Consider the following 72,089-nt stretch of genomic DNA (forward strand, 5'->3'; position numbering starts at 1 on the left):
CTAGTTATAAAGACTTTAACTTATGACTAAACTTAGTCACAACATAAACTCAGAGAGTTTATGGATTTTACAAGAGGGTTCCTAATCAATGCTTCTTGCTAAGCAACTTAGGAGATACAATAAGAACAATCACAAAGCTACAACACAACTAAGGACAACAAAATACTAACTTTAGGAACTGGTCCGTAGTAGCGTTTAACTTTGTTCTTCAAGCTCGTGAGAATTAATTTCTCTGTTTTGCAAAAGGCTTGAATGAGAAACTGAAGTGTTCAAGTGATGTTTTAATATAATTCATTGTTGATACACCTTGATGACATCACTTAAAATGATGTAAGCACTTTAGTGGGTCAAGGAATAAGTGGCCACTAGAAATAGTGTAGTGCAGGCAGAAACAATGCAGACAGTCACGTCGCTTCCAGCTGTGTCCCATTGATTTTGTACTGCTATAAGGGAACCACAAGGGTATCAGGTCCTTATTGGGTTCTCTCTCCCCTGGAGCTATAGCAGTTCACATTTAGTTGGAATCCATTAACTTGTAGTGTAGCCTAAGTGTGCCAGGTTCCCTATCTGGTTCTTGACAAGGTTTGTTAGATCATCAAAACATAGGTCAAAGACATTGAAAACCCATCAATTTTCCCCTTTTTGATGATGACAAACTTAAACACTGATAACATGTATTTAGAGAAAGAAGAACCAGATAAGTTTGCGGACCGTAAGAGGCGTCCCACGGACTATAGAGTTGGGGACATGGTCATGGTGAAGTTTAACCCAAAACAGTTCAAGGCACTACGGGGCATGCATCAGAATCTGATTCGCAAGTATGAGGGGCCATTTAAGATCGTCGCCAAGGTAGGCAAGATCTCATACAAGCTTGACATGCCATCGTATCTTAAGATCTACCATGTCTTCCATGCCAGCATGCTTAAGCCATATCATGAAGATAAGGATGATCCGAGTAGGGGCCAATCAAGTCGAGCAACTATGACTATCACCGCCTCGCACGATCGGGAGATTGAGGCTATTGTGAATTACCAGGCTAGGCGAAAACAAAGGCAATAAGCCACCGCTATGTTCCTCATCCATTGGAAGGGGCAATCACATGAAGAGGCCACATGGGAACGATATGAAGACTTATGGCAATTCAAAGGTAAGATCCGAGAGTTTATGCAGCAGCATTGCGCCGCGGTCGTCGCAATATTAGATGGGGGAGGGTGTGATGACCCGCCTCATCATCATGCCACATAGGCGCTATTTGGCATATATTAATGTCATGTGAAAGCTTACATAAGAATAAGGCTAGCATTTGTGAGAAGATTCTAGAAAAGTATGGACATTTGCTTAGGAAGAACCTAGATCCTTATGGATTTGCTAGGAAAGTTCTTGAAATCTTCTAGGCTTGTAAAGAATTCTAGAGAAAACCCTTATCTTGTAAATATCAAGGACTTGTGTAATAATTAATATTTATACACTAGCCCCTAGGAGACTAGTATATAAAGGGGGCCATTCATTTGTAATTTACCAAGCAAACAATTTAAGTTCTCTCTAATACAAAGCTTCCTTTAGCAATTCTCTTTTATTCTTTCTAGCAATCCCTTAGCGATCTTGAGTGTAGTAAGGTTGACTTGGCATAGCAAGAACTTGAGCAAGTTGTGCAAGATCGTGAGCGAGCTGTCAAGTGTCACACGTGTACTTAATTAATTACTAAGGACGTGACATTACGCCTCACTAAAAAACGCATCTCAAACGCCCAAGCGTATGCGCCGAATTGTTGGGCGTACGCCTCTTGAGACTCACCCCGCACCATCACCTCAGGACATTTTTGGTATGCCTCGCCCCGAAAAAACCTTTTAAAACACTATTCGCACCTTATTACCACCAAGTGACGAAGATTTTAAAAAAAGAACTCCTTCTATTAAGCTATTATGATTGTATAAGTTAATAAAGAGTTCAGATAATTAAGTAATTTAACCTTCACATAGTCAGACATAAGTTCATCATATAATATAATGTCATTAGTCACTGAAGATTTTCGGAAAAGAAATGCAATTTATTAGGAATCTCATCTTTTTTTCCAAAGAAAGAACCTGGGAAACAAACATCAACCAAATATGAACGCTTTCAATAGGACCGACCAGTGTCATATATGCCTTTACCTCAAAACGTGGGTCACGCCAAAATGCACCATATCCATTTGGTGGATAATTCTGTTGCATAAAACCATAAAGCATAGTGCCATCACAAAATTGACCAACAAAAAAAGAAAATTAAATAACTAAAAAAGAAAAAGCAAAGAAAATGACAAAAATAAGGACAAAGGTGGATAAATACAAGGAACATCTAATCAGTTGCTGTCGCAACTTGCAAAAGACGCAGTCGTTTTTAACGTCCAGCTTATTAAAACGATGCCGTTTATATCTTCTCTTCCCAACTTATCGTCTCTTCCTTCTTCCTCAATCCATTTCAACTGTTGCAGAGAGAGAAAGATAAGAAAGAGACTTTTAATAAAAAAATAAAGATATTTTCATTACCTTGCCGACCATACATAAAAATATCTACTCCAATAAGTTCATGACCGGAAAAAGGTCAAAAGTACGAAAAAGCCACCGCCTTTCTCCTCGATTTTCTCTTTTTCTTCACAGACAGCTTCTTATCTGAGGGTAAAAGCGACTTACCACTTCGATCACCAGCTCCGGTAACTTGTGCCACTGGGATGTAAATCGGAGCTTCGGTTTTCTTTAAGAGTGCAGCTGAATCTGAGTTAACAAACGAAATGGATCGAGGTCTGATTCCGGGTCCGGGTATGGATATGCCGATCATGCACGACAGTGACCGGTACGATCTTGTTAAAGATATCGGGTCGGGTAATTTTGGGGTTGCGAGGTTGATGAGAGATAAGCAGACTAAAGAGTTAGTTGCTGTCAAGTATATCGAAAGAGGCGATAAGGTTAGTTTCCTATGCAAATTTGGATTCATGGAATTAGTAACTCTGCTTGTGTTTATCTGCTTTAAATTTGGGTTATTTCTTTCTTCGCTACCATTGCCTGAATAATCAGCTGAATGCCAGTTTTTCTGGTTCGTTTATACCCACTGATTTCGGCTTAATCTATAAGAGTTTTTTTTTCAAATATATTATTCTGCTAAGGTACTCTGCACCTACTTATACTCTTAGATCTGCCTTTGTTAAATTGCGAGTGTTAAATGAGGTCATTTTCATTGGTGTGAGTTCCGTGAACTACTTTTTTAGCAGATTTATTTATCGCAGGATAATTGTGATAAGTTCTTTGAATTCTTTAACAGGTTAAATGCAATAATATTATTTATTACTTTTTTGGGAAACTTTCAAAATGGTTATCTGAAAGGGGCTGATTTTGCTTCAACTTTGTTTTCTGGTTGGTTGAGTAACATGCACCACTTGGTAATTTTTATACTAGGTACTAATCAATTTTGCTGCTCAAACTGGCTGGGAAGGGTTCTGTTTTGAGTAATCTTCTGGCTGGTTTGTCAAGAAAAGTGAACATGGACTTAACTTGATCCAAGAAGCTAGCTTGAGAGGTCAAAATAAAGATACTACAACTCGTACCCTCAAACAAAAATGGGACTTTATAACACATTTTCACGTTTAGGACTAGATATTTGCAGTGCAGATAATGTAAAATGTCAGTCCAACATTGAATAATGCAGCATCATGGATGAATCTGGCTCTAGTACCCTGATAAAAATATGGACTTTACTCAACCTCAAAAAGTTAGTTCAAGAGTCGGATAGAACAAAACCATATAAAGAGACTACAACCCTTACCCTCAATGGTTTGAGCATATTTAGACAATAAGTGGGTATGAAACCCTCATACTCATTTCTGTGACCATATCAGACGTTCCCATTTATATTAAAATTAGGAACAGAGAGTATTTTCTTTTTAGCAGGCTGAGCAACGGAGAGTATTAGAGTAAAATAAGTTATTCAGTGGATTTTTAGTTGCAAAATGCATTAACTGTATTCCTGGCTATGGGTTTCCAGGCTGTATGCAAGCATGTGTATATTTAGGTATTACTAGTTCATCTTTTTAAGCACTTGCTGCAGACTTTATCATGTGCTTTACAGCTATGTTGTGCAGTAAGTTATTTGTGCTTTAACATGTTATTCTTTTCTTGACCTGCAGTTTGCTAATAATATGTGTTTCAGTAGATCTAAAAGATCTATCTGATATTTCTGATCATAAGCTGTGCTCTTTATCCAAAATAATACTACTATAATAACCATAATAAAATAAATAAATAAAATCATAAGCTGTGGTCAATCTTGATGAAGCTTTGTATTGGATTGTACTCCAATGCCTAATGTGACCTAGTCTAAGCTCTAGCGCTTGTAATTATAAACCTTTTAACTGAGCCACCCTAGTCCCTCTCTTCCACACATTAGATGAAAGGACCAATTCAATATTATGATGAAAAGTTTGTAGTGTGAATTATATCGGCTGCATATGACACTGCTCATTTCTTCTCCCATCTTCTGGCCTTGCAGATAGATGAAAATGTTCAGCGGGAGATAATCAATCACAGGTCCCTGAGGCATCCTAACATAATTAGATTCAGAGAGGTTCGCCACTGACTGCCCCTTTAGATTCAAGATAGGATGTTATATATTTATGACTGGTCTGCTTAAAATTTTACTCTAGGTGATTTTGACACCAACTCATCTCGCTATTGTGATGGAATATGCATCGGGTGGGGAGCTTTTTGAGAGAATTTCTAATGCAGGGCGTTTCAATGAGGATGAGGTATTTAACCTGTTAGTTGTAGAACTCTTTGCTTATAGCAGTGCGAAATTTGTAGGGTTACATAATCTCTTCTTGCACAGGCTCGCTTCTTTTTCCAGCAGCTTATATCTGGCGTCAGCTACTGTCACTCCATGGTAATGACTTGCCCTGAATATTTACTCAATTTCTTTTAGTTTATTAAATATGGAGATCATATTGGAACTTTATTCAGCCTGGTTCTGTTGTATTTCTTATTGAAGCAAGTATGTCATCGTGACTTGAAGCTGGAAAATACATTGCTTGATGGAAGCCCTGCTCCTCGGCTAAAAATTTGTGATTTTGGGTATTCCAAGGTACTAGGGCTCCCCATCATTAGCCACTCACAGAGCTGTCTAGGTCTTCTTAATTTCATACAAGACACATATACAGCTTGTATGCATATGTGCTCCCTGATTTCTTAATCTTGAGTTGTACTTTTTGCAGTCTTCTCTGCTGCATTCACAACCAAAATCAACAGTGGGAACTCCTGCTTATATTGCTCCAGAAGTTTTGTTGAGGCAAGAATATGATGGCAAGGTAAATTGGTTTAATGTGCTATGTAATAGCAGCACTGATACTTTATGTAAAAAAGTAATAACAGCAAGTACCAATATTTTTTGTTTTCGAAGTTCCTTTTGTGATGCATATGAATGCTTCATGCACATCCGAAGTGAGCTTTTCTTTGGCCGACATTTACTTATTGTCATCTGGAATGTCCAGCTGAGCATCCTTCTTATCCCCACTCCCCATAAGAGGGGAAAGAGAGCAGATGGTGTTCTTGATGAGCAGAGGCATAAGTGGATTCATATATTACTTAACTTGCTTCCCCACCACCAAAAAAAAAAAGTAGATTATGAAAATTAGGGCATCTTAAAGGTGTCTAAGTGACCTTATAGAACTCCATATCTGGGAAACTGAAATATAAAGAAATGTGAAAATTATTAAAGGAGCATTTCTGGGCCATTTCGCTTGAGGCCATGATATGTTGGGTAAGCAATCTTGTATGGCCAGCTGTCTAGGTTCATATCCTTTTTGGGATTTTGACTTCTTTGTCTCCACACAATAGCTAGTCTAGTCCTGTTATTTCTAGTTATGTTGAATGCTTCAATAGTGAGGTGCTAACAACAACAACAACAACAACAAACCCAGTGTAATAGAAGCTTGGGAAATTTTGTTTAGAATGAAGTATCATTGGTATAGAAGCTTGCTGTTTCTAAACTTTAGTTTCTAAGGACTGGATTCTGTTAGTGCTGCCCATTGAACAACGTCTAATATTAAATTGTTAATATATTGTTAACCAACCTAGTCAAAATATAGCGTGAGAATTACACCTTGTGTGTGTTTATATAGTGAAAGGGATGCTAGGTTGTTGATGAAGGAGAAGTGGAAAGGAAGAATACTTTTATTATGCAGAAGTCAAAAAACAAAATTTTGTTTCTAGAATATACCCCAACTTTCTCTGTAACTTGCCAGTGTAGGTTTCTGGTGGGTTTTATATAGGAAAGTATATTTCTATTGCTGGATTTAGGGGGGTTACTTTGAGCAAGTTAGACCAGAAGTTGAGGTATATTTTAGTGACAAAATTTTGTTTTGTGACTATTGGACTGTAAAAGATTAGCTCGGTTAGCATCCATGAAATTTCACTCAACCTTGGCCTTGTAACATCTGTTGCAGTCTTTTCTCTTAAGAGGATGAATAGCGATTAGCTTCTCAGGTGTTCATTCTAACTATAGCTTCTCAATGTGTTGAGTACTTACTATGTATTCTATCATGATGGCTTACTTTTGTACTGTGTGATTTTGACATGAACTTCAATCAACAAGAGAATGTCACAGATGTTATTATTTCAGGTTGCAGATGTGTGGTCATGTGGGGTGACATTGTATGTAATGTTAGTGGGTGCTTACCCTTTTGAGGATCCTGATGAACCAAAAGATTTCCGGAAGACGATAAACGTACATCTTAATCATTATCATGACTTCATTCCAATTTCTTTTGGATTTCTTATTACAAAATGTTAACCCCTGGCTTTACTGCACAGAGAATCCTGAGCGTGCAGTATTCTATTCCAGATAACATTCAGATATCTGAGGAATGTCGCCACTTAATCTCAAGGATCTTTGTTGGAGATCCGGCACAGGTTAGTGTGGTTTTAAAAGTAATCAGTATGCGAACGTGGGTAGATAGAGTTTTGGCATGTCCCTGTTGTGATTGCATTAGAACTTTGACTACAATCTGATCCAAGCTTGCCTATAGTAGTAATTGCTGACCACCATCCAACTACATTGTAGTTAGGCACCTCTTTGAAAATGTTGTCTAGCCCCATCTTGTACAGTCCTGATTGACTGGCATGAAGTTAAAAAATATAATTTGACTTATGTGTTGTACCTGTAATAGTAGGAAACAAATACATTACTTGTACATTCTCCAAATAAAAAGAACTACACTGCTTATAGGAATGTATAAACTGGGATGAAGAGAAAAATAACCAGAATTTTCTAATTTCTTTAAGGTGTGTCAAACATTTTGAGATATTGCCAAAAAGGGTGTCACTGAGTAGTCTTGAAGATAATACAGATTGTAGTTATCACTTATGCTTATGTCATCTTCCTTTGCACATGGCACAGAGGATCACAATGCCTGAAATAAAAAATCATGTATGGTTTCTGAAGAATCTTCCGGCAGATTTAATGGACGATAAGATGATAAGTGACCAGTTTGAAGAGCCTGATCAGCCAATGCAGAGCATAGATACGATCATGCAAATAATCTCAGAGGCAACAGTACCACCAGTTGGCTTGTATAACTTGGAAATGATGGATGATGACATGGATGACTTGGATTCAGATCCTGATCTTGATATTGATAGCAGCGGGGAGATCATATATGCAATGTGAGTGCACCTCATTGCCATGCTTGTGAAAGAAGTCGTACTGCAATCTTACAAGAACATTTCTGGACTTCTTGGTGTTCAAGGCATAGAGATTATTGAATACTCAGCAGCAAGAACATGGACTGACAATGCTTGTAATTAATCAAGTTCTTATCCTGGAAAGGGGCTTTTAGTGTACCCATGAATTATTTCTCCTATCACCATAGGAGGAATTGGCTGAAAAAGTAATGGAGTTTTCATACTTGAGTTCAAAATCTCTTCTCTTATAGTGTTATACCGTTAAGTTCGTTTGTAACTCTTGTACTTGCTTATTTGCTTTTGTGTCGAACCATGTGTCTTTGTGGTTTTTGTAAGTTGAGATGCTTATAGTCTTAGGGCTTGTGTATAACAATATTGTTAGCAAAGATTTTCCTTTATGTATAGTTTAACTAGCCCTTCTGGTTGATGTTAGATTTTCCATAATAGCAGAGTGCATTTTTCCTATTATGGTCAAGTGACATCCAGAGGCCTCTGACAATGTGGCAAGGTTGTACCATGAGGTGTATCGCTAAATTTTTGAAGAAATTACTAAGGCAATGATCCTTGAGGAACGCAAAAGCAAAATGCCTCAATTCCAAGTTTGTTATATGAATCCTCATTGTCTACATTACGTTATTTAAGTTTGTTTCAGTCCAATATTATATAAAAATTTCCAGAGTTCTCTTGGCAAACAATCCACAGCCTCGCAACCAAATATAGCAAGAAATCATAGTTGCCGGAGGTTAAGAATCAGCCTTGGAAATTCTGAATAAGAGCAATGCCTCGGCACATGGTCTCCAAAAAGTGGGTTAGAATCTCCCCCAAATAAACCTCCAGTCATAATTGATGGCAGCACTCACAGGGAATGTTTGGGAAGTAATTGGCGATTAATCCCAACTTTTTTTGCAACTCTACTGCTTAAATCTTATATCATCTAGTTCTTGTTGTTTTAAGTTGAAACTTTTGTACGATAGCCTGCTTATTAAAGATTGATGTCAAACTTGAACTAACATTTCAGCATCTAAGTAATAGATGGCAGGATCATTTAAACCTAATCTGCTAGAATTGCCACTGTTCCGTGCGGCTCTTCGTCAACAGCAACGAAATGGTTCCTTGCTAATCAAATCTATCTTCCTTTTTAACAAAATAAAAAAAAGCATCTATACTACTATGGATTGCAGACAGTAGTATTACATGCATATATAGTAATATATCAGGGCCAAATCCCTATCCAAATTTAAGGAAACAAAGAAGTGGCCCTTCCATAAAATCAATATACTAAGTTCCTCTTGAGCTTCTCGAAGTTCAAACTTACATCAGCTTGATGTGTTACTAGCTTTCTGCATTCCAACTTCAATGACAGCTCCTAATAAGATGTCAATTCTTGACACTGGTATGAATCTCATGAAGTAATATGATCAATCTTGAGCTGTGTCTTTCAAAATTCACTGAAAATAAAGTTGGAGAAAGTTCAAATTTTGTGTTGGGATATTTAGAACAGATGCAACTAATACTGCCTTCACCCCCGGCTACCAGTTCTGCTCAGTTTGTTCGAGTCCCAAAGTTGCCTCAAGAAACTTCTCTTAAAATCAGATAAATAATGATTTATGCAGCAAATTCAAATTGATATCCTCTTTTATCACAGTGATTCTCAGATTCCTCAGACGTTCCTTATAATGTTCCCACAATGAGGCTGTTTCTTCATCACATACAACATCTTCCAATTTCACAAGTCTTAGCACAGAATTGGGAAGCTCAGTAAACCCCAAGCGGCTACCCATGCAGATAGTCCGTAAAGAACAGAGTTGATCCATTTCTGTTGGCAGGAAATCCAGTTCCACACAATCATATACATCAAGAAATCCCAATCTATTAAGTTTTACTACTGACATTGGCAACTCGGACAATTTTGTACAAGAATGAAGCCTCAGTACTTCCAAATTTGTCAACTTTCCAAGCTCTTCGGGAAGGGAAACTAATTCGTGACAATAACAAATGCTGAGCTTTTTAAGATCAACAAGATCACATATTTCAGTTGGTACTTCCACTAAATCATTGCAGTACTCTATATTCATCTCTACAAGTTTTGGCCATATGTAAAACATATTGGCAGCAGAGTTTTCAAATGCCTCACCAATTTCACACATGATGAAGGAGATTTTCCGCAAATTTGGCAGCTGCAAGTTGGCTGTAAAAATGGACGTAACAGAGAGGCGTTCCAGGCTGATTCTCTTAAGATTGAGCAGAGAACAAAGCTGAAAGTTATTTAATTTGGCTGGGAAGAAACAATTGTTTGTCACAATCAAAGTTTTCAATTGGCTCATTTGCTCTACAAAAGGTGGTAAGTTGTAGGTCTTTGTTTCAAAGTTCAACACAAGTACTTCAACTTTAGGAAATTGCATGTCATACCAGTCAGACACGAAGTCTTCATCTGCAATTCAGATTCATGAAGTTGTAACTAACTAGCTGAGGCAAGATTTAGCAAGTTTGCAAAAGACATTTCTATTCTTGCCCTAAAAAGGAGCACAAGGGATGGATAACAAACCTGTGAATATAGACAAAACTTCCGCCTGAAGTGGTTGAAGTCTTTGTTGAGACCACCACTTAGGAAAGTCATTCCCCTTGATGTTGATATATAGTCTCTTTCTCTCTTCTACTGTCTCCTTATCACACTGGTGGATAACCAGTTCTCTCAGCAGATCATGCTGCTGTATGTAATGCAAGTTATGTAATCCAAGAACTGCTGGTGCATCCTTTCTGGAAATCAGCACGACCTAAACAATTAGATATTGGATAAATAATCCATTCAAGGATATCTGCTAACGTAAGGTCAATCAGTGGATGCAGAGAAGAAGTTGAGTATACACCAAAAAGATGGAACCAGGATAAAATGAAGCCAGCCGCTGCACTATTCTACAAGCTGAACTGTATGAGTTCAACTCAGTTCCAATTCTTCTTTATCTCATGAAATTTAGTAATTTTGTCCAAAACAATTTAGAAAGTGGAAAAGAATTTTTGATGACTTCAGCACATTAAACATTGAGGCACACAAACAGATAGTCAGCGAGTGTGTACATGTGACCATCTAACACTACAGCTTTGTAGTTTCTCTTGACCTTTTCCCCTATAACTAAAAATCTTCTAGTTCAGTTCCATGCAGTAATTACACGTAGAAGTAGCAAATACGGTAGAGTTTCAAGACAAAAGTGATACCTTGCAAGGGCGAGATTAACCAGATTTTGTGAAGAGAGTTGAAAGAAGATTGCCATTGCCTTCATGCCATCTTCATCTAAATTGTATCGTTCCACCCACATATCCAGAAGTGCAGCAGCATGAATTCTGTGGTCTTCAGGAAATGACCCTAGATCCAGGTAACAGTCTCTTAATGTAGTTGCTTCACTGCTATATAGATCTATTTCATTCAATGCATCAATGCTAGTTCGCAGAGTGCGAAGCAGATCATTCTCGGTAGGAAAGAGAATGTGTCTTTTAGACTGCAACATCACTCTGTTAAACCATATCAACTCAGGCTGTCCACACAATGATCGGCCAACAACTTTAAGAGCAAGTGGAAAACCACAACAGCTTCTCACCACCTGCCATTGTATACCATCAGTTAGCACCATGTAAAAGTACTTTGATATTACTACACAAAGTAGACAACTTTATAAGTAACTATGAATTTGGGCAGATTTTGTTTAGAACATCACACCTCTATTATTTAGCTAAGACGCATTTTCTACTCTTTAATATTTCAAGCACATGAACAATAGCAATTTATATATATTTCACATGTTTTGATAACCAAATAATTATTTGAAAAGACCTTTTTAAACATAGATAGTGTTTTACCTTATGAACAAGATCAAGTCGCACATTAGGGATGCTATCTTTAAATGCTGAACTATAGAAAAGAGCCTTTGCATCCTTCTCGCTCAAAAGCTTTAATTTATATGTATCAAATTTTGGGAACACAAATCTTGAGGTGACCAAAATCTTAAATCCATGTATCTGAAACATAAAACTCTCAATGACAAACTCTGATTCAGACCAAACATCGTCCAGCACCAGCAGTACAGGTTGAGATGTATTTCTCCTTAGGAGGTTTTCAAGTTGGCCGATGGCACCATGTTCAGAAGCAAAGTCTGTCACCTTGTAACCTTTCGTCTCAAAGATTTCCCCTACAATGCGTCTGATGCTTGCTTTTTCAGAAACAGTGACAAAAAGGATGTCCCTGTATTTGGCTGTTAAGAGACAATTAGATCAAATTATGCTGAAAGCCTGAAAGTTCAGCAACAGGAATTTTTTTTAGAAGGCAAGAAGCTTAATATAACACAAGTACATGATGCAACATTACTTGTCAACTACTCTTGCCATAAGTAGAGCAATCTGTATAGACAATAACTTGATTCAAGCGGTTGCTACTCAATCATAAAAATAAAATATATACGTCGAAATTCAACTGATAAACAGACAGATTAGTATTGATTACAAAATCGATGCAGGTAGCATTTAAATTCATGCGCTTTGGTAAGAGAATTAGCTAACTGAACTTACAAAGGAAAGCAAGAAGTCCTTCTAAAGGATATAATGGAATTATTGTATAAGAAAAAAAACCAAATTCACAACTACATGGAATCACAATGTAAGATTAACATTTTACATGATAAAATGCAAATAAACTAATAATCAAGAGTCCACTTGAACTAATTGACATCAGACATATTATGAAACGAGTTTAATTTCTACTATGCACTAACAGTGTAAGGTCACTTAAAAAGGTAACTAGAATTAACAAATCAAAAGAAGTGAGATTAATAACCTGGAAAATAAGGCAGGTAACCAGCTCCAACAGATTAAAATACACTAATAATGTAAAATTGTCTTACACTGTCAGTGCATATATGCTAAATCATTATCCAATACCTTTGATATCATGCTCTCGACAAACCATTGCCGCCAAAGTAGTCTTTCCACAGCCAGCAGGAGCAGAAAGAACCACCACCTGCTCTTTCTCCTCAAGCAGCTTTACTTTCAATTCTTGAAGTGGCAAATCAAATCCAACCACAGCATCTGAAACTTGTGGCTCGTCAGACCAACCTGAAAATCCATTCCCATTTGTGCTACCAAAACTATTACCATTCATCCACCCTGAAGACCCATTAGAGTTTGTAAATCCAATACTACTCCCATTTCTCAACGAAATACCTCTCAACATGGAGCTAATCTGATCCAATTTCTTACCATGTTCAATCACATTGACAAGAATAATTTTACTATCTCTACACACCTGAATAAAACCATGAACCTGGCAAAACCTAACCAGTGAATTTTCTAACTTGGTCAATTTCCTCGAGTAGTTCCATTTTTTCAAAGCGTCGTAGCATTTAGTCTTGGAACACTTACGGACTAGTTCTTCACCTGCCAATAGCTGCTTCTTGAACATTTCTATTTCGTAATCTCGGCCGTCTAGTGCTTTGTTTAGCCTCTCGATATCATCGAATACTGGTTTGATCTCATTTAGTGTGTTGTTTAAGCTTTGGAATTTGGAACGGAAAGTGGCAATTTTTATGCCAACATCAATAACGGCTTTGAGTAGCATGTCGAAGACTGGACCCAAAGCAGCTCCTCCCAACAGAGTTGCGGCCATTGCTACATCCCCAAACTGGCCTAATTTAGGAAAGTTGTGCTCTCCACGAAAGTGTGAGCCTAAGAGTTAAGCACTGGGATGCTGAGAAGATACTATGCCCAGAGCTCGCAATTGGCTGGAAATTTCGTCCTCAATTTGTTTGTTGACTTTTGCGAAGTTACCGTCTCTATCCCACTCCCACTCGTATAGTGAAGTTACCGAGTAAGCTGTGAGTTTGATTTAACGCAAATTTCAGGACTTTTTCTTTCGGACAAGTGTACATAGTAATAGCACCTGTAATTAGAGTACAATAATTTTCATCAAACTAGTTTCATTTGGCAGGATGTGACACTATTTTTTTTTTTTTTAATTTATTCCAAAAAGAGTTATTTTTTTTATATTTAAAAAAATTATTTGTTTTAAACTTAAATAACGTCACATGTTCAACAATTGTGTTAGAGTTGAAACCGAGTGTTAATTTACAACGTCTTTATCGATACGGAGAACTTAGTTTACATAATCCGGAAAATAAAAATTGAATAGGAGCTGGTTTTAGAGATCTTCAGCGTTAATAGAAGCAAAACTAACGCGGTTGAACCCGACGTGAATCGAACACGCAACCTTCTGATCTGGAGTCAGACGCGCTACCATTGCGCCACGGATCCACCATGTAACATTTTCCTATTAAGTTTATTATATTTACTCTCTACATCATCAACATTACTTCCGGAACCCAACATACTCATCCAGAAGATAATTTATATCATTTGTATATATATATATATACCTAATTACAACATATGTAAACTGAAAGATTCAAATTCATACAAAAATCACATTCACTTTATTACTACCGAACACAGTTTTTTTAAAAAAAAAAAAATTGGAACCAGTGACTACTCCATTTTCTTCCTTTTCTTCTCCTGCATCCTGTTCTTCATTTCCTGCAGCTTGTTCTTCATTTCCTGCAGCTTCAGCACCACCGTGGCATAACATCTTTGATACCTCACTCTTACTTTCTGCCCCCACTCCTTAATCTTGTGCTCATATTTCACATATACAAATGGTCCAGTCAGTCCCCCCATGACGCCTGTTCCCAAAGCCAAGAAATTAAACACATAACTAAATCCTTTCACTAAAAATGAATATACAATGTGTGTGTGTGTGTGGGTGGGGGGGGGGGGTATAAGCATAAGAGATTGTACTACCAAAGTAGAGAAGCGTAAGTAAATCAAAGTAGCTAGCAACCACCGAGATCAACCCCAAAGAAGCTACAGTTCCGGCAAAAACGAACCACTCTTTCTCGGCACTCACGCTAAATATTAATCGCATGCATTTTTCCACACATTCCCGGATTTTTGTCCCCATTGCCTTAGCTGATTCTTCGCTTATATACATCGCTGACATGTCCACTTGCTCTCTGCAGAAACAATAGCCACAATAATATAGCTACGCGTGTTCAAAGCTAAGACAGAGAACACAGGCAAATAACGATAGATATGATTGCTTACTTCCCCAAGAGCCTATGTATGTTACCCCAGAAAAAGAGAAACGCGATCGCTAACATGGACATCCAGGAAAAGAGAGTCACGAATTTCAATTCATAGACTTCAAGCGCTAGCCATATCGCTGTAGCTGCTAAAAGTGTTAGAACACTCAAATTCTTTCTCCTCCATAAAATTACATCGCTGACTAAATCTGAAAAGTATAGTAAAATACATGTATCAGTAACTTTGCCCAAAGAGCCAAGGTGAAGAAGGACAAATCTATTAAGGCGAGTGGGTTGTGAAGGAGAAATGAGACTAACCTGTATTGTTGCCAACATCACGAGTTGGTGGTGAAGGGGTTGGAGACTCTGTTGAAGTAGTGTGCACATTGGATGCTGCAAATAAAGCAAAAATTATAGATAGAAATGGAGATAAGAAGGGAATCTTTCACTGGATGAATGAGATGGAGAAATTAACCTGATTTGTTGCGAATTTCACGAGTTGGTGAAGGTGGTGGAGAATCTGTTGAACTCTGCATATTGAAGGCTGCAAACAAAGCAAGAAAATATAGACAAAAGAAAAGGGACTCAAAAGTTTCGAGTACTTTGTAAGAGCAATTTGAGATAGGTATTGTGTTCAGCTGAGAAATGTGAAGGACAACAAAGAGTGTAGAACAACTGAGCAGGTCATTCGAGATAAACACATGGCGCTCAATTAGACGAAACGTGGATCGAAACCACGCAGGGTCGCGCCACGATGTAATATAATGATCGTCATCTAAATGGGCTGCTTGTAATTAAAAGGATTAGAACCCGTTTGAATTAGCTGACAAGCATTAGGTGCTGAAAAGTAGTTGAAACTGATTTAATAAATAAGCAGTTATGCGTTTGGGTATAAGTGCTGAAATTGATAATAAGTTGCTTAAGTATTTGATAAAAAAAATACTGATAAGCTCTTTTTTCTGTTAAAATGACTTAAATAACCTTAGAACTGTTTACACTTATAAGAGCGTAATTTCTTCAAAATTTTAGATTCTAGATCGATTTAAATACAAAATATTCTATTTGTCATTTTATTTTAAATATAATTGTGCTTAGATAAGATAATTTTACTGATAAATATAATTTATTTTATGATAAGCATATAATCATAAGTTATAATAATTAATAAATTAACAAACGTTTCTCAGTAAAAATAAATCTAAATAGGATAAAATATTTGAAGAGAAACAAAGATCGTCTTCATCACCACAACACTTAGAAAGCAATATGCCAAAAATTTGATATGTCGTCATTTATTACATATAGTTCAAAGATTAATACACAATCACATAGATATAAATATGCAAAGGAATAGAGAATTTGCTTATCTTAGATAGTCAATGAGAATTGCAGACTTGAAGAGGCGGGGGGAGAGGATTTAGATTGAATACTTGAGGCAGTGAGTATCAGTGCAAGAGTTTTGTTCTAAAAAGGAATATTTTAAGGATAAAATAGTAAAAATGTTGGTCAAACTTAAAGTGCTTATAAGCTAAAAATTCATAAGCTGAGTGTGACCAACTTATGACTTTTGGCTTATTTTTGACTCATAAGCACTTGGCTTATAAGCACTTTTAACTTTACCAAACGCGTAGATAGCCGAAAAGTGCTTATAAGCTAGTTTGACCAGCTTATAAACTTAACCAAACACCCTCTTAGTTACCTCCTATTGCAAAGGTTAGGTTGATACCTTATTTATTTTAAATAAATATCCTTTTAAAAAATTATATTCCATAACTACCTTTTGTTTTTTTATAGCCAAATATGTATTTATGGTAACCTCCTACCCTTAAGTCATAAAATAAGCTTTGTATTATTTTTCTCTCTTATATCCCCTCAAATTTCTCCTATCCCCTATCCCATATCTATTTTCCCTCTCTCTCTCTCCTTCCCGATCTCATATCTTATTTTCTTCTTCTTGTACAATTTCAACAATTGGCAGTGCCTCTATCGAAGCCTTTCCAAAGATTTATTATCAAAAGGGGAAACAAATCCAGCGACGTCTTGCTTCCCAAATCTTTCGGGTGGCAGTTATAGCAAAATATATTCGAAATTGGAGCACCTGTGTATGAACTTCCAACATATTATGATGGACCAGTGTATTATACTGGAACTCCAAAATATTATACTGAAAGTCTAGTATATTATACTAGAACTCCAGTATAATATATTGAAATACCTGTATAATTATACTAAAGCTACAATATATTATACTGGAACTTCAGTATATTATACTGGAACTCCAGTATATTATTGTATACGGTCGTAATCAAGTAGGCTCGATTTCGTGGACTCGAGGGTTACTTAGAGAGCAAGATCAAAATATACCAGACGCGGGCCCGGTGGCAAAATAGAAGCTTCGAAGGTCGAAGTGCTCGATGTGCACCGAGGCCGATTATGCCTAACCACGAGATGATGTCGTCATGGTTTTGTAATAGAAAGTGCAAGATTCTCGCAACGTCCCTAAGATCACGACATGAATTCCGGAATAGATTTGTACGGGTTTGTACAAAATTGTACTAGGCGGTTAGACATGTGTCCCAATAAGATTCCCTACTAAAAATGAAAATGTACCTAGCTAAAGACTCCCTATTATATAAAGGGGAGCCCATTCATTTGTAAGATCATCAATCATTGGCAAAAGAATATACATTCTTACTTTCTTGCTCATTACTCATCACAATTATCTTTTTATTTTATTGTTCTTACTGGCCTACCTCGAGGTCACCTTAGCTCGAGGTCGAGACTTGCTTGCACACTGGTTTGATTCAACTTGCTTCCTTAATCTATATGCTTGATTTCTTGATTATCAATTAGTATTGGACTAAATCACGTATCTTAAAGACCTCAATACAAATTTAATTGTTACTCGAATTTAGGGATAAGAAATGGGCGGATAACTTATTATAATCTTTTGGATAACCTTGAAAATATGGCAGCAAAATGTTGCAATTAATATGACTCTTACAAGTCTTGCAAGATGTTATATTTTGGTCAAGTAAAGTGGCTTAGTCACCACTTGAAGTAGGCCCACACCCATTCAAACACACTTAAGAGATGTGTGACCAATTTACTTCATTTGGTCTCTTAGATTTTCAAGAGATTCAAGTAAATAGTTCTTTCCATTAAGAACTCGCGTTAGACCTCATGAATGAAATTATAACATTTTCCTACTCCAATACTAAATAACACATGATGAATCACTTAGTAGGCATTGGATTTGTGTTACTGTTGTGAGATTTTGCAATTATAAGGGAATATGGTGAAATCTTTCTCAAGAAAATCGGTTCAGGTATGTTAAGGCTATCCCTTCTTTCTTTTGGCATGATCCATACGGCACAAACGAAACATGCAAATGCACAACTTCCACAAATGACTCTATTCATAGAAGTATTAGAAATGCCTACATTCTTGAATTCCCATGTGTCCTATTATTTTATCCTCTGTTCATGAGTCTCAGAAAAATACGTAAGTTGAAAAAGTTTACTTCATGATATTACTCAAAGACATAATTGTCTTATGACATTCCGAAAGATTTTATTAACGTACTTCACATGCATTGCATTCATGTACATTGACTCATGACCAGATGGCGTTATATACGCATATATATGTATATTATATGTATATGAGATATGGAAAAAGGCTACGGCGTTATATACGCACAACCACCTGATCAACTGGTATATGTTGATGATTTTGCCCATAGTGGCCGAGATGATATGATGGGATGCCCTCAGAGGCTGATGATGTTATGAAACATGTACCTATGCACGACATGATATTCATACGCATATGCATGACACTATAAGTATTTCATAATTTACAAAGTTTTCCAGACTTACAGGTTGAGTTATTTACTCTATATTTCTTCCATGTCTGTTATGTACTTATTTATATGCCTTACATACTCGGTACACTATTCATAATGACGTCCCTTTTGCCTGGGGATGCTGCGTTTCATGCCCGCAGGTCCCGATAGACAGGTCGAGAGCCCTCCAAATAGGCTATCAGCTCAGCGGAAGATGTTGGTGCGCTCCATTTGCTTGGAAGTTACTTGTTTAGTTAGTATGATTTAGGCGTGTATTGTTTAGTATGGCGGAGCCCTGTCCCGTCCTTTATGTTAAGTATGTACTCTTCGAGGCTTGTAGACAGATGTCATATATACAAATGTTTTATGGCCTTGCCTTCCTATATTTTGAGTTTACAAATAATCATGTTGGCTCTATAGGCCCGTATATTACATGTATAACCTTTTATATCAGGTCAGGTCGTCCTATATTGGATAATCCCCTATGTTTATTCTTGTCAATGAAAGTACAATAAGAAAGATACGTTATGTTGGTACTCAGTTGTGTAAGGTATCGGGTGCCCGTCGCAGCCCATCGGTATTGTTGATACCCAATTTTTCATATATTATTTTTCAAAATGCATATATATATTCAAAACTATGCATTAGCATCAAATGATATTTTTTCCATAATTTCTACATTTTAAAATTAATTTATCTCAGTATTTTATTTATGTAAACAATTACAAAATTGCATCACAAATGACTTCACAACATTTCTTGATTTAATTTTACTATTTATAGTCATATTAAGTTTAAACTATTTCACAAATGGCCAAATTTATACTTTTTGGTTATAATTGCAACAACTTTGCAATTATAGCCCAAGCATATATTATTGAATTATTTTACCAGAAAATGGTCCATTGTATTTTTAAAATATCGAATAATTATTTCTATGCATGAAAATTATTTTTATAATTTGTTATTTATTTTATAAATTAATTTTACTCAATTATCTGAGTATTTAATAAATAGCCCCTTTTGTTTTCAGACTTAACCCAAAAAACCTAGACCTTAAGTGGTCATCCCTGCCTTATTTGATTGCCCGTATAATTGTGGATTCTTACTGATTCCTTTACATGGTATGATTGAGATTCTTTCCTTAATTAGACCCCTGTTATTATTGTTTGATCAATTACCCCTAATTAAGGGGTCTATTCTGAACTCCTTTATGTGATTGGATTTTGTGATCCTATGATTTCCTTAATTGACTGAATGTTGATTCCTTTACCTTATTTTGTTCTACTCTTAAACTGCTATATATACACTCTTGTTTTACCTCTCAACACACAAACACTTAGTTCAGAATACACATATACACACACACACACACACACACTTAAACTCTCTCTTTTTTCTCTGCTACTTGTGCTAACTATTGGTCTACCCAGCTGAAAGCCAAGGCTAGACAGTGGCATTATACTTGCTTTACATTCTGCACTTTGCCTCTTTAAACTGGTATGTCCCTAGTTCAATTTTGAAACTCAAACTCTGTGTGTTCCATGTCTATAAATCTATTCTTGCACTAGTTCGATTGGCAATGTATTCAATTTATCTTCTTGTTTACTGCTTTATTCAGCATGTCTAAATTCTATCTTCTCTTGTTCAAACGTGTAATCAACATGTCTAGGTCTCACTTTCTTGTTGGATACTTGGCCAGCATGTTTATTAGTCTTTGTTTACTCCTTTCAATTGGTGTGATTATGTCAGTAACTTAGTCTCTTAATGTACTTGATTGACCCTAATTATATGGCTAATCCTATCCAATGCACCCATGTCTTCACCATGACTATTCCTACACTTTGCCTCTATGTCTTAATTGCCTATTATCATGACGTACCTGTTAGGTCTCTGAATCCGTAGACTCCTAATTATTCTGTGCATTTGTCGTCTATATGCTTCCCCCTTGTACCTTGATCATGTGTCCCTGATGTGAGCTCTATATGTTCCCATCCCCTTGACCCTTTTTTTGTAAATCTGCCTATTAAATGGCTGTAATTCTAGGCATTCAAAGTCTATGTGATTGTATGTTGAATATTTGTTCTTCTCAGAGTTGATTTCAAAATTTGTTTTCCACTCTTAGTAGTTTCTCAAAACTGTTTCTATTCCTGAAAATCTTTTCACTCCTGAAAGTTATCTCTACACTATTTTTACTAAGAGTTTTCTAAACTATGTCAAGAAATCTCACTTTACTCTTAGACTATTAAGTTCTGCCTCTCTAGTGTGTGTACTGCCTAGAAATCCATGAGATTCCTCTGAACTCTGGCACACTGGGGATGGCCCTTCCACACTGCACATAACTAGTTCTCTATTTTAAGAAAGGGTCTTAGAGTGAGCATTTCCCAGGATCTCTGTGGTCCTTAGGGAACTTTGACACACCAGGACACACCATTGGCTATGAGACTTTTGGCATTTGAGACTGTTCTGAAGGCCTAGCATCCCTAGGTTTACTTTGGGCCTAATTCAGGATCTTTATAGATAGTTTATATTTATTTATGTAATTCATTCACTATTGGTCTGTAATAATGATATTTGTAAACATATGTTGGGGAAATTAGTAAAAGGGATGGGGATTCTTATATGATTTTTTGTGACGAAAATCGGGTAGAAATCATGCCCTTAGGATCACTATGCTTACTTGCATTAGAAATCATGCCTTAGGTTTATTATGTTTACTTGCTTTAGAAACTATGCTTTTAGGATTGTTTGGCATACTAGAAAACATGTTATAGGCTCATCACCTCATTTGTTAAGAAATTCTGCTTCTACATGATCATGATCACCTAGAAATTCTGTTATTAGATTACTACTATAATCCTGCTTAACAAAATGTCTATTCATCATGTGCATTAGAGATCCTACCCTAGGAATGTTATTGCATTCGCTTTAAAACCATGTCAACATCGCATAAATTAGTAACTATCCTGTTTAAGAAAGCAATCTCAACACCTAGATATCACGTTCTAGGATTTAATATATGTAAACCAGCTCTGTAATGTTCAGCACCTAGACCAGCATGCCTATAGGACTTAATAAGTTCCAAAACTGTTTGTTTTAAATTAATCCGATTTGTATTTAGACAGTATATTTATAGGTATCTCAGCCTACGCAAACTTGTAGGTAATTAAAATCTTATAAAAACTGGAAACTATGCTGTTTTTATTTGTGAATTGCCCAGATTCAAAAGATCCTAAAATCAGTAGGCAAACTGATTAGGTCTTTAACACTTTTGCCTTAACTCAGCATTGCATATTCTCTGCTTGTCATGTTCACCTAGATATCCTGTCATTAGGATTCCTTTCAAATGTCTAAAACACTACTGTCTGAGACGTGCATTTGCTTGTTCTATTTGTGGAGGTAAAATGTGAGCCCCCTTAATTGTTCTTTACTTGGCAGTCCTAATTGTTTTAGTTGTCGCCTAGATTTTTTTCCTTTAAGTACCTTAGGATAGTCTAGAACTGCCTAAATTAGTAGTGCTAAATACCTCCAGGGCCACAAGAAAGGGATAGGTAATGAACGCATAGGATACATCTCAAGGTTGCTAGAACGCTTTAGGCTATGACCAAGGGGAGGGTAATTGGGTAGTAAAGGATATGATGACCTATGCGCTAATGCCACGTGTAACCCCTCTATTTGAGGAAAGCTTACCGGGTACTGTACATATGTGATCCTATAGGTTAACAAACCTAGGACCTCCCTCACCTTATTTACATATGCGTGCTTAGACTTCCTATCTGTTAAACTTCCTTTATTTGCATATTTGTGCTTAGATTACCTATCTGTTAAACTTTCTTTATTTGCATATATGTGCTTAGACTGCCTATCTGTTAAATGACTAATTCACATAATTAAGTTCGGTCGGGACCCACAATTGTGGACCGCGAGGGGTGCCTAACACCTTCCCCTCAAGGTTATTTTGAGCCCTTACCCAATCTCTGGTAATACAAACTAGTTATATGAGTTAATTTCTCTAGGTGCCATAATGCACCTTAATCTGTTGGGTGGCGACTCTTCAAATACCCAATTCCAAAAAGAAACGAGTTGTTCCCAATGAATGTCAAAACCCGAACTCCGCAAGGAAAAGGGGGCGCGATAGGTATGGGTCATGACAAAAGTGGTATCAGAGCAGTTCTGTCCTAGGAGTCTACAAGCCATGTCTAGTAGAGTCTTGTTTATGGGTGTGTCATGCACCATACTTATAAGCAGGAGGCTACATGGCATTTAGGACTGTGACTCTTTCTTCCTACTCTAGATCGTGTGGTAGAGCTTAGTTGTAAGAACTCAATTTCCTAAACTCTATCTTACTTATAGTACGATGATACCTACATCTAGAAAGACGGTTGGTAAGAGATATGACTATGGAAGAGTTGAGTCAGAGGAACTCGACTTTGCATCATGCTTATGATAAGTAAATGTGAGGTCTTCAGCAGATCATGTGTATACTAAGATGTTTAAGCTTCTTGATAAGAATCCCTAATGCAAGAATGCCTATCCACTCTTATGGTAAAAAGGAATAAGTATGGAGGCACAAGTTTCAGCAAGTAAAAGAAGCGAGGTGAAGAAGGGTACGAAGCACCCAATTAATAAAGATTATCATTATTACAGTTCCGACAGAAAAATATAAGCATTGTGAGTTACCCTCAATAGTAACAGAGGTATGTATAATAGAACACACCCATCTCAGTTATACCATATTGGGGGCTAACAAGTGTAGGTTAAGAAGAGGACGGGTTATCACGATCCCGATGGGGTTAGAATGGCCCAAAATAGTGAATGGATTGTTTTCTTTAGTTGACATTTCCGAAGAATATTGCAAAAGCACTAATAGATCTCCTCACGAGACACCTAGATGGTGCACCCTAAAATAGTAAAGCTAGATATGAGAACTGAAAGCCTTGAAGGAATAAATATTACCTTAGTGTGGCTCCCGTCCCTAGTAAAGAAAGAACGTTAGGCAATTCGAAGAGCCAAGGGATGGATCAAGGGGAGCCAAAAGAAAAAGAATGTTTTGTTCGAGTTTTCAGAGTAAAGCAGTAGACATAGATAATTAGCAGGAGATAAAAAGAGAGTTAATGAAGCATTATGAGTAAGATGTGATACATGGATGACAACGGTAGGTCAAAAAAATGATGACAGTATTACAGAGTCTATAGTCAAGTGAAGGAAAAGATGAAAAATGACAGGCCTTGAGACAATAAAAGAATATAGGCCATAAAGTCATATCCTCATTTCAAGAAATAAGTTTGCAACTCTAACGTGATTAACAGAAGGAAAAGTTAGACCCCAGATTAATAGAAATCAATATGGACTGGTGAACAAGATAAACTAAATATGAATTAAGGACTGAATGATTTGATAATAGTCAGCATCATAAGAATTTTAGATTGCGTTCCGGCGATAATAGAATGGACAACAGAAAAAGATTCATGAGAAATTCAAAGAATGGTCATTCAGGAAGACACTTCCCTAAAGCAAGCAATGGGAGCAAAGTTAAGCTTAAGGGAATGTATGTGCCAGTTATACTAAGTGTCACCATTGTGAGTAAGGAATTTTGTTATCTTTAGTATTGAAGGATTACCGCAAGGCGAGTAAGGGTCATCGATGATGTAAAAGGACGCCGAAGATGAAGAGGTAAAACATCTATAGGTAGGTCGTCCTAGATGCAATTCTTAGTACTCCCCTAAAGGGGGGGGGGGGGAATATGGAATGATGTGGCATTAAGCCAGAATTAAGTGGTTCTAGTAACTATGGAATGATAAAGGAAGAATGCGATAAAAATGAGAAAGGGATGAGATGATCAAATTTTACAGATATGCTATGCTTCCAAAACATTATGTAAGCACGACATCAAGAAAAGGAAGTAAGGGTTCCCGTCCGGGATGTTGTTGATAGATAAGGAGCCAGTGCGTGAGGTAAGTTACGACAAAAGAAATAACCCAAGAAAGATTACGCGGAATATGGATATCAGAATGGGCCAACGAGTAGTTAGTAGTTGATTCAGAAAGAGTCTGGTCATGACTAGAGAAGAAGTTACAGACAAATTAGCAGATCATGCAAGATAAATGTAGTAAACCCTAACATGGAGAATTCAGCCTCGCAGTAATGTCACTATAATACTTGAGATATATTCAAATAGGAGTCGGGATAGTTAAAGGTACCATATGAGTGTTACGGGGATAAAAGAGAGTGCCACTAGGAAGACAGTCAAAATGTCAGTTCATAAGTAACCCCACAAGCACAAAGGCATAGAGATATGTCACTACAGATAAGTATAGGCAATGAAGGACATCAGAAGGTCCATCGAATATACAATGTATTAAGCTCACAGCTTTACAAGAGTCAGAGGATCCTCCCTAAGTACTACAATGTAAGACTAAGCTAAGGAAAATAAGGAAGAAGGCTTCAACCTAAACTCAGTGACCTAAAGAGGAAATGGTCTTATAACAACAGTCTCACAACAATATTGTAAGCACTCCAAAAGAAAGTGGAACCTACTCTGGCTAATGAATGGGAAGTAAAATTAAAAGTAATATTCGAGATCATATGAGTTACATGAAAACTCTGGCATATGTGGGCACTAAGAGAAGCTAAGTATGGATGCAACAAGGGGGCAGAAAGACAAGGAAAAGTAATAGCTTACGTTAAAGAAAGCTAAGAAGGAACGAAAGGAATTATTCGATCAATGATCCGAAGTTAGTTACGTTATGAATGCACTTAAAATTTGGAGTATTACCCATGCAACATATATGTTGACAATCATACAGTCATGGAAGACTCCGGTATAAGTTAAAAGAAGGAATTGAGTACAGGTCATAGATAAAGGGTTGAAATTTTTATCATGGATATTCCATAACGCCCATGAAAGGCCAAAGTAATAACTAATACCAAAATCCGCATATCGGAATATAACTTAAGCCTACATAAAGACTGATCAAAAGGAGGAGCAAACTAAAGAGCTACATCAACGAAGTAAATCAGGAATCTGACTATTAGACCCAGAAAATTATAGATCTCGTGATTGAGAACATTGCAAGATTACCTTTTAGATATCAGAGGTATACGAGAGATAGTACAGTAGCCATATTCTATAATAGCTCTACGATAAAGCCAGTTAAAAAAGTAACAGCCTCATAAGAAGTCGGTTCGAAGCTCCCACCGAATTATAGTATTGTAATAGAGCTTCAAGTTGTGGTGTGAATCATACCTATGGGGAGGGGAGGTTATAAAAAATAAATAAGATATGATGCAAGATTTTAAGTAAGGTAAAGGTGAACAACGTACGAGATACTCAAATGTAGAAGGTTGTGAATAGTCCACATTTCGGATAGAAGGCTAGAAGCACGAGGATTCAATAACCGGGAATGATAGCGGCATCGTCAGCGGCATGTCTTCCAGTCTATGATTTCTAAGTACCGAGAGGTCTAGTTAAAAGAGTAGAGAAGAGTTAGAGGCGATGTGATGTCTCGCTTGACGTTCCAGAATAACATAAAGAAATCTATGGTGCAAGCTAGTTGAAGGAAGGTTGCGAGTAGTATAAATGGATATGTATAGGTCGCAAGCTAAAGTATGGTAGAGTGACAAAGTTTTAAGAAGACATAAGTAAGGATAAGGAAAGGCAAATGAAAAGGTGACGAGAATAGATAAGTCCTCGGGATTATGTCCATGAAAACAAGAGAGCTAATAGTTTATCTAAGTTATAGAAAGTTCAATATAGCCTAAATGAAACAAGGAGTCTAAGACTAATATCATTTAGAAGAAATGGAATGTTGCTCTGTTAATGGAATGAGGGTGTAATTGTGATAAGTAAAGGATGACATTTGGGCTTTCGATTGAGTAATGATTTGAAAACAAAAAAGAAAAAAAAAGAAGAGGGGGATTTCATGAGTTGCACAAGATTAAAATACCCACGTAGGGTGAATCACATTGGGATGCTATGAAATACGATTATGAAAATCACTTCAAATATTTGTCGATGCAATGTAAGCCCTAGTGGCAAGGTATTACGTAAGAAGTTTCAAGTTATCAATGGTATATTGTAGATCAATATTGAGGCGAATCATAATGGATGGACAAAAGTCACAAAGTATGAGTTGAGATTAGGTCGTCATTCTTAATATGAACAATAATGCGGAAGCATTAAAGGACTTAGCCTTATACATATAGGATAAGCAAAGAAAGTAACCTGGAGTTTAGTCGTAGACCTCAGTAATGACAAATCGAAGTAAAAGAGATGGTATACTAACCTACTTAGATGCAGTAAAGTCATACGAATTGATAATCGAGTCTATGTAATAAGATATAGCAATATTCGTATATTCGACAAAGTATCGAACAAAGAACTTCAGTATACTTATAGATGCCTAGAGGGACATCTCACCAAGCTCTGTATATGTTCACAAAGTGAGGCATAAAGATTGGCTAAAAGCTGGAGAAAAAAGTAGAGAGGATCGCATAGGAGCACTTACAAGATTAGAGTAGTACAGGCTGCATGAAAGAATGTAACAATAGTTACGAGATTGGAAGGATTCAGGCCACAAGTCGTGGCGTAAAGAGAGGCCTAAAGGGGGGAATGCCCTGGTCTTTGGATTTATTCATAGAACAATTGCCTAAATGGCAAGGAGAGCATTAAGGTATTCACAAAAGCTATAAATTATGAAAATGATAAGAGCATCAGTCAACATTCAAGGACGAATGTTCCAAAGGGGGAATGATGTTATGCCCCGCAATATTACGTCCCGCAGTATTATATTACGATAATATTACATCCTGCAGTATTATATTACAATGATGTTACATCCTGCAGTATTATATTACGATGATGTTATATCCTGCAGTATTATATTACGATGATGTTACGCCTTGCAGTATTACACTACGATGATGTTACGCTTTGCAGTATTAAATTACGACAATGTTGCACCCTGTAGTATTGTATATTGAATTTGTCGTAAGGTAATTGATATCAGTCCAAGGAAAAGATTATTCGAAGATTATAAGAATTATGTTATTTCACAAGTGATGAGTAAATTCTTAAAGATGAGAGGGGAAGCAAGTCAAAGAAAATGAATTTTCGTCCAAGTTTGGCATGTTAGGATAATATACGGGCCGAGCGTTAATATCCGATATTTATGGACGAGTGTCATACAAAGTACTACTACATGACCATGATAGTAAGGTGTATAAGGTGTGTTAAAAGTAAGTAATATTTTAAGTAAGTTGAGATAATTCTTAATTATGTGGGGTATTGGTTAATGGGAAATTAACAAGTTATTAAGAAATGGCCGGATAACTTATTATAATCTTTTGGATAACCTTGAAAACATGGCAGCAAAATGTTGCAATTAATATGACTCTTATAAGTCTTGCAAGATGTCATATTTTGGTCAATTAAAGTGGCTTAGTTACCACTTGAAGTAAGTCCACACCCATTCAAATACACTTAAGAGATGTGTGACCAATTTACTTCATTTGGTCTCTTAGATTTTCAAGAGATTCAAGTAAATAGTTCTTTTCATTAAGAACTCACCTTAGACCTCATGAAGGAAATTATAACATTTTCCTACTCCAATACTAAATAACACATGATGAATCACTTAGTAGGCATTGGATTTGTGTTACCGTTGTGAGATTTTGCAATTATAAGGGAATACGGTGCAATCTTTCTCAAGAAAATTGGTTCAGGTATGTTAAGGCTATCCCTTCTTTCTTTTGGCATGATCCATACGGCACAAACGGAACGTGTAAATGCACAACTTTCACAAATGACTCTATTCATAGAAGTATTAGAAATGCCTACATTCTTGAATTCCCATGTGTCCTATTATTTTATCCTCTGTTCATGAATCTCAGAAAAATACGTAAGTTGAAAAGGTTTTACTTCATGATATTACTCAAAGACATAATTGTCTTATGACATTCCGAAAGATTTTATTAACGTACTTCACATGCATTGCATTCATGTACATTGATCCATGACCATATCGCATTATATACGTGTATATATGTATATTATATGTATATGGGATATGGGAAAAGGTTATGGCGTTATATACGCACCACCACCTGATCAGTTGGTATACATTGATGATTTTGCCCATAGTGGTCGAAATGATATGATGGGATGCCCTAAGAGGCTGATGATGTTATGAAATATGTACATATACACGATATGACATTCATACGCATATGCATGACACTATAAGTATTTCATGATTTACAAAGTTTTTCAGACTTACAGGTTGAGTTATTTACTCTATATTTTTTCCATGTCTGTTATGTACTTATTTATGTGCCTTACATACTCGGTACATTATTCATACTAACGTCCCTTTTGCCTGGGAACGCTGCGTTTCATGCCCGCAGGTCCCGATAGATAGGCCAAGAGCCCTCCAAGTAGGCTATAAACTCAGTGGAAGATGTTGGTGCACTCCATTTGCTTCGGAGTTGCTTGTTTGGTTAGAATGATTTAGACGTGTACTGTTTGATATGGCGAGACTCTGTCCCGACCTTTATGAAAATTATGTATTCTTAGAGGCTTGTAGACAGATGTCATGTATGTAAAAGATTGTATGGTCTTGTTGGCCTATGTTCAGTATACGAGTGTTATTTTGGCCTTATAGGCCCATATGTCTTATGTATAAATTGGTATCACATGTTGTATTCTACTTAACTCATGGCAGCCTTTCGGCTCAGTTATCTATGATAGTATGACATGAAAAGATACGTTATGTTAGTACTCGGTTGGGTAAGATATGGGGTGCCCGTCGCGACGCATCAGTTTGGGTCGTGACATCGCCGTTACCTTTACCTCCGGTTGCCGACGATCCAGCGCCGCCTTTTATTCCAACTGGTGTTGTATCGGAGATCGTGCGTGATCGAAGTTTCTATGAATTCCAGAAGTAGTAGGGAATCAATCACGAGTAGTACAGTTCAGAATCAATATATTTCCAAAGATTTTCTAGAAAAAAAAAACTCTAAAGAATTGGCCACTTTTCCGTGTTGCAGCAAAATAGTGGCTATTTTTCAATGACTTTGCAAACGCTGGCATTTTTTAATTACCAGTCCGAAAACTAGCTAGCACATGCTATTTTTATAGCTGCATCGAAATATTGGGTCGCACCAGAATGTAGGTAAAAGAATGAAAAAATGACACTGTATAGCCACTCTCAAAATAATAGCCAGAACAATGTATATTTTTTGTAAAAGTTTTATACACTTTTTTGGCTACCAAATATAAATAGTTTCTGTCATGGGCTAGAAGTGAAAAAAGCCTTAAAAGCATCCTAACGCTTAACAATTCCAATAAAAGGGGAGAAAAAGTAGCATGAAATAGTAATAATCAGGGAGCAACAGTTTTCAGTAGCAATTTTACAAAACACTAGGCGTGATTGCTAAGTACCAAATATAATAACAAACTAGAAGGAAGTATCTTTCGACCAACACCAACTCCTTTCTAAGTTCGATCTTAAAAAAAAATTCTCCTAGAAAACTCAAAAGGATTCTCATGTCACAATCCAAAAGTAATTATTTCCGAACCAAATCAAACCATTCATACACAAAAATAAAAATAATTATAGAAAACCCTACACAAACAGGGTAAAGAAAAAGCAAAAAGAGAGTAGTAGTGAAAACAAAAAAAGAAATGAAAAGAAATGAAAAATAAAAATAAAAGGTGCCTAAATCCTCTCTTTTTTACCATGAAATTTTGTTTTACTCCTTGATTTCCTACTCTTTTTTTCGCACTTCATCTCTACCTCTTCCTTACTTTAAATTAACATAAATAGTCCTTCGTCCAACTCGCTCAAATTAAAAATAGCTGATATATATATATTCCTACTTATTAGAAGAGGGAACACATGCACCTCTCCGTCAACGTGTGTGTTCCCTTGAATTTTCTAAATTGTCTGGGGTATTCCTGTAATTTCATTAATTTACGGCTCACCCTTATAATTGCTGACTCTTTCTGCGGTCGCCGAATGCGTGGACTCCCAATTCCCGTAACTTGTTACAAGCATCCACTTCCAAGTTGAGCATTCATGGCCCCAAAATCCAGCAGACCTCACTTGCTAATTCAACGAATTCAGAGAAGTTAGCCCTTTTCGATTCACATATACCATAATGAGCAGGTTTATTCCAATCACTCTAGCATTTCATTTTATTTATGCTTTTTGTTCTAATTTTTCTTCTTCTGCAAAAAGATCAGATCTTTGTGGTTTTCGCTTGATTAACAATCTTTTCTTCAGTTTGGTCTTAAGATCCGTTTCAGAAAGCTGAAAACAAACTGAGGTTGGGTTCTGATTTGTTCTTTATTTTTATTAATTTGTTTTTGATTTCTTATGTGAATTCTAAGTTGTCTTCATTTTTTCCCTGATGTTCTACTTTCTTTAAATCTTTAAAAGATTTTGGGACCATGGCAGTAAAATTAAAAATGGGACCCAAATAACTAAAAAGGGGAAGAAGTGAAGTAGAAGAAGAGTAGCGGAAGTTGCCATTGCCATATCCTCGATCCCCACAGACCCCTTTTCTCAAATCACATATAAGTACTATTTTTATAATTCTGCAGATTCAGATTTAGGAAAATAAATAAAGAAAATAAATAAACAAACGAATACAAAAGCAAACTCAAAGCGTCATTCAGATTCAGATGGTATGATTTGAAGAACCATTCAATAGTTCTCTTTCTTCAATCTTAGGTAATGAAAATCCTACAGTGTTTTTATAAAATAATTTTCTTAGTTTCTTTTATTTTGCATTGTCGTTCTTTATTTATTGTATTTAGATTTTACAGGTTTTTGGATTAGTGAAATTGAGTATAATGTTATGTAGATTTTGGTTATGTTAATTAGTATGACTATCATTCTCAAATACTTATCTGATCAAGTTTAAGCTATTTGGTGAGATTCATAGTTAATGTTTCTGTGTAACTGTGGGCTAATTAGTGACACCATTGTTTAGGTTATACATTTAGATGAATCTTTTATTGTATTTAGATTTTATAGGTTTTTGGATTAGTGAAATTGAATATAATGTTATGTAGATTTTGGTTATGTTAATTAGTATGACTGTCATTGTCAAATACTTAGTTGACCAAGTTTAAGCTATTTGGTGAGATTCATAGTTAATGTTTCTGTATAACTGTGGGCTAATTAGTGACACCATTGTTTAGGTTTAGATTTAGATGAATTGGTAATTTAGGAAGAGAAGGGTGGTGCAGTAATTCTTTTTTTATTTATAAAAAGGCTGATCTTTAAAAGATTTAACCCGACGGGTTATTACATTTCTATTATTTACCAGTAGAATGAACAATAAAATTTGTTACTTAGGGTCTGCTGACGCCTTTTTTGGTTTGAATGTTCTAAATGCAGTTATCTTGCGGTACCAAGCTTGTGAAAAAAATGTATCCCGAGCGAAGAAACAAATGGCCATATGCAGAACATCCAAACTCTGACAAGAATGTCAGAAGACATGATATTTATGGGCAAATATCGCCCGATAAAAAAGAGACAATGTTACTACAACGCCGCACCAAAGAACTTGAGCGGCAAAAATGGAATAGTTCCATAAAATCGACAGTTGATCCAGATGAAAGAGTAATGTATCAATGTCACCCTATGATTCGAAAAGATAGTGCTCTTACCATAACAGAGGCTTCGTCTGCTGACGACGAAGGTTAGACTGAATTATTGCGTTTTATTTACGTTATGTTAGTGTAGCAGCAGACATATAAATATTCATAATTTATTAAGTAATTATTTTATACGCAGAGCAGGATATCACATGTTTACTTGAATATATTAAATGTACAATGCGTTTCAAATTTGTCGCAGTTGGCAGCAAGCATGATGTTATACTTCCTCAAGTTCTTTGGATAAAGGAAAAAATGTCGGTCATGCGTCTTCTGTATTTGAAAGAGGTAAAGCTAGAACATCTATGAACATCTTTGTTAGTATGTCACAACTTAGGTGTACATCTAAATTGTGACAATTTGTACCCCAGGATCAACATCGCGTATATATAAGGGACAACATAATGTCTTCCCTATTGCCACACGCAAAGGTTAGTATTTCTTTGACGCTAGAGTAACACTATTCATTAGTAGAATATTTTCCATCTCTTTATTTTTAACAATACTTATAACATATAGGTTGTACCTTGACCAAAGTAATCCATAAGAAAAATAATGACACAGATACGGATTATGCACGATTAAAACCCATTCCAAACTGTAAATTTTGCAACGCAGAAAGGTTTCAATATGAACCTCCTGGATTTTGTTGTGGCAGCGGGTCAGTTAAGTTAGTTTCATATGAGCTGCCTAATGAATTATCAGATTTGTATAAAGGAAACACCGAAGAAGCTAAGCACTTTCGAACCTACATTAGAACATACAACAATATGTTTGCCTTTACGTCACTTGGTGTAACCAAGGATAAAGATTTGGCGAGGAGATATCATGGTATATATACCTTTCAAGTTCAGGGACAAATGTATCATTTTATACCTGATTTACTTCCTTTTGATAAAAAAGGAAAGAATATGCAGTTATACTTTTATGATAATGAAAATGAACTGGCTAACAGAATGGCTTGTTCAAGAAATATCAACGAATCAATTGTAAGGAAACTTATGCATGTACTATCAATTAATCCATATTCTATTTTTTTAAAATCCTTGACAAATGTTCCAAAACTGTCCGACTGCTATATCACGCTTAAATGTGAACCAAAGTCAGATCAACGTGTATATAATCTATCAACTACAACAGAAGTGGCTGGAATATGGGTACATAATAATGCTGCTGATACTGTTTCTACGCCTCATATTCGTATATACACACATAGTAACAAGATTCAGTCAGTAAAGTATTATTATGGATGTTATGACCCATTACAATACCCGTTGTTATTTCCATACGGTCAAAATGGATGGTATTGTGGTATTAAAAAAATCACGCAAAGAGATCAACGTTATTGTAAACATGAAGAATTACCGAGTGTAAAAAACATGTGTTCCATTGATGGATTTCTTGATATGGAAGCTCAAACTATGGAAAAAGGAAAATGGAAAAGAGAGACAGTTTCTTGCCGTGAGTATTATTGTTACAAATTTCAGATAAGAGAGGATGACAAAAATGAAGTTCTACATTGTGCAAGATTATTTCAACAATTCATAGTAGATGTGTTCATAAAGCTAGAAACACAAAGATTAGATTTTTATTTTTTTAATCAAGATTTGTTTCGAATATATATGCTATAAGGACTTATTGATTTTTTAAGACTTGGGGAAACAAAATCTTCCAAGATTGGGAAGAAAACATTCCTCCCTGTTACCTTTATAGGAGGGACAAGAGATATGCGCCGATGGTATATGGATGCTATTGCATTAGTGCAACGTTTTGGAAAACCTGATATTTTTTTAACAATGACATGTAATCCGTCTTGGCCGGAAATAAAACAACACTTGTTATCAACGGATGAAACTCAAAATAGACCTGATTTAGTATCACGAGTATTCAGAGCAAAAATAGAAGAATTAAAGGCAGATATCTTGAAAAGAAAAATCTTTGGAAAAGTTGCTGCTTTTATGTATACTATAGAATTTCAAAAACGTGGTCTTCCACATGCTCATTTTCTTATCATACTTAGTGATGAATACAAATTATTAACCCCTGAGTCTTATGATAAGTTTGTTTGCGCTGAGTTGCCTGATCATAATACCAAAGAGCACCTTTACTCACGCGTGCTTCAGCATATGATGCACGGACCGTGCGGTGATTTAAATCCTACAAATTCATGTATGGGAAAAAGAGGACTTTGTAAATTTGATTATCCAAAAGATTTTGCTTAGCAAACATCAAAAGGAAAGAATTCGTATCCAATTTACAGAAGACGAAACATAGGCGAATTTGTACATATAAGAGAACAATATCTGGACAATTCATGGGTTGTCCCATACAACCCTTACTTACTTTGTAAGTTTGACTGTCATATGAATATTGAAGTTTGTTCTGATATTAAAGTTGTAAAATATATTTACAAATACATTTGCAAAGGACATGATAAAATTGTCTTTTCTATACATAACAATGAAGAAATAGATGAAATAAAAGAATATCGATCTGCTAGATGAGTAACACCCCCTGAAGCGTCATGGCATTTATTTGGTTTTCCTATTAATGAAATGACTCCGAGTGTTTATCATCTTCAACTACATTTAGAAGGACAATAATTTGTTTCCTTTAAAAGCAATGAAACTATTAATAGAATTCTAAATAATCCGATGATTAGAAAAACAATGTTGACAGAATTTTTTGCTATGAATGCAACCGATGAACATGCTATAGCTATGCAATTATTGTATAAGGAATTCCCGGAATATTTTGTATGGTCTCCAGGATATAGAACGTGGACACGTCGCCAAAAACGTAACGTAATCGGACGTGTTGTAACATGTCACCCAACAGAAGGAGAGAGGTATTATCTCAGGTTATTATTGATGAACGTGAGAGGACCTAAATCATATGAAGATCTTCGCACCGTTAACGAGGTACCTTGTAGTACATTTAGAGAATCAGCAGAAAAAAGAGGATTATTATATTGTAACAACAGTTTAATTGAATGAATGTCGGAGGCTGTAAACTATCAAATGTCGTATAGCTTGAGACGTTTATTTGCGACATTGTTAGTATATTGCAATCCTGCTAATCCAAAAATATTATGGGAAATGTTTGAAGATTCAATGTCCGAAGACTTTAAACATTTCTCTGAATTTCAAGGAAAAACCATTCGGCACAAGGTTTTAAGCCATATCAATGATATTTTGTACTCTATGGGACACGACATAAATGAGTATAAGCTTATTCCAGAGAATATTAGACCTTCTGAAATTTCAAAGGATGCAAAGGATGTTCATTTTGAAAGAAATATTATTGTTAGTGAAAAAGACTTGATCTTACCGAAGAGATTGAATGTTCAACAATTACATGCCTATAATACAATAATTAATAGAGTATTTTCTGGAAAACAAGGAGCTTTCTTCATCGATGGTCCTGGAGGAACATGTAAAATTTTTTTGTACTGTGCATTATTGGCAACTGTCCGGTCCCAAGAATTTATAGCTTTAGCAACTGCAACTTCTGGTGTGGCAGCTTCTATCCGTCCAGGAGGACGGTCTGCTCACTCCCGGTTCAAAATGCTTATTGATATAGATGATAATTTTTGCTGCAACATTAGTAAACAAAGTTCAGTCGCACGTTTAATTAGCGATGCAAAATTAATTGTATGGGATGAGGCATCAATGGCAAAAAAGAATATGATTGAAGCTCTTGATGCACTTCTGAGAGATATTATGAATGTCGATACAATGTTCGGTGGTAAAGTTATTGTATTTGGAGGTGACTTTAGACAAACTCTACCAGTTGTTCGAAATGGGAAAAAAGAAGATTTTATTCACGAAAGCTTATTGTATTCTAAAATTTGGAATAAACTTGAAAAATTGTACCTATCTGAAAATATGCACGCAAGAACAGATCCTTCTTTTTGTGAATATTTACTCCAAATTGGAAATGGAACAGAAACAACTAATTGTGGAAAAAAAATAGCGATTCCTGATTCCTTTGTTATTCCTTTTACGACCGAAGAAGAATCCTTAGATGCATTGTTTAGTGTAACATATCCTGATTTGCATGCATTTTCTCCTGATTCATCTATGATAACATCTCGTGTTATTTTAACAACGAAGAATGACTTTGTCAACGAACTACATAATATGTTAATCACTAAATTCCCAGAAATATCTAAAACATTTGTTGCAGTAGATGAAACTATTGAACCAAATGATCAAAGTCAGTTTGAAGATTTTCTAAATAGTTTACGATCCTCCTGGTTTACTGCCTTATAAGTTAACTTTAAAGGAAAATTGTCCAGTTATATTATTATGAAATCTGAATCCTTGCGAAGGTTTATGCAATGGCACACGGTTGACATGCTGTCACTTTAAAACACATGTTATAAGTGCTAAAATTGAAAGTGGTGATTTCAAAAATACACATGTATTTATTCTGAGAATACGATTGTTAACATCACAAGATGAAAAAATACTTGTTCAATTTAAGCGAACACAATTTCCCCTACGACTGTGCTTTGCTATGACCATAAACAAAGCTCAAGGTCAAACATTAGATTTTGTTGGAATTTACTTACGGGAACCTGTTTTTTCTCATGGTCAACTTTACGTTGCTTTATCAAGAGCCAAAAGTTCAAACTGTGTTAAAATACTGATTCGACCATCAACAACAGACAATAATGATGATCATTCAACATATAATGTCGTTTACGACGAAATTATTCAGAAAGCTTTCTCGTAGGAAACCTAATGATCTTTAGCTCAACAATAAAAAAACCAAGTTTTTAACTCCGCCTGTGTTTCAGTGACACTACTGCACCACAGCCGGTCCCAAGCCCGGAAAAAGGAGGAGGGTTTATTGTGTATTTATGCTTTGCAATTCTAAAAGGTGGGATGATTAGTGAAGCAACATACGTTGGATCTTCCAAAACCAATAAGGTATATCTGTTTCAAGGTTCTTCTGGCTTACTTTATTACAATTCTTTTCCACATTCTATGCGCCTTTAGTCACAATTATTTCTTTTATGCTCCTATGTTTAGCCAACCAAAATTTTGAGTTGGACCAAGTAGGTTGTACGTGAGGCATCATCTCGCCAGCAAATCAATTATTTGGGCATGCCGCATACATAACAACCACCAAACATGTTACAAGGTCGCTAGGTTCAACTATTATTTCCTGTTTCATATCTTGCATCACAAATATTTAATATGGATTATCTAGAGCTCAAACGCGATATTGGTTATTTTGAGTATTATGAATCGTTCATGTTTCTCTTCAAAATTCAATCTTTGAATTTAAATCTACTAGATATGAAGATATCAATTTCATGTTAAAACTTGCTCTATACTTCTAATCATTTCCTTTCTGTTTTTATAAATTAACTAGCTTTTATTTTGCGCTAATATTTGTTTTTTCACCAAGTTTATTTTTTGACATTTGAGGAATAATAATATAGTGAAAGTGAAGAGTAATTAAGCGCTTACCCTTTGTCATCGACTCTTTCCCTTTCTATTCCTGGTTACCACCTTTTTTTTCCGGAATTCATATTTATTTTCCTCTTTTTTCCAATCTACACTATAAAAAGCAGTTGTATTTTTCACATCTCTACGGAGTCAATGTTTGAAACCTGCAAGTGAAATCACTGGTCAATGTGAGGTGGCAAATAAATGTTCTCTGGATGGGTTGCCATGGAAGAGGCACAATTCTGCCCAAATAGGAAAAACTTTTACGCATTTGCAAAAAGTTCTTTTTGAATGAAGGATTGTAATTTTCCACTTTGATAATAACATCCTTTTACTAATTGGTTTCTTTCCTTTTCAAAGGATCCAATTTCCTGTGAAAGATGGTTATTTGTTTCTACCTAGGTCGTAGGAATATTCAAAATATTAAATAACAACTTACACTTACAGCTTTTCTGGATTTATCTTTGGGATGCTAGAGTGCATGCTTTATGAAATGTTTGCCATGTAGATGTTGGAAGCATAAGTAAAAGCAAACCTGCTGAAGTGGTACTTTCTGTTTGCATTTTGTGTGTGTTAGCCTTATTTAGCCCTCAATCTTATCTGTACGCATGATTGAGTGACCATTTTTGATTTATTCCTTGCAAATATATAACCTCTAACTAACTTCTGAGCTGTTCAACTATGAGGTCGCATACTAACTCTTGCTAATTGACACTTGTACTATCCAGATAAATTGCGCTTTAAGGTTATTTGTACATCTTTATTCATTTAAGTTAGCTCTTCTAAATTTTATTGCTTGCATTGTATTTACCTCCTCATGAACCTTTGTTGGTACAGAGACCTGTCAACTATTTTCTACAGGTTTAGTACTATTTTCTACAGGTTTAGTACTTCATCTACCAAGTTGTGATTCCTTATATTTGTTATTTTCTGCCATTCTCCACAACTCTTAATTTTGACCTTGACTGATCTTTCTGTTATGTTTCCTTTGGGAAGTTTGTTCCCATATTTTTTTTTGGGCGGGGGGGGGGGGGGGGGGAATATTTTCTTCGTTTTATGTGCAAATGGAGGCTCTTCTAACTTAAAATCTTTAAATTGCCTTCTTTCTATACAATGAATCAACAGATCTCTTCAAGTTTTTTCAGTAATTTGATCTTTAATGGACATCTATAAATGTTGGACAATTTTGCTCCGCTAAAGTGTATTTCTGATAATACTTATCAAATTACATAGTTTTTAAAAAAGAAAAGGTGCAGTGGCTATAACATTCACTTTAAGATTCAAAAGTTGGTTGCACTTTCTGTATAACTGCACAACTTATCACATCAACCAGGGGGGGGATATTTTCTTCGTTCTATGTGCAAATGGAGGCTCTTCTAACTTAAAATCTTTAAATTGCCTTCTTTCTATACAATGAATCAACAGATCTCTTCAAGTCTTTTCAGTAATTTGATCTTTAATGGACATCTATAAATGTTGGACAATTTTGCTCCGCTAAAGTGTATTTCTGATAATACTTATCAAATTACATAGTTTTTAAAAAAGAAAAGGTGCAGTGGCTATAACATTCACTTTAAGATTCAAAAGTTGGTTGCACTTTCTGTATAACTGCACAACTTATCACATCAACCACGCCATCATGTAAAGGTCACTTTTCAAGTCATACTTGGCTCATTTTGGTTCAGATGAATAATGAGTCATACGTGGTTACAGAAAAATGATTTACGTGTGAAAAATGGAGAGAGTCTGATAAAAATATGATTTTCTTCTTTTTGGTACTGATTTTAACAATATGTTTTATCTGAATTTGCCTACACCAAACTTAAAATTTGTAGGGATTATTGGAGAAGATCATTTGAAGCCTTACAGGAGCAAAAGGATGATCATCTTCGCTCAATTGCCCTTGGATTACCTCCTTCAATAAATGGTAATGTCCTCCTCCTGCGTAAAAGGAAAAGAAGCAACAACCCATTTATGTGACTAACAAGGTTAAGGCAGACTACACTTTAGGGTTAAAACTAGAATTGTATTTCTGACACAGTCACGGGAGATTTACTTGGGTTCGATTACAGTAAGGCAAATATCCTTGCGCCTTTTATAATGGGCATGAAGTTAAGTCCACTCCTTATTTGTCGACCCTTAAAACAAAGTAAAATTGTTGTTCTTCAAAGTCCAAGCTTCGTTAGGTCCCTACAGGAAGATAAGACATACGAGGGAACGGCAAAAGGCAGAGTAACAACGTTACTTCTTTTGTTACTTTATTCTATGTTTGGTTGGGCAGAAATAGTAGCTTCAAGAATGAGGCAAGGTCAGCCCTAAGTCTAAGTTGAACTGACATGGCTGGGAGGTGTTGTTTGCCACATTTCGAGAGGCAACTGAGAGAGAAGCCGAAGTAAAAGAGGAAGGGATGGCAACTCCTGCATGCCTACTTACTCATTCGTTCGAGTCGACTAGAAGTAAATTATGGATACTTCAGCTATGAAAAACAATCATTTCTCTCTCGTTTTACTGTTACCTTTCATTTCCTGCAACAAAACATAATATTAATCAAATTGGCATTAAATCTGTTAAATTACATTAGACTGAAACCCGGATTCACATGTTTTAATGGTACTGTAATGAATTGTCATAATACCAAAGCCTTACATGTCCTAATGTTTTGTCTGGAATAAGCCAGTTTTTTTGGTTCACTGCAACGTATGGATAACGTAGATGACCGAAAGATAATACAACTGATCTGTATTTTCTCATTTGATATGTGTAGTGGTTATTTATGAAGGTTCTTTTCACATACAACTATTTCCCATTCAATTGGGAACTACCAGTGATCCCTGCCAACGACAATTCTGCTATATCTTCAGCTAATGACAGCCAAAAATGTAAGTGCCCAAGGCAAAACTTGAGTGTTGCCTACTTTGTCCGCAACTTCAATTGTAAACTGCAGTGTTCGTCTTCACAGATACAATCATGATTCCTCACAATATATAACATTATCCGCCTGTTATGCTATACATTGCGCGGATACGCATGATTTTGATACCATTACATATATATAGCACTAATACAATTCTTCAGGTTACCGTCGGAATAGCTAGGTAATACTCCGTATAACCAAACGATATAAAAATTTTAACGGTGTGCCCAGACAGACCAATTCATGTTATTTTGTACTTCTAACATTTCCTCTACAGTCACTTACATTAACTTCCCTATAAGGAAACAATTTTATCAGCCGAATGAAACTCTTACAGTAGTTCATATTTCACTGCTTTTACTAAACCTTTCTGTCTTACAGTAGTTCCTTCATAAATATTTCCCTGCTTTCACTGTACACTTCTATTTTCCACTCTGCTTTGTAACCAGCTAATTCTGATTTGTATCAACCTCTGTCTTAAAAGGCAGAATTAGGACTCGGTCGGGCCTCGCACCGGGGCGGAACACTCGTAAAACGCCCCTGGACTTATGTGTGGGACTTAGTGCCGTCAGACTTACACCTCGGCCGTCGGAACTTACACCCCGAATACGGCCAATGCCCAACGTACTAAGGTTTGCCTAATACTCCCTCCGTTCCAGTTTATGTGAACCTGTTTGACTGGACACAGAGTTTAAGAAAAAAATGAAGACTTTTGGAATTTGTGGTCCTAAACAAATCCAAATGGGGACCAGAGTATTTGTGTGGTTATAAAAGCTTTTTATTAAGGGTAGAATTGTAACTTTAAGCTAAATTGTTACCAAATTTAGAAAGGGTTCATTCTTTTTGGAACGTATAACTAACCTTGTAAATACTCAAATTTTCTTAATAAATCATTGACTATTCAAAATAACTTTTTCCTTGATCATAAATCATTAAGTTGAGAGTATTTTATGTCATAAGCAAACGTTATCTACTAAAATTACTATGATAGTTAATTTTAAAAGAATCTTTCATTTAAAAAGTATTTATTTATTAACTTTTGTTATGTCTTTACTATATAATAATCCATAATTTTTTTTTAAATTATTTTTTAAAATATTCTTTTTTCCACTTGTACAAGATACAATACTTATTAATTTAATAGAATCATATTTAAATTGTGAATTATGTTTTTATATAAATTCTCTTTCAAATAGAAAGCATATTAAATAAAAGGCGAATTTTAAGACAAAATCAAATTATAATATTGAAATTCTTTCAAGATTCATTACTCCTTAAGAAATACATATAAGATTTTGTATCGAATACATTTCATACTTTTCGTATTATTCATAGTTGAATTATAATTTATAAATATTTTAAATAGATTATTTGTTATAATTTTGTGATTTTAATGTAATTTTTATAAATATTTTTTATTTTATTTTATCTTAAAATTAATAAAATTTAAAGATACGTGTGACTTACACCCCACGTCTCAAGGCTTACGCCTTGCTTCATCAAATATAAAACGCCTCGCATCACGCCCCCGCCTTTTAAAACATACTATCAACAATCACCTATCTATATTAAATATGATGTAGTGCCACCATCAGATAATTTAATTGCTGACAATGATTTCTTAATGCACTAACTACAGTGACACGTAAGTCATTCCAAGATTAATTTTAGCTTACACCTATAATTCAAGACCAACACCTGTAAATTTTGTTGACACTTGTGCACAACATTGTCGTAATTTTCTTTAACACTCACTACTCAAACCAATCCCACAAAATCGTCTCTAAATAATCTTCTGCTTCCCTTCTTCCTTCACTGTGTTTAACTTTTCAGCTACACTGCAAGTTTTAACCAAAAAATCAAGGTAGTCCATTCATCTTATACTTTTTAATGTTGTTAAACCTAAGTTTAATTCAAGTTACATTTTAAAATTTCTATAGATTTTAATAGAATGCAACAGATGGCATCCATGTTTATTCATGGTCTTTCCTTCTACAAGGTTGAACTTCATTTCACCCTCAATTTTACAACTTGAAATTACAGGATATAACTAAGAACATGCGGGAATCACAATTACCATAGTAACATAAAAAGGGAAAAACTAACTCCTTTTTAGCTTCCAAGAAGGAACCCGGGAGGAATGAAGAAACATTTGTTGCACCATCAAATTCATACCTGATAAACTGCAACACAAACAATCAATTACATTTACGCGCAAACATCAGATTACCCAATATAACTTTGCGAGAGAATAAACCATCCAAACTAAATTGACAAGCTATGATCTCAACGGAGCACATAACTATCCCCAGCGTTATGGCTAACATTCAATTGTTTTCTTTATATAATTCTTCACGCTCAACTACTTTGTTCTACAACAGGTTGCAAGCTACTCAAAAGATGGAGCAGCGATATACCATCCAGGAAATCACGCCATTTACTAGAGATTGGACTTGTAAAATACAAGTTGTTGACAAAATCCGCCCCAAAATTAGCAGAGATAACCGGGTGCCTTCCAAACAACCATTGTCGAAGATGAAAAAGTAAGTTCACAATCATCTCAACTACATAGTAATAAGCTTCTATCATATCTGTAAGCACTTTCTCCATGTTACATGTTAACAAATTGCAGGAAGACCAAATCTGCATCATAACATATGGTCCTGAAGTGGCACATTATGACAACCTGTTCAAACATTTCCACACGTACCTCATCTCAGCAGCTAAAGTTAGGGAACCGTCACGTTTTGCAATTCCCATGCACAGATTCGAATAGGTCGTCGATACCTTCAGTATTTTTTATTGTTACAGAGAACAATGAAGAAGAATCAATGTTACCGTTGCCTACAAAATTAAACATGGTGTGCTTTGCCGATATCGAGAAACAAATTCCAGGAGATGAATTCGGTAAACAAACATGACTTTATACTATTTTATTTTTGCTGTAAAAAAACATGTTTCTTCATTATCAAATTTAAATAGCGACATTCTACTTTTATACCCACATGCTTTTCCAAAGCAGACTTGGTGGCAGTTGTGGCAAATTGCGGTACCATGATATATCAGGGCAGCGAAAACAGAAGATTTCAAGAGGCCATTCTCATAGACGACAAGTAAGTAATGTTTACTTTAACTACCTCTAACAACAAAATATGTATTTAATAGTGCATCCTTAATATCATAGGAAAAAACCTTTTCTGTTTACTATACGGGGTAATTGGCGGACAACGATGGAACTGAACTACTACAGCAGCTACATAGATATTCTGTCATTGTTGCAAAACGAATAGCTGTTTCTAATTTTAAACAAAATATTCACAAGTTACTTTACATCACACATGTACATCAATGTTTAGATTTGTTAACTTATTCATTAACAAGTACACTATATGATATGCAGAGGTTCGCCTGACAACAAGGTTCAATTCATCAATCTTAAGCGACCCTTTGTACCCGCAGGCAACAACTTTAATAAATTGGTATGAAATGTATTTTATTTGCCCGCCAATACATTCCATTTTTTAATACCATATGATTCCAAAAAAACCCATAATATCTCCTATTACATTGCAGGGCAAAGGAGAACAAGCATATGCTAATTGAATACACTCTAAAAGTACATCAGAATCGCCTTCGACACTAAATGTTGCACCTTTTGAAGACCAAATAGTTCCCATTTCAACCATTCCTTCATAGTCCACTGTAAGTATATTAAAACATATGACTTGGGCTTACCATCGATCGTTCTTTTGCTTCTACATCGTATTAAAAATAGCCTTCTGACAATTATTGTTTTCTACCAGAAATCAACAAAGAAAATACGTAAACAAAGAGAAATATTTTTCACCAGCAAACAAAGGAGTACCCCAAGACAAATAAAGCTCAAGAAAATTAGCCGAATATTTGTATACCTATAGAGATTTAACTCCAATAAGTCATAAAACAAATGCAATAACCCATATATTAACATGAATAGAGAAACTAAACCTCTGTCGACATTTTATAACACAATTTTTAGCTAAATGAACTTCACATAACTTCACATAGCTGATACGCTTAAAACATTTTCTCAGTATATTCTATTTCTGCTATAACATTACCAGTAACTTAACTCTTAAGACAAATAATATGGTCGCAAGAAATAAGAACAGAATAATACACCGGTAACTGAATAACACCAATATTGGGATCGCCATTTTATCTTGTGAGTTATTCTATGTTGTGATTACTAAGTAGTATCTTTCTATTATTTTCTCAACAGTCACAAAGTTTTTATGTTGAAGGAGAAATATCATTACCAAGTGAGTTCCAATTTTTCTTCGTACTTCTATGCTCTGAGTGTCAACATTAGGGCTGTTCATTCGGATCGGACATCCGAAATCCGAATCGATCCATTCAATTTTGAATTTCGGATTGGATCGGATTTCGGATTATGTTTATTAAAATTTCGAATTTCGGATCGGATTTCGGATTTGTATATTTTAATCCAATCCAATCCGAAATCTGAAATTATTAGGACATGTATAAATACTACACTTTAATTTACATCAACCTCCAAGTTATTACCTTTACAATTGCTAGATTTAGCTATATTGGCACCATAGTACTCTCATAATTGCATAAACATGAATTTTTCTTAATGTATTGCCTCTTTTACAAAGAAAATATACATATTAGTTTAACTTTGAGGCATAATAATACGATCTGATATCCGATCCGATCCAAATTTTAAAATTCGATCTGATCCGATATAATTCGGATCGGATTCGGATTGCATTTTCTAGAATCCGAAATCCGAAATTCCAATCCGAAATATGCTAAATCCGATCTGATCTGATCCGGGCACAGCCCTAGTCAACATCTAGCACGAATCAAGCGCAAAAAGAAAGTTCTTTGTATCAACTGCAAGCTAGAGAGAATTATTATTCCAAGTTAATAATAGCTCTTACCATTGACACACTTTCAATAATGACATCTGACAGCTAAAACCTTATCATCGCATAAACACAATATTGTAGATGTGAATTTGAAGTTGAAATCACAGACGAGAGCGGAACAATAACAACAATGGTGTCGAACAAAGTAGCTGAAACCTTTCAATGACAGCAGAGCAAGTATATGAAACTACCATTGCCCAGGTATATATACTGCCAACTCTAGAATTATTTTGCGTGACTCCAAATTAGTTTAAAGTCTTCACTTAACTCAATCTGTAGCAAACTTATTCTCACAGAAACAGCTGTTACCTGTTGAGCATATCAGAGAGCACTTGCTAAACAAGCTGTTCAAAATTCATTTACAAAAAAGACTACTTCGAACACCAGATAGATCACCTGGCACCTCTGCTATCATATCTTACATGCAAAAACAGACTGTGTTCGACTCGGCACAGTCTTCAACATCAACTACTATTGGTGAGGGAAATAAAAGAAAGGTACAATCCATCGCTTCTGCAGAAGCAAATCGCACTCCATCGGCACAAGATGGAAACCCAACCAAGAAACCACTCATAGACTCAGCAAGTCGCCGGCAAAAATAGTCAAGGTTAGAAACTGATACTTCATAGACCCTATTTTTTTAAGACCTTTTAACTAAGTTACTTTATATGTAAGCACCAAATCAAAAAAACTGCATCTGCTAAACAACTGCAAACACAAACAGTAATTTCATATATAATAAAAAATTTGTCGGGTAACAATACTGTTTATCCATCCATTCATGCATTCTAATTCTTTGTTAAATTATTTAGCTGGATGACATTTGCAATTCTCAATAGAATTTCTGTTGTCTGCTTTTAGACTACTAATTAATGAACACTTACATTTACTTCTCTCAATTTCTGTCCATTACAATGCTTATTTTATGTCAAAAAGTAACCTTATGGATTTTGCTTATACTGTAAAGCCTACAGTTCTCACAGTCCAGCAGAATTTTGGAATTTTTTAACAATTCAAAATAAAATTTATGTACATATTCTCAACTACTATTTTACATTTAACTCTCACTTTGTTGTTCATACAGGTGCCTCATCAGATTTGAAATGCAACAAAGGTCGCTCCAATGTTTTTTTGCTAGCCCACCGCTGTTGTAATACTTACATTGAAGGCAGATTTTGGTGGTGTTGTTTACTGCAGTACATTCTTCCACATTTTGTGTAAATAGTAGATTTTCATGAACTGTTTACTGCAGTACAATATTTCACATTTTGTATAAATAGCTTGGCAAACTGACTCTTACCAAGGCAGATTTTGGTGATGTTGTTTACTACACTACAATCCTTCCACATTTTGTGTGATTAACTATGCAGGTTTTTATCAACTATTTACTATTAGCTATACAAACTAACTCTTTTCATCATAACTCTAATCCAACAGTAAAACCATAGCCACATACCTATACAAAATAATATGCAAGCTTAGCTTAGTACTAACAAATTTACTTCCAAAAAAAAATTTACTATCAACACCTTTATGTTGACAAAGTAACATAACATATAACTAAAAGTATAACATTGTTAGTGTTGGGCCCGGGCGAAGCCTGGGCTTATCCTACTAGTATATATATAGTGGCGAAGTCAAAAATTTCTTTAAGGGTGTTCAAACTTGAAATAAGTGGAAAAAATTTCTGACAAAGAGTGTTCAATATATGCTATTTATCTCTAAAATCTAATATTTTACCTATATACACAGTGTAATTTTCCGACAAAGGGTGATCAATTGACCACCCTACAAGATACATGCCTTCGTCCCTATATATATATATATATGTTAGACAAAGTAAATAATAAATATGTACGACTGTGTAAATATCCCCCTTTTCGTTTCTTGGGTAGAAAAGGAATTTGAAGTGCCTCCTAAACTGGAAGCATGGCGGTGGATAATGGGGAAAAACCTTTCCGTGTGGTACCCCACTCCACCCCATATTTCCCGATCAATCAAACACAACACATGGGTGCCCATCATTCATTAGCAAATATTCCTTATTTCCCTATTGACTATTGAAATATATATTAAGTATTATGTTAACTAGTAAAATTAAGATTTTGGCCAACTAATACTATATTTATTTAAGTTCTTTATCTTCCTTGTTATACAATATTCCATGAACTCATTAGGTGTTTAGGCCCACCTTATAATTGCAAATGATTCGCCACTTGCCACTAATTAAATTTGCGTTAAACGCAATCAAAAGCATAAGGAAAAAAACTCAATTCAGGCCTTTAGTTTTCCGTCTCCAAAGGGATTATTGATTAGTACCACTATGGAAACTTCTCGATTTCTAGAATGACATTAACTTTAAATTCTTTCAAAAGCTAAAAACAAGGTCAACTGTTATTTCCGCTATGTGATATAAATAATTTATTTCGCAGTTCCTGTTGACTAAAATATTTGTCTATTTCTAAACATTAGTTTTCCAATTTTTACTTTTCTCATCATTTATTCTATCAAATTCGAACTCACTATGGCAAGGTAAATGAGTCCGGAATCTAAATGTGGTTCTTTTGGACTCAAAATATTTTTTTAAATGTACACATGTTTGCTTGTATAAATAATCATTTGTAAACCGTACTTTGCCGGTATATAAAACGCGATTATAAACCGCGCTTTGCCTGTATAAATAATCATTCCCCTTCCATTTTCCCCACGTTTCTGGACAAAACCAAATTCCCCATTTTTAAACACGGCAATAACGGTCCTCCCCCCCCCCCTCCCTCTTTAACAAGATAAAAATTCGAGTGGACTCCACCCATCCCACAAAAACTAATCAAAGTTGGTCCCACATCCTAGCCAAGCCTTCTATTGTTATGAGTTGCTTGTTTCGGATTTAAATTTTCAAATCTTCAACTTTCCGAAAAACATTGTATTTTTTTTTTTTGCGATTAAATTGGTATGTTATTTTTATCCGAACTAAGATATTAATGTGTAAAAAAATTGTAAAAATTGTTAAATCGTTATTATTTGTTAATAAAAATATTAATAAATTACTATTGTTTTATATGTATTTTTGTGATTACAATATATTTGTTGTGTTTTATCTGATTTAAATTATTTATTTGCTTAAAACTAGTAATATAGTGCCTTTTAGGGTAGTAAAATGTAATGCCTTTTAGCGTAGTAAAATGTAGTGCCTTTTAGCATAGTATAATGTAGTCCTTTTAGCGTAGTAAAATGTAGTGCCTTTTAGCGTAGTTTCCCTATAGTTTAAGTATCTCTTATACTAAAAAATACGTCAAAATAACTGATAGATCAAATACAAACTCTGTCCAATTATAGTCAACATATATTTGGTGCTACTGGACCGTACATATCCAACCTGGAGCCTCTATATGAATATTTAATAATTAAATATTGTATAATTATAAAAATTAATTATTTAATTTACAAACAAACATATAAAATTATAAAACTAACATGTAAAATAATAAAACTAAAATATAGAAGAATTCAGGATAAATTGGTGCTATTGGGATTCAAATATCGAGCCTGGAACCCATATATGAATATTTAATAATTAAATATTGTATAATTATAAAAATTAATTATTTAATTTACAAACAAACATATAAAATTATAAAACTAACATGTAAAATAATAAAACTAACACATAGAAGAATTTAGGATAAATTGCTGCTACTGGGCTCCAAATATCGAGCATGAAACCCATATGTAAATGTTTATTTATAAAAATTAATTATTTAATTTACAAACTATCACATAAAATTATAATAAAACTAACACATAGAAGAATTTAGGATATCTTGGTGCTACTGGGCCTCAAATATCGAGCCTGGAACCCTTATGTGAATATTTATTTGTCAAAATTAATTATTTAATTTACAAACTAACAAATAAAATTATAATAAAACTAACACATAGAAGAATTTAGGATATCTTGGTGCTTCTGGGCCTCAAATATCGAGCCTGGAACCCTTATGTGAATATTTATTTATAAAAATTAATTATTTAATTTACAAACTAACATATAAAATTATAATAAAACTAACACATAGAAGAATTTAGGATATCTTGGTGCTACTGGACCTCAAATATCAAGCATGGAACCCTTATGTGGATACATCATAATTAAATTATAAAAATTAATTATTTAATTTACAAACAAACATATAAAATTATAAAACTAACATGTAATTAATGTTGTTTAATTTACAGTAGACGACATGGAGGTGCCGCTTACTCATCCCGGACCTTCGAGCGATGCGATACTCTCGTTACAGGGCAATCATAGGTCCGCCCACATATGGGAGGGTGAGTTACTGACCCAGACTCTCTACGCCAAGAGAGTGGATGACATGTGGGACTTTCTGCATAACGGAGTTCTCCATGCCCTGTAGTCGCGCGCTTGCGAGACATAGGTTTCTACCGGATGATTAAGATCAGGTGGCTGCAGCTCGATTGGTCTTTGATCACGGCCCTGATAGAGCGGTGGCGACCGGAGACGCACACATTCCACCTGCCCATTAACGAGGCTACCGTCACACTGCAGGACATGGAGGTTTTATATGGGCTGCCCGTTGCTCTGCCACTTGGCATGAGAGAGATGACATGTGTGCAGTACCTGGACATGCTGCAGCGGCTCACTGCTTTCCGGCCAGAGGATGCGATTGTACTGCATGGGACTAGTCATTTTCCGTTGACGACTATTCAACTGTGGTTGGAGGCATTGCATCCTCAGATCGATGGCTCTACACCGGATGATCATGTTGACCGGTATACGAGGTTGCTTCTACTCTTGTTGTTTGGAAGGGTCTTGTTCCCGAACACTTCAGGGAACCTAGTCAGCTTGAGATTTCATCATCACATTGAGTTGCTAGATGATTTACCCCAGTACAACTGGGGCTCTACTGTTCTCGCCTACTTGTACAGATGCATGTGCCGGGCGAGCATGGGAACCCATCGTGAGGTTGCTGGAATCTTGCCGCTACTATAGGTGACAACATATTCGAATACTCTATTCATTTTAACATACCTAGTAAAAATATATCTTACAACTTTTTATGTTAGGTTTTGGCCTGGGAGCGGTTCCTGCAGTTGCAGCCACCTCTACCACCATTAGATCCGGATGTACCACCGGAGTTGCTCCCTCTAGCTAGGAGGTGGGTACTCTGACGGAGACATATACGCGAGTACGAGGCTCGGCATAATCTTTCATTGTGCAGGGATATATTGGATTTGCAGGATGACGCATAGGTAAATGTATATCTAAGTTTACTTGTTATTGCTTCAAACACAAGTTGTGTATAATGACATTTTCTGTTCTTCCTTAATAGTTCATCTGGACGCCATATAGCGACGCGCTGATAGCTGGCTTGCACGATTGTTGCTCGGCCGACCGTGATATGTGGAGATCTTCTGTCCTGTTGTTTTGCCTTGATATTGTGGAGCATCATACCACCGAGCGGGTACTTCGCCAGTTTAGCAAGCCGCAGTTTGTTCCGACAGTGCCCACCTGGGAGACCACACATTACTAGCGGGATAATCGTTCCAAGGTGGACGACGCATATTTGGCATGGCCAGAGGATTAGATATTTACTTGGAACCAGCGATTAGAGCTGATTCCGCCCCCCTTCACTGAGTCGGCAGGATACTGAGCATGATTATATGCCCTGGTACCGTGGCATTACTCGACTTTTCGTCGGGAACCCCATTCATAGAGCTGGCGGTCGGTACGTTCCATACGCCGGGAGGCACGAGGCACTGGTATGTTATTTGGTATTCTTACTATAACTGTGATATAGTGTTTTGTAACTTATATTTTACATGTTGTGCAGGCTATTGGTATACATTTAGTCCACCAGTTGTGACTGCAGATGCAACAGCATGCCGGCGATCCTGCAGTCGCTTTGCAGGAGTATAGTCAGCAGGTTACAGAGCTGGCTGCCCCGACACTACACCAAGATAGAGAGGACAAGCGCTTAGAGCACGTCCCTGCTTATTTGGCACTAGAGCAATACCATCGGGGTAGGCCTGTCCCACTACCGAGGGGACAATGAGGCAGAGCTGTCCCACGAGGCAGGGGTGCCCCATAGGGTCTTGGGGGCCGACGAGGAGGTGGTCCCCAGCAAGGGGTCATTGAGACACCTGTAGAGCCACCTGATGAGGATGTTGGAGCTGATCTGCCGGGTTACCTCAGCCAGACGAGCATCCCAGTAGCATACCGTCGTATAGCCTTCAGCTGGCGCTGACTCCAACAGTATCGCAGCTGACCTTGTCAGATCCATTCTTGATCACGAGCACAAGCATTACCGTAGATTGGGAGCAGTTCTTTTCAGGACCATCGACTATTACTGAGGATCGGCTGACCCGAGATGTGGATGGTGGGCGCCGGCTGAGTTATGGCTCATCGTCGGCGGGTGCTGTGGATCTTTCACAAGCGCATGTATGTTTGTATTAATATTAAATTTAAATTGTTTTTATCTCATTGATTCACCATAAATAACTTTATAATTTTCTCATTAAGGCTTCATTACAGCAGGTCACGGAGGCCACTTTGTAAGATGCTGAGCAGGATCCCATGGATGCTTATATTCAGGAGCCCAACGAGACCATGGTAAGAAATTTCTTTTTGACTTAACACGTACATTACTAATATATATTTTCATATATTGAGCTGAATTATTATTTTATAGGTTGCTGATGGACCGACGACCCCTTCTACCGATCCTGCCAGCATTACTGACGATCATGTTGCAGCGCACCCTCATATAAAGAGGCGACATGATGAGGATGATCCTGATAGCGTATCCGGGCGGGATGGGATGCGCCTTAGGCCAGCGGCTGCATTGAAGCACACAGGCTGTGGGATACATTTTTTTTTTTTGTATTTTATGTACGCTATGTAAATATTATTTTATGTAAATAATAACAACAATTTTTTATGGTTACATAATATGCGCATTATGTTTTTATTTCCCCATTTCTTCTTTATTTTAACACTACAACACAAACACAAACATAGAAACTTAACATAATTTAAATGCAGTACAACTAATGAAAACACATAACATGGAAAACATAAAGATAAAGTACTACATGTTGTGCCCCTTTTTTCTTTGCGGGGTCCAGGTTTCGACATTTCGGGGCAACTCCTTTCCTTTTAGGAATTGGGTATGAGATTTGAAGAGTCGCCACCTAACGGATTAATGTGCGTTAGGGCACCTAGAATAATTAACTTGCGAACTAGTTTACATTACCAAAGATTGGGTAAGGGCTCGAAATTACCTTGAGGGGAAGGTGTTAGGCACCGCTCGAGGTCCACAATGGTGGGTCCCGTCCAAACTCAATTTAAGTGAATTAGTCATAAAGCGATTTAAACAAATAGAGATTATTTTAAAATGGGAATAAAGTGGGTCCTAGGTTTATTAGCCTATAGGATCACTTCTATATAATACTCGGTAACCTTCCTCAAATAGAGGTGTTACTCGTAGCATTAGCGCACAGGTCATCATATCCTTTACTACCCGATTACCCTCCCCTTAATTATTACCTAAGCGTTCTAACAGTATCGTATCCTATGCGTGCACTACCTATCTCTTTAGTTGTGGCCCTGGAGGTGTTTAGGAACTCTATTTAAGGTGGTTCTAGACTCACCTATGATGCTTAAAAGGAGAAAACTAAGCGACAAACAAAACAAATAGGACTGTCACATAAAATATCACTTAAGGGGGCTCATATTTACTTCCACAAATGGACAAAAAAATGCACGCTATTCAAACAAGCAGTTTTAAAATGATTAAGGTCCTATAGGCTGGGTATCTAAATGAGCACAGAATATGCAGCAGATTTATTAAGGCGAGACAGTGAATACTTATCAGTTTGCCTACTGATTTTTGTTAATACTCTGAATTAGGGCATACGTCAAACAAGCATTCTTAGTTTTTTAGACCCAGAATTTAATTAACCTACAAGCTTGCCTAAGTGATAGTCGAATAGAACCCTATAGACATGATATCTAAGCTGTAAACTAGTTACTGATTTTAGCAGGCTGATTTTATCTTAAATCCTATAGGCATGCTTTCTAAATGCAAAAGCTGATTCCTTTATTTCCTATATGCATGATTTCTAAGTGCAGAAACTGATTTTGAACACTTACTTCCTATAGGCATGATGTCTAAGTGTCAATACTGATTTTAAAACCTTATAGGCAGGATTTCTAAGTGCAGAAACTGATTTTGAAATTCTATAGGCATGGTATCTACAATTGTAAACCTATAGGCATGATTTCTATTAAACACATGTGGGAAGAATTCTAAAACATATCGCCAAAAAATTTATTAATCAAGTAGACAGAACCCTATGGACATGGTCACTAGTGCACAATGAGTTGAAATTGCATGTAGATCCTATAAGTAGGATTTCTAATGCGCAGAATTAACCATAAAGTCCTATAGCAGGATTTGTAACATACAAATGTGCAGCACAGAGTCAAACGATCATAAAATCCTATAGGCATGATCTCTAAAAATAATACAGTATCCATATAGTGCAATCGGCATAGTCAAGTACTATAGGCAGGATCTTCCAATTTCAACAGAGATGTAAGATTAACCCCACCCCCCAGCTTTTACTAATAACCCCAATAATTGTTTTCACAAAGATTATTATGACAGACCATTATTAAAAAATTACATAATGAAAGAACCATTATACTATAAGGAGCCTTGGTAGGTCCAACATCAATCTTGGAAACCAGGCCTTCAAACATAGTACCTCTGAGCATAGTGGTAGCCCATCCATAACAAATAAAACTTGTTCCTAGTATGTCAAAGTTCCCAAGGGCATCAGAGACCCCAGGCAATGCTCACACCAAAATCAGATGTTTAACAAAATTTATAGAGGATTGGAAACCATCCCTAATGCGTCAGAGTTTAGAGGAGTCTCATGGACTCTAAGCAGTGCTCACACTGGGGGTGGTAGGACCCTAGACAGCTAAGAGTAAGAGTTTGAAAATAGTATACAATGGTAGGAGATAGTTTTATGAAAAACAGTTTGTTTTCAAAAGTGGATAGGAACAAGTTGCAATAGAGTTGTACAAACAGAACCCATACTCAACACATGGTTCAGGTAGGTTATTTATTTAGACTAGATACCCATATTAGTGATCGCAAAAACAAAGGCACTTGAATCAACAGATAGAATTAGCCACATATTAATTACATGCTTGCAGTATCTAGCCATGTTCAGTACAGTGAACATATAACAGATTTAGACAAGGTTTTACATTTTTGGAGATAACTTAGTTTATTAATTATCACTAGATGCCCATATATATATAGGCATATATGGGACAAAAGCACTTTGAAGTTAAAATGACCAATCAAACAGCCATACAGAATAGGGTGGGGCAGTGGTAATTATACATGCTAGTTTCAGAATGAATAAACCAGTATCATGGGAAAAACAGGGACATGCTATCATATAGAACAGGACAGGACTTAAGTCATGCTAGTTAAGAGAAACATATGGCAGAATAGAAGCATGTTGGAACACTAACCACACAGCCACATGGGACAAACAGGTAACAAGACTAAAGCATACTGGTTAAAATAAACAAGAAGCATATAATAAACATGCACATGTTGAGTTTAGAGTGAACTAATCATATAAGTCATAGAGAATAGGAGCTGAAGCATAGTAGTTGAGAAGGAGATGGCTAGGAGACAAGTATCAAAGCAGAAGTATACTGAGACACATAGCACATAGAAGAGATTATGATAATAGAAATAGGGGCATACCAGTTAAGAGATAGCAAACAGGAAGGTGAAAGCAAGTTGAATCCAATATTCTAGCCTTGGCTTTCAGCCGGCTAGACAGTGCAGCAAACACAAGTAACAGAAAAAATTACAATGGAGAGTGTGTGTAAATAAGAGAGTGTGTGTATGTGTTTCTATATCTTTCTAAGTGTGTTCGTGTGTTTGAAAGAAATCACAATGGGGTATATATAGCACTTAGCAGAGTAAAGCAAATAAGACAAAGAATAATAGAGTTCACAAATAAGATATACAAATAAAATCTGCCAGTTGATTGAGGCTGCTAAACTCAATCAATTGACACAGAAGAATCCGGGAAAGACCCCATAAAAATAGGGAGAATCAATTAACAACCTAGATTGGGGTTAAACAAGGCAATAAAATTTATCAAAGATCATCTAGGAGTCGGTTAAAGAAATCAAATCCCATAAATCCTATTAATAAACTAATTAAGGCAAGTAGTACCAATTAGGAGTCACAAATAAGGAAAATAGGTAAAAATCATAGAGAAGTATCAATCTCGGCAGAAAAATATAATTTGAACCCTAATAAAATCAGTCAATCTCTTCTAATTGACAGAGATGAAAATAACGGGCAATTATTGAAATAATCAGCGAAACAAGCAGAAACCCTAGGGTTTAGAACATAAACAGTCAAGCAAACATAGAGTAACATAATAAAACACTCAAACTTCTTTAGAAAAGTTTTATAGAAACGCAAAGAAGTGAAACCCTAGTTTTAGAGAAGCATTAAAATCAATTAGTAATAAGGAAAAATAGAAGGGGTTTTAAAGAAAATACCAGATAAACTTATAATCATTTCAGATCTACAAGGATCTGAACAGACTCAAGTAGAAAGAGATGAGGGTTTTGAAGAAAGGAATGAGGTGAGAAAATCCAGTTAAGAACCAGAGTTTCAAGCCATAAACATAAAGATAACAATACTCACAAACATAGTGATGAACACGAGGCAGGTTCATCGGAAAAAAATGAAGAGTCTAGGTTGACTCTGAGTTGAATCTCTTTAAGATTCCTTCAAACCACGAAGAAATTGAACAACCAGTGAAGGTAAGAGGCCGACTGGGGCCTAAAATCAAAGGGAAACCCCATGGAACAGAGGATTTTTTGGTGATGGTGGCTAGGGTTAGGAGAGAGTCTGAGAGAGAAAAAAGGATTCACAGGAGGCGTAATTGAAAAAATGAGTAGGGTTTGGGGGGGGGGGGGTTATGGGTAATTAAAAAAGAAAAGCGATCCTGGACCGTTGATCTTTCGAGATCAACAGCCAGGATTTGATCTGAGGGGTTGTGCGGGTTTTAAAATTGGGTCAGGGTATTTGCGCTGTGGATAATAAATTTGGGGTAAGGTCCGAAATTAAAATAAAATTAAAAGAGGTTATTTGTTAAATACTCAATCAATTTGATAAATAATTTATAAAATAGCTAATAAATGATAAAAAAATGCTACTTATGCATAAAAATAATTTAAAATCATTATTTAATATTATAAAAATACAAAATGTCATTTTCTTGTGGAATAAAGTAATTATGCCCACATGGGCTATTATTGTGAAGTTATTGCAATTATAACCCTAAAAATGTAAGTGTGGCTATTCATGAAATAATTAAGGCTTAGTATAAATATAAGTGATAAAATTAAGAAATAAAAATGATTATAAACCCTTTGTGATGCAATTAGTAATTATTTACATAATAAAAGTATTGGGATAAATTAATAAAAATCCTTAGTAAAATACATAAATTATGAAAACAAAATATCAATTGATGCTCATGCCTTGTTTTTAAGACATATATGCATTTTGAAAATAATATAGGAAAAAATTGGGTATCAACACTACACTCAACACATACATGTCATACATTAGTCACCACTGCCTAGTATTCTCTGCTCCAACCACTTAAATTTCTTTTCCAATTTATTTTTTTCTTCTTCTACCTCTTTGAATTTCTACTTCAACTCCGCAATTTCGCGTTTATATTCTCGTTCATATTCCCACTGTTTTTTGGTCAAATCATGAAGATACTGCAAAGATTTTTTGTAACATTCCTGCTCACAGGCTTCAACAAGCCATACCTCAAAGTTGCAAAATTTTCGTTGTTGCCTCCAAACCTGTTCATACACATCCAGTATCTACGCCCAACTTGACCATCATCCCAATAGTCCGCCATCATACAACACTTCCCACATTGGAACATACATGCGGTCAGACATTTGTTAAAGCTAAAAAAACCTGCTTTTATGGAAAATTTTGCTATTTGTTATGGTTAAGCACAGAAAACAACTAGAATGCGCCCGTTATTTATAGGCAAGGCAACACACAAAACGAAGTATTTAACTGCGCTATATATATTCAGACAAAATGTAGTATTTAACCGCGCTATGCTTGGCATGTTAAAGATTCTTTCTCATACAAAACAGCTTTTTCGCAGTCTGGCAGCTTTGCAGACCGACAAGACAACACACAAAACATAGTATTTAACCGCGCTATATATATTCACACAAAACGTAGTATTTAACCGCGCTATGCTTGGAGTGTTAAAGATACTTTCTGATACAATACAGTTTTTTACAGTCGGGCAACTTTTTAGATCGATAAGATAACACACAAAATATAGTATTTAACCGCACTATATATATTCAGTTATTTATCAAACATCTTCCTCCTATGATAGTGTAATTTTCTAATAATTTTAGAATGAAACTCGAAAGTGAACGTAAAAATTTTCCATTTTTTATCCAATACTATTTTTGATTACAAGAACGGGAGGGAAAAATTCATAATTTACTCAACTAAAAAATGTTAAATATCAATAACATGTAACAAGGCTGTGGAAACATAATTTTATTTGATATATCTTGCAACATAAACAAGTATATACACTTATTACACTACGTGTATCCTTGATAGTTGGGCACATTAGATGAAATTGCACCAGGAGTTGGATTATCACCGCTACCCAAACCAGCTGAAGGACATTTACGATGGTCGTGTCCTGTTTGCGAGCATATGTCACATTTACGCGCATAAACGGTATCACCAACATCCATTTGGTTCTGTATACGTGTTCTCTTTTGCACTTGTAGCTTGCACAAATAGTCCTTGTTACACAACATTTTAAATGGTTCTGGCAGTCAATAATACTCAGCACCCACTGGCTGCAACTGCCCACTATATGTGTTTAAGTATGCAGCAATACTGTATTGCCTATCAACATAGTTGGTTGGCCCTAAACCTGTTTGTTGAAAGCACTTCATGGCATGTGATCACGACATGTGGTAGATGGTCCATTTTCCACATGAACACAACCTGCTGGCTCAATTTATGGTGTGCATATTATTCCCGTGGTGTTGATAGATAGTGGTGCGAACTTCAAAAACACCTCGATCGTGATCATACTGTAAATATGAATGCCAATGTGCTCACCTCCTGAATGCCAATGGACCATGGCAGTGACAGGCAATCTACGTGCAGACTTCAATAACCTGTTGAAAGACTCCGATACATTTGTAGTCAGGGTTCCCCATCGTCTGCCACCATCCGCATACGATGTCCACTTGTGAAGATCATGTCGCATCAACCAATGATAAGCTCTTTCATCTAACTGCCGGATCAATTCAATGTGTCTCCTAAATTTGCACTACTTGTGATCAGTTGCAGCCATTCACATTAAATCTTGCAAGTCTTTGTTGGGATATTTCTTCTGAAAATTGGTCTTCAGGTACCTCGCACAGTAATAGTGGTATGCATAGGGTTCCTGTCATTTAGGCAAATGTTCTACAGAACTTAATATACCACCATGCCGATCAGATACTAGACAAATACCTGAACTTTGTTTGACAACGTGCTGCTTCAAGTGGTTCAAAAATAGCGTCCACGTCTCTTCACTTTCATTTGCACAGATGGCAAAGGCTAGTGGAAATATTTGTCCATTGGCATCTACTGCAATGACGATCAACAACTTAATATCATACTTTCCATAGACATGTGTACCGTCTATGGAAATTACCGGACGAAAATGCACAAAACTATCAATTGCTAGTTTAAATGCCCAGAACACATATCTGAATATATATTCCGGTCTTCCTGCACTCTGCTCAAGCTTTCATTCAACAACAGTCCCAGGGTTTAAGTGTTTCAATGCGGCCATGTACCTAGGTAGAGATGCAAATGACTTATCCCAGTCACCATAAATAATTTCAAATGCACGTTTGCGCCCGATATATGCCTTTCTTTTGGTAATAGTACACCCATATTTCTGGTTGATGGATGTAATACACTCTTTGATCTCGTACCTAATGGACGCTTCAATGTGTGGAATCAGTTAAAGAGAAATCAAGTCAACATCTAAGTTGAAGTGATTCCCATTGAATGTGTCCATTTCACAATTGTGGGTGCCAATATATTTACCCACTTTCCACAACCCCGTTTTCTTCTGCTCGCACGCAGCATCCAATGACAACCTGTAAACCATCTACGGCAAACAGCCTTGTATACATCCGGACTTGACTCCCATACCGTCATCTCACGGCACTCTCTTACGCTGTACATTTTTACAGCCTGGTTAGGCGAGCTTTATCGGGAGAAAACATGCCCTTTGCCAACATTGTTGGTCTAGACTCATCTCACATTGTTGTCTGAATTTTGTCAAGATCCCTTATGAGGGCATCCACATCCGGCATACTTGGCAAATTATCAAGGTAGTGAATATGCCTTGAATGAAACAACACATGGTACTCGTACACTCTTGGTCTAATGGGACGTGGAGCATCCCCCTCGTCAGCTCAGCTTCGGCATCCTCTTCCTCCTCATCATCACCCTCGTTAGAGAAGGGTGTGTCATCTCCAGAGTCATTGGCATTGTTATCATAATCACTATTATCTTCCTGACTCTGCGCATCAATCAAATCTCGAGTTAATATGTCGTCTACGGGCAACTGAGTGAGGTCGGGACCATCAAGTTGCTCATTTTCACTGCACAAACAACAAAATGATAAGCTACTCAAATTGATAAATAATTTACATATAGATATATCACTTTACTTACAAGTTGTAATGTGTTGACATTCCATGATGGACATTATCCTGTTGGTGATGACTTCCAGAGGGACCACTGTGATCCAACACACGAAAACTACGCATATTCCAACCGGGCATGGGGTCATAACTTGTAAAATTCATATCTAGACGGTACCCCTTGTGGAATATATGAATGTTAATATAAATTCAATACAACAAAAATAAAAATCGTAACACAAAGGAAAATTAAAGTTTACCTGTCGTCTTGTGGATTATGTAAAGTAGGAGAGAAATTATTTTCTCTCTCCTCGTTTGCCAATAGAGATAAGTTTAGATCCGGCCAAACTCTTTCAGCCAAAATCTGTTGGCTAAAATTGCTCCAGAATAACCACCTGATGATTGAGGGTTATCACTGATCTACACAACATTATTATTGCAAACGTCTTCATGCTTCATGTACATTTCCAACATTTTTATCAAAATAAGTTCCCGAAATTCATCCGGAGTCCCCAAAAAATCTCTTAGAGTTTCATCATCCTCGGTTAAATTCAGTGTAACAAGCAACCCCTTGTGGAGTCACAGAATACGGATATCTTCTGGTTATTTTAAGATTCACCGAACGTTTGCTCAACCTCATTTTATTGCATAACAACGATACCTGTCTATCGTACTCCATTGTAAGTGGCAACTTAACATGACTCTGTGGAGATAAACTATAGCTCACTGAGTTATTCTCCACCACAACCTCACCCCCACCCCTAATATAATGAAACTCTTACTTTTCGCTCTTCAAACATTATGAAAAAAGCTTAAGAATTTAACAACAAGAAAAATTTATTACGAAGTTGGAGTATTTCTAAATGATTTTTCTCAAAACCCTTAACGCCTTTAAATAAGGCAATGCCCAATCCGGGGAAGTCAAATTTTTGGAAGTAAAACGCGGTTTAAAAGGGCGTTTTACATATTTGAATTATTGTTATGTTAGTTAAGTGTAGAAGAGTTATTGGTGGGCCCACAAAATATGTAAAACGCGGCTAATTACAACATTATATATAAAAAAAACAGTAATAAACCGCGCTTTATATAGTTGTCTTATCACCTAAAGGTTGAACGTTGTATCGAAAAGCGTTTTATATAAAACGCGGTTCATAACCGCATTTTATATAAAAATGTAACTTTTTTTACAACTAAAAAAGTGTTTTGAGTCCAAAAGAACCACATTTCGGTTCCGGACTCCAAGGTAAATATACCTAATGGTGTATTGTTAGAACACAACCGACAGAGTACTTGCTAAGTCTCAATGTCATATGTAGCCTTTCGGCTACGAGTTCATCTAAATCCATAATTTTGAACGCGGAGTATGGATTTATATGTAAAAACTTACTAAAATTCAAACAAGTACTCCCTCTGTTTACTTTTACTTGTCCACTTTGGACTTTTCACATCCCTTAAAAAATAACAATTACAGTATGGATTTTACTATATAACCCCTAATAATGATAGTATTTCAAAAAGTTTTAAAAATAATTTGGGGAATAAATGGTTAATGATAAGGGTAAAACAAGAAAAAAGATTGTCTTTCTCTTTATTTGCTAAAATAACAAGTAAAAGTGAAAATATATTTTTAGCATAATGGACAAGTAAAAGTGAACGAAGGAAGTATTAGATTTGAACCCACAATTTTAAAAGTACAATGAGTCCAATACCAAAAATATTAAAAACTGAACCCGTTAAAGTTAAATTCTAAGTTCGCCTCTGCTCATTCTGTTCAAATTGTTAACGATTCATCGTTGTTTAACCAGAAAATAGGAATTTCGGTCAAAGCTTAATTTTAGAAGAACTCGGGTTACTGATAATCAAATAAAGAAATAATTATGTAATGAAAAAAAATTGAATTGAGAAGTAGCCGAGTAAGCAAAATAAAGCAATGTAAATTAGTATATTCCAATAATAATTAGTGTCTGCATACAAAATGTTATTTCTCTCCTTTTATAGTTATTTCTAAGTACTACGTTTCTTTCTTCTCATAATAAAGTCATTATGAGCAATTAATGGCATTAATGAAATGTTATAATTGGCAATCGTAACTGTTTCGTGAAGATTCTATAACGTTTCCCATCATTTATGCTCATTAATTGCAGATAATACGTATCTGTACTTTTTTCTATCTTGGTTCATTCCACTAATGTCTCTTCAGATTATCAAGAGGTCCGAGTAACCGTTCCTTCTTGTTTTCTTGAACTTTTGCCCGTACCTATTAAGGCTCGCAGCTCTTTGTGTACTCTTTGCTAGCTATCACTTTTTTATTGATCCACGTGTCTTGACATGTCAGCCACATAATTAATTCCAAATGTTAACTCGATTTTTCCTAATACAGTCCCCCACTTGCCATTTATTTAGCAATTGAATATTTGGGAAGTGGATCTTATTAAAGCGGAAATTTTTACTGTCATTCCCTTATATCATTATACCTTTTCCAGAACTGACGCTTCACATGTCACTTCTATTTAATGCATGTAACACATGGTGGCTTTTGATTGGTTCTACAATCCTTCAACGTCTTTTAGGGGTTTTTTACGGCAACATCAATCACGAAGTGACAGTTTTCATTATGACATTCCCATCATTACCTTTTTGTTTGACGATTGCTTCTGAGTATAAATATATTATTTGTCTTTTCTTTCATAGAAAAGTTTTCCATATTTGACTATTCAATCTTGTATTCTTCTTCGTACAACTATGTCTTCTTCAAACCCTGATCCTCAAAAAGTTCTTATCATAGATGAACTTCCCCTTGCTCCTACTAGAAGCAGGAGAGGGGGTAGGCTGCGTAATTTAGGGTCAGTTTCCATTCAAGGTTCTTCTTCTTCTCAACCTAGTTCCACTCCTCCTTCATCTTCTAGAACTAGGGCTTCTCTTCCACATAGGTCTTCTTCCAGAAGTAGAGATTCCAATGAGCCAGTCCGTGAACCTACAGTAGACGAAATTATCCCGTTCGAACTTTCTTTTTATACTGATAGAGAATCGATTAGAAACCAGGTTTCTTCTATGTCCTTTCATGATCATGCCGATGTTTACCCTTCATAGATTACTGAAGGTTTGATCTCTGTTGTTCGTAGAGATTGTCATTGGAAGTTCGATTTCCCAATTCTGATCCCTAATGCAAATCAAAGGATCACTTCTTTCAAAGCTAGATTTTCTTTTGTGTATACGTACCCTTTACATTGGACTTTAGACCCCCTATTGATCCAGTCATTATTGAATTCTGCCGCTTTTTCAATATGTGTTTAGGACAAATTGGCCCTATTGTATGGAAGGTTATTGCATGTTAGGTATTTGTCTAATTTGGCTCAATTGCCTTTCACATTTTTTCATCTAATTCATCTCTACTCCCCTAAGTTATTCCGTTATGGGATTTTTACTTTGGTGGTGAGGAGTAAGAGAGTTTTAGTCAGCCCTGAGGATGATAAAGATCATGGTTGGTACACCCGATTTGTTGCTGCTCCTGCGATAGGGTTAGTAGGTGAAGAAAATATGTCATTCCCTGAAAAGTGGAATTTTGCACGTAAGTTTTCTTCACAACTTTTTCTCTTCTCTCTTTTTTTAAAGAGTTTGTACTTCCCGTGACTGTTTCACTTTTCTTTTTTCAGCAACCATGGAAACCGTTGAAGAGATTCCCAATTTCCGTGGTTGGGTAGAGAAATTGTTGATCATTGCTCCGATGAAAGTTAGATCTTGGAAGTACCTCTCAAATAGGTTTGGTTGGAAGGTTAAGACTCACGGTAAAAATTTTATTCTTTCCCATCTATTTGTATTCATTCTTTCATTAGAAGTTATTTAACCCTTCTTTTTGTCAAGGTTTCCTATTTGTGGTGTAAACGTTGAGTCAATCGCAGCTTCTAGACTTTCTTTGGCAAGAGCTCAGGAGATAATCTTGAGTTCTTCATCGAAAAGGAAAGCTGACAGACCCCAGGATTCTGAAGATGAATAGGAGTGGGATGGAAGTTCTTTGGTTAGAAAGTCACGGGCTAGAAAATGCGCCATTTCGGATGACGAAGTAACTCATCCTCGTTCTATTTCCGTGATCGAGCTTGTTGAAGCCACTTTAGTGAGTTCTGACGAAGAGACTCCTATGGCAGCTCGTGACTCTGCTGAACACCTCTTTTCGCATGGGTTTGATAATGAAGGCTTTGACTTGGTGTTTGAGGAAGTACCTCTTTCCTGCTTCCTAGTATCTGTCCTAATGGAACGCCATTTGCATGTTCTTAATACTGTTGTTTCTGCTCCGCCTCAAGCCATTATGACTTCGTCTACTGTCCCTGCTACTAATATTTCTCGTACTGAAATTGGTTCTTCAAGTGGAAGAAGGGTAATGAAGCAAATTACCATTGAAGTTCCTGCCGATGCTAATCTGTCAAGACCCGAATTTTCCACCCTCGAGAGTCGTGATGGCGCCAACTGGTGAAAGCTAGGCAAGCCAAATTATTATAATTACTTAACCTTTTCCAATTTTAAACCATTATCAGTGATGAGTAGATATCATAAAATAGTGAAAATAATTAAGCGGAAGACAAAATCTGATAATTAATCTTAGTACAAACTGCAGAAATCTAAATACATATCTACCCAGAATTTGGTGTCACTTTTTTGATATGAGTAAAAGAAACAAGATAAAGGAAAGATAGGAGGTGACGCCAAGGACCGCGGACGCCTGCAGGACTACCTCGGGTCGCCTGTTGGACTGAAGGCAACAACCTCACTTCTGTCCGAAGTCTACAACACTAGGATCTGCATAAAGAGTGCAAAGTGTAGTATCCGCACAACCGACCCCATGTGCTGGTAAGTGTCTAGCCTAACCTCGGTGAAGTAGTGACGAGGCTAGAACCAGACTACCAAATAAACATGTGCAGTTATATCATAAATAGAGAAAATAGAAGTAGATAATTGCAATTAAAATTGGGCGGGCGAAATATGCTGCGGGGAGTAACAGATAACAACAGAATATCAAGAGGAATATAAAGAAATCGAAATCCAATTACTAACAAGGATAGGGAAAACAAATGTAGAGTTCACTTTCATTTCACATCTTGTTGCAGGCGTGCAACCCGATCCCATTTCATGTATCTTGTTGTAGGTGTGCAATCTGATCCCATTTCATATATCTCGTTGCGGGCGTATAACCCAATCCATTTCACATATCTCGTTGCAGGCGTGCAACCCGCTCCCATTTCACATATCCCGTTGCAGGCGTGCAACCCGCTCCCATTTTACATATCTCGTTGCAGGCGTGCAACCCGCTCCTATTTCACATATCTCGTTGCAGGCGTGCAACCCGCTCCCATTTCATATATCTTGTTGCAGACGTGTAACCCGCTCCCATTTCATAAATCAACAACAATCATAAAATAATCCCAGCAAGGGAACAATTACATTCCAGCAACATCCCGGCAAGGGAAAAATAATATCAAGACAACATCCGACAAGGGAACAATAATGATAATAACATCCTGACAAGGGAACAATAATGATAATAACATGTGAAGCGCAATAAACCACAACGGAGTCATAACAACTACAATACAAGACTCATGGGCATGCTTGACACCAACGTATAGATACTTGTCACCATGCCTATACGTCGTACTCCACAATTAATACGTAGCAAATAAGACACAACTTTTAATCCCTCAAGCTAAGGTTAGACCAAACACTTACCTCGATGCCATGAACGCAATTCAAGCCTCTACTATCGCTTTACCTTTTGATTCCACCACCAATTCGCTCGTATCTAGCCACAAGTTATTTAATTACATCAATAAATGCTAAATTAATCAATTCTAATGCATGAAAATGAGTTTTCTAAAGTTTTACCCAAAAAGTCAAAAATCGCCCCCGGGCCCACATGGTCAAAACCCGAGGTTCGAACCAAAACCCGATTACCCATTCCCCCACGACCCCAAATATATAATTTGTTTTGAAATTGGACCTCAAATCAAAGTCCAAATCCCCAATTTTTTGAAAATTCTAGGTTTTATCCAAAACACCCAATTCCCCCATGAAAATCATTGATTTTGAGTTGAAATAATGTGAAATGATGTTAATGATAGAAGGAAACGAGTTAAAATTGACTTACAATTGATTTGGAAGAATAGTTGTCTTTAAAAAATCACCGAAGAGTGTTTTGGTTTTGAAACAATGTGAAAAATGAAAGATTTTCGGCTAAGTTATAAAATTGCAGGTTGCAGATATGGGAATTGCGACTAGTGTGAACCCAAACTTCTGCTAAGTTCGCATTTGCGAAAATGGGCTCTCATTTGCGATCTGGGAAATACGACCAACATGTCGCATTTGCGATGATAGGCCACAAGCTGGGGTATCACATTTGCGATTAAAACACTCGCAATTGCGAGATAGGCTAGCCTGGGCTACTTTCACAATTGCGACATAGCCCTCACATTTGCGATATTGCATTTGCGAGCCAGGCTTCGTAAATGCGAAGCCTGAAGGCCTACACAGAAACAGCTGAAGCCTGCAATTCCTTAAGTCCACAATCCACCCCGTGGCCTATCCAAAACTCACCCGAGCCCTCGGGGTTCCAACCCAAACATGCACACCAACATAAAAACATTATACGGACTCGCTCGTGCATTCAAATCACTAAAATAACTTCAACAACTATGAATTTAACATCAAAATCATGAAATTTCTCAAGAACTTCAAATTCTCCAATTTTCTCAAATACGATCTGATTCATGTCGTTTCAAGTTTGTTTCTTACCAAAATTACATAGGTTCGACTCAAATCATATATAAGACCTATATCGGGCTCTGGAACCAAAATTCGGGGCCGATACCAATGGTTTCAAATACATTTCACTTTCAAAAACTCATAATTATTTCAACAAAATAATTTCTTTCAAAATTAATTTCTCGGGCTTGGGACCTCGGAATTCGATTTCGGGCATACGCCCAAGTCTCATATTTTCCTACGGACCCTCCGGGACCGTCAAATCATGGGTCCGGGTCCATTTACCCAAAATATTGACCGAAATCAAATTAGTTCATTTTAAAATCAAAATTCATCATTTTCACAGATTTTCACATATTGGCTTTTCGGCTACGCGCCCGGACTGCGCACGCAAATTGAGGTGAGACAGAAAGAGGTTTTAAGGCCTTGAAATGCAGAATTTACTTCTAAACAAGTGATGACCCAAAGGGTCATCACATTCTCCACCTTTAAAGCAACTGTTCGTCCTCGAACGGACAAAAGAAGGAAGTACTTGAGTCGGGGAAAAGATGGGGATAATGGCTTCGCATATCGGACTCGGACTCCCAGGTCGATGCCTCGGCGGGCTGACCTCTCCACTGAACACGAACAGAAGGAAAACTCTTAGATCTCAACTGACGAACCTGCCGGTCTAGAATAGCTACCGGCTCCTCTTCATAAGACAAGTCCTTGTCCAACAGGACAGTGCTGAAATCTAACACGTGGGATGGATCGTCGTGATATTTTCAAAGCATAGACACATGAAACACTGGATGCATGGCTGATAAGCTCGCGACAGCGCAAGTCTGTAAGCCACCTCTCAGAATCTCAAACGGGCCAATGAACCTAGGGCTAAGCTTGCCCTTCTTCCCAAATCTCATCACACCCTTCATAGGCGACACTCGAAGCAATACCCGCTCACCGACCAGGAATGCCAAATCTCGAACCTTACGGTCGGCGTAACTCTTTTGCCTGGATTGAGCTGTACGAAGCCTATCCTGAATAATGCTGACCTTTTCCAAGGCATTGTGTACCAGATCCGTACCCAACAACCGAGCCTCCCCCGACTCAAACCATCCAACCGGCGACCGACACTGCCTACCATACAAAGCCTCATACGGAGCCATCTGGATACTCAACTGATAGCTATTGTTGTAGGCAAACTCCATTAAAGGCAAAAATTGATCCCACGAGCCTCCAAAGTCAATGCCACAAGCTTAAAGCATATCCTCCAAAATCTGAATGGTCTGCTTGGACTGTCTGTACGTCTGAGGATGAAACACTATGCTTAACTCAACCCGTGTGCCCAAATCTCGCTGAACTGCTCTCCAGAAATGGGAGGTAAACTACGCACCTCAATCCAAAATGATAGACTCGGGCACACCATGAAGACGAACAATCTCCCAAATATAGATCTCAACTAACCTCTCGGAAGAGTAGGAGACTGCCACAGGAATGAAATGTGCTGACTTGGTCAGCCTATCAACAATAACCCACACTGCGTCGAACTTCCTCTGAGTCCATGGGAGTCCAAAAATGAAGTCCATAGTGATCCGCTCCCACTTCCACTCAGGAAGCTCAATCCTCTAAAACAAACCACCGGGTCTCTGATGCTCGTACTTAACCTGCTAACAATTCAAACATCGAGCCACATATGCAATGATATCCTTCTTTATTCTTCTCCACCAATAATGTTGCCGCAAATCTTGATACATCTTCGCGGCGTCTGGATGAATAGAGTACCGGGAACTATGGGCCTCCTCTAAAATCAACTCTCGAAGCCCATCCACATTAGGCACAAAAATTCGACCCTGCAATCTCAAAACGCCATCATCACCTAAAGTAACCTGCTTGGCACCTCCGTGTTGCACCATGTCTCTAAGGACACACAAATGGGGATCATCATACTGCCGATCACGAATACACTCCAATAAAGAGTAATGAGCGACCGTGCAAGCTAACACACGACTGGGCTCAGAAACATCGAACCTCACGAGCTGATTGGCCAAAGCCTGACATCCAAAGCAAGCGGTCTTTTACCGACTGAAATATAAGCAAAATTGCCCATACTGGCTGACTTCCTACTCAAAGCATTGGCCACCACATTGGCCTTTCCCGGATGATATAAGATGATGATATCATAGTCCTTTAATAGCTCCAACCACCTTCTCTACCTCAAATTTATCTCCTTCTGCTTAAACAAATACTGCAAACTCTTGTGATCCGTGAACACCTCACATGCCACGCCATACAGATAATGCCTCCGAATCTTCAACGCGTGAACAATGGCGGCTAACTCCAAATCATGAATCGGATAGTTCTTCTCATGAATCTTCAACTGCCGCGAATCATAGGCAATGACCTTGCCATCCTGCATCAACACTGGACCAAGTCCAATACGAGATGCATTATAATAAACTATATAAGGCACATAACCTGTGGGCAAAACCAACATCGGTGTCGTATTTAGAGCTATCTTGAGCTTCTGAAAGCTCACCTCACATTCATCCGACCATCTGAACTAGGCACCCTTTTGGGTCAACCTGGTCATCGAGGCTGCGATAGATGAAAACCCCTCCATAAACCGACGATAGTAGCCTGCCAATCCCAAGAAACTCCAGATCTCTATAGTTGATGCTGGTCTAGGCCAGTTCTTGACTGCCTCAATCTTCTTTGGATCAACCTGAATACCCTTTGCTGACACAACATGACTCAGGAATGCAACTGAACTCAAACAGAACTCACACTTTGAAAACTTAGCATACAACTGACTATCCCTCAAAGTCTGAAGAACCACTCTAAGATGTTGCTCGTGTTCCTCCCAGCTACGGGAATAAATCAAAATATCATCAATGAAGACTATCACGAATGAATCCAAGTATGACCTAAACACTTGGTTCATCAAATCCATAAAAGCTGCTGGGGCATTTGTCAACCCTAATGACATCACCAAGAACTCATAATGCCCGTACCGAGTGCAAAAAGTTGTGTTAAGAACATCGGATGCCCTAATCATCAACTGATGGTAGCCAAATCTCAAGTCAATCTTCGAAAATACCTTGGCACCCTGAAACTGATCAAACAAATCATCAATCCTCGGCAACAGATACTTATTCTTGATTGTAACCTTGTTCAACTGCCGGTAATCAAAACATATTCTCATCGATCCGTCCTTCTTCTTAACAAACAACACCGACGCACCCCAAGGCAAAACACTAGGTCTAATGAAACCTTTTTCAAGCAAGTTTTGCAACTGCTCCTTCAACTCTTTCAACTCAGGCGGGGCCATATGATACGGTGTGATAGAAATGGGCTGAGTGCCGGAGCCAAATCAATGCAAAAGTCAATATCCCTGTCAGTTGCATACCTGGTAGGTCTGAAGGGAATACCTCAGGAAACTCACGAATAACAAGCAAATAATCAATAGAAGGAACCTCAACACTAAAATCACAAACATAGGCCAAATAGGCCAAACACCCCTTCTCGGCCATATGCCGAGCCTTTATATAAGAGATAACACTGCGGGTAGAATGACCAGGAGTCCCTCTCCACTCTAAACGAGGTAAACCCGGCAAGTCAAAGGTCACAGTCTTGGCATGACAGTCCAAGATAGCGTGATAAGGTGATAACCAGTCCATCCCTAATATGGCATCGAAATCAACCATGTCCAGAAGAAGCAAATCTACCCGAGTCGCAAGACCCCTAATTGCAACTACACATGAATGATGGACTCGGTCTACCACAATAGAATCACTCATCAGTGTAGACACATAAATATGAGCACTCAAAGAATCACTAGGCATGACCAGATACGGTGCAAAATAAGATGACACATAGGAGTACATAGATCCCGAATCAAATAAAACTGAAACATCTCTGCTACAAACCAGAACAGTACCTGTGATAACTGCATCGGAAGCCTCAGCCTCGGGCCTGGCTAGAAGAGCATAACATTGGGGATGGGCCCCACCACCCTAAACTACATCTCTAGAACGACCTACTACTGGTTGGACTCTACCTCTAGTGGCCTAAGCTCCACCTCTAATACCTCTACCTCCACCTCTAGCACCTAGACCCCTACCTCTAGCTGGCTGGGTGAGCTGTGGAACACCTGGTGCCTGAACCATAGCACGGGAACCCTGTTGCTAAGAACTACCGGGTTCTCGAGGGCAATATCTAGCAATGTGCCTCGTGTCGCCACAAGTAAAACAAGCTCTCGGTTGCTGGGGCTGACGACCCTGGAAACTCTGAAGCGGCGGTGCACTAATAGGAGATGGTGGTGCACTATAGGACTGCTGATCAGAATACTGTATCTGAGGACCACGCCACCTGAAGCACCGTGAGAAACCTGAAGTGCTGACTGAAAAGGCCTAGGAGGATGGCCTCTACCATACTAATCCCTGCCTCCAGACAAGGTACCACTAAATTGGCCTGAATGACAAGGCCTCTTATTAGACCCCTGACCACCTCCCTGCGATAGAACCATCTCAACTCTTCTAGCCACATTGGCCGCCTCTTTGAAAGAAATCTCACTCCCTGTCTCCTTGGTCATATGAAGCCGAATAGGCTGGATAAGTCCCTCAATGAACCTCCTAACCCTCTCTCTCGGTGGGAAGTATGATAAGAACATGACGAGCCAAGTCAATGAATCTGGTCTCATACTGAGTAACAGTCATAGAACCCTACTGGAGACGCTCAAACTGCCTCCGGTAGATCTCTCTCTGAGTGATGGGGAGAAACTTCTCCAGAAATAACTGAGTAAACTGATCCCATGTCAAGGCTGGTGATCCGGCTGGTCTAGCCAAGCAATA

The 72,089-nt window shown here is 36.8% G+C and overlaps 5 protein-coding genes, 1 long non-coding RNA gene and 1 other non-coding gene across 9 annotated transcripts; 4 read left to right on the plus strand and 3 right to left on the minus strand.

The window, feature by feature from the left end:
• Positions 1-2,355: 2,355 nt before the first annotated feature.
• LOC104226670 (serine/threonine-protein kinase SRK2I-like) lies at positions 2,356-8,133 on the plus strand. Its single transcript, XM_009778703.2, has 9 exons — positions 2,356-2,944; positions 4,522-4,596; positions 4,676-4,777; positions 4,858-4,911; positions 5,017-5,109; positions 5,240-5,332; positions 6,646-6,750; positions 6,837-6,935; positions 7,423-8,133. The coding sequence occupies exons 1-9, from the start codon at positions 2,771-2,773 to the stop codon at positions 7,690-7,692; spliced, it is 1,065 nt and encodes a 354-aa protein (XP_009777005.1). The 5' UTR covers positions 2,356-2,770; the 3' UTR covers positions 7,693-8,133.
• A 614-nt stretch (positions 8,134-8,747) lies between these two features.
• On the minus strand, positions 8,748-13,546 carry LOC104226681 (probable disease resistance protein At5g66900). Its single transcript, XM_009778714.2, has 5 exons — positions 12,633-13,546; positions 11,559-11,950; positions 10,920-11,302; positions 10,252-10,463; positions 8,748-10,137 (listed from the first exon to the last, which is right to left on the minus strand). The coding sequence occupies exons 1-5, from the start codon at positions 13,354-13,356 to the stop codon at positions 9,296-9,298; spliced, it is 2,553 nt and encodes an 850-aa protein (XP_009777016.1). The 5' UTR covers positions 13,357-13,546; the 3' UTR covers positions 8,748-9,295.
• A 382-nt stretch (positions 13,547-13,928) lies between these two features.
• Positions 13,929-14,000, minus strand: TRNAW-CCA (transfer RNA tryptophan (anticodon CCA)). The gene has a single exon. It is a non-coding gene; the product is annotated as a tRNA-Trp (tRNA).
• A 231-nt stretch (positions 14,001-14,231) lies between these two features.
• LOC104226691 (reticulon-like protein B13) lies at positions 14,232-15,443 on the minus strand. Its single transcript, XM_009778724.2, has 5 exons — positions 15,300-15,443; positions 15,143-15,217; positions 14,847-15,033; positions 14,544-14,755; positions 14,232-14,425 (listed from the first exon to the last, which is right to left on the minus strand). Exons 1-5 carry the CDS (start codon positions 15,358-15,360, stop codon positions 14,232-14,234), a joined length of 729 nt encoding a protein of 242 aa, XP_009777026.1. The 5' UTR covers positions 15,361-15,443.
• A 15,260-nt stretch (positions 15,444-30,703) lies between these two features.
• LOC138868076 (uncharacterized) lies at positions 30,704-35,527 on the plus strand. Of its 3 annotated transcripts, none has more exons than XM_009778786.2 (5): positions 30,704-30,838; positions 32,078-32,381; positions 32,540-32,625; positions 32,709-32,768; positions 35,107-35,527. In XM_009778786.2, exons 2-5 carry the CDS (start codon positions 32,108-32,110, stop codon positions 35,143-35,145), a joined length of 459 nt encoding a protein of 152 aa, XP_009777088.1. In that variant the 5' UTR covers positions 30,704-30,838; positions 32,078-32,107; the 3' UTR covers positions 35,146-35,527. The 3 variants fall into 3 exon arrangements, with proteins under 3 accessions (XP_009777088.1, XP_070023573.1, XP_070023574.1); XM_070167472.1 differs by lacking the exons at positions 30,704-30,838; positions 35,107-35,527 and adding exons at positions 30,904-30,998; positions 32,857-33,247; XM_070167473.1 differs by lacking the exons at positions 30,704-30,838; positions 35,107-35,527 and adding exons at positions 30,904-30,998; positions 32,960-33,247.
• On the plus strand, positions 35,334-36,611 carry LOC138868078 (ATP-dependent DNA helicase PIF1-like). The gene has a single exon (XM_070166396.1). It carries the CDS (start codon positions 35,334-35,336, stop codon positions 36,609-36,611), a length of 1,278 nt encoding a protein of 425 aa, XP_070022497.1.
• Positions 36,612-45,715: 9,104 nt separating this feature from the next.
• Positions 45,716-46,950, plus strand: LOC104226699 (uncharacterized). Its single transcript, XR_011405094.1, has 3 exons — positions 45,716-45,851; positions 45,947-46,257; positions 46,735-46,950. It is a non-coding gene; the product is annotated as an uncharacterized lncRNA (long non-coding RNA).
• Positions 46,951-72,089: the final 25,139 nt, after the last annotated feature.

This window comes from Nicotiana sylvestris, chromosome 2 (genome assembly GCF_000393655.2).
Source record: "Nicotiana sylvestris chromosome 2, ASM39365v2, whole genome shotgun sequence".
NCBI classification, from domain to species: domain Eukaryota; kingdom Viridiplantae; phylum Streptophyta; class Magnoliopsida; order Solanales; family Solanaceae; genus Nicotiana; species Nicotiana sylvestris.

Coding starts and splice junctions, on each gene's coding strand:
- LOC138868076 (XM_009778786.2), top strand. CDS start 32,108: ATGTATCCCGAGCGAAGAAACAAATGGCCATATGCAGAACATCCAAAC. Junction 32,382..32,539: donor TTCGTCTGCTGACGACGAAG/GTTAGACTGAAT, acceptor AATTTGTCGCAG/TTGGCAGCAAGCATGATGTT. Junction 32,769..35,106: donor CCCTATTGCCACACGCAAAG/GTTAGTATTTCT, acceptor TATGGTCTCCAG/GATATAGAACGTGGACACGT.
- LOC138868078 (XM_070166396.1), top strand. CDS start 35,334: ATGTCGGAGGCTGTAAACTATCAAATGTCGTATAGCTTGAGACGTTTA.
- LOC104226670 (XM_009778703.2), top strand. CDS start 2,771: ATGGATCGAGGTCTGATTCCGGGTCCGGGTATGGATATGCCGATCATG. Junction 4,912..5,016: donor TCAGCTACTGTCACTCCATG/GTAATGACTTGC, acceptor TTCTTATTGAAG/CAAGTATGTCATCGTGACTT. Junction 5,110..5,239: donor GTGATTTTGGGTATTCCAAG/GTACTAGGGCTC, acceptor TACTTTTTGCAG/TCTTCTCTGCTGCATTCACA.
- LOC104226691 (XM_009778724.2), bottom strand. CDS start 15,360: ATGCAGAGTTCAACAGATTCTCCACCACCTTCACCAACTCGTGAAATT. Junction 15,034..15,142: donor TGATGTTGGCAACAATACAG/GTTAGTCTCATT, acceptor TATACTTTTCAG/ATTTAGTCAGCGATGTAATT. Junction 14,756..14,846: donor ATACATAGGCTCTTGGGGAA/GTAAGCAATCAT, acceptor TTGTTTCTGCAG/AGAGCAAGTGGACATGTCAG.
- LOC104226681 (XM_009778714.2), bottom strand. CDS start 13,356: ATGGCCGCAACTCTGTTGGGAGGAGCTGCTTTGGGTCCAGTCTTCGAC. Junction 11,951..12,632: donor TCGAGAGCATGATATCAAAG/GTATTGGATAAT, acceptor GTCTCTTAACAG/CCAAATACAGGGACATCCTT. Junction 10,464..10,919: donor GTTAATCTCGCCCTTGCAAG/GTATCACTTTTG, acceptor GCTGATTTCCAG/AAAGGATGCACCAGCAGTTC.